Source organism: Engystomops pustulosus, chromosome 1 (assembly GCF_040894005.1).
Source record: "Engystomops pustulosus chromosome 1, aEngPut4.maternal, whole genome shotgun sequence".
In the NCBI taxonomy this organism is placed as follows: Eukaryota; Metazoa; Chordata; class Amphibia; order Anura; family Leptodactylidae; genus Engystomops; species Engystomops pustulosus.
The window spans coordinates 298,486,813-298,558,901 of NC_092411.1; the positions used below are offsets into that span (position 1 = coordinate 298,486,813).

At 47.3% G+C, this 72,089-nt stretch overlaps 6 protein-coding genes across 11 annotated transcripts in view; 1 reads left to right on the top strand and 5 right to left on the bottom strand.

Moving 5' to 3' along the window:
• The window catches only part of LOC140113888 (uncharacterized), a 3,843-nt gene extending 2,111 nt beyond the window's left edge, over positions 1-1,732 (top strand). Inside the window, exon 2 of the mRNA XM_072132668.1 lies at positions 1,427-1,732. Within this exon, the coding sequence (XP_071988769.1) occupies positions 1,427-1,456 (30 nt within the window). The 3' untranslated portion in view covers positions 1,457-1,732. The remainder of the gene's footprint in view (positions 1-1,426) is intronic.
• Positions 1,733-25,338: 23,606 nt separating this feature from the next.
• Positions 25,339-26,791, bottom strand: LOC140113904 (N-acetyltransferase 8-like). 3 transcript variants are annotated; one of them, XM_072132671.1, is made up of 2 exons: positions 26,657-26,791; positions 25,339-26,046 (listed from the first exon to the last, which is right to left on the bottom strand). In XM_072132671.1, exon 2 carries the CDS (start codon positions 26,043-26,045, stop codon positions 25,374-25,376), a length of 672 nt encoding a protein of 223 aa, XP_071988772.1. In that variant the 5' UTR covers position 26,046; positions 26,657-26,791; the 3' UTR covers positions 25,339-25,373. The 3 variants fall into 3 exon arrangements, with proteins under 3 accessions (XP_071988772.1, XP_071988770.1, XP_071988771.1); XM_072132669.1 differs by having other exon boundaries at positions 25,339-26,375; positions 26,657-26,777; XM_072132670.1 differs by lacking the exon at positions 26,657-26,791 and adding an exon at positions 26,551-26,606 and having other exon boundaries at positions 25,339-26,375.
• A 4,603-nt stretch (positions 26,792-31,394) lies between these two features.
• On the bottom strand, positions 31,395-39,870 carry LOC140084472 (N-acetyltransferase 8-like). The gene is made up of 2 exons (XM_072126455.1): positions 39,666-39,870; positions 31,395-32,955 (listed from the first exon to the last, which is right to left on the bottom strand). The coding sequence occupies exon 2, from the start codon at positions 32,944-32,946 to the stop codon at positions 32,275-32,277; it is 672 nt and encodes a 223-aa protein (XP_071982556.1). The 5' UTR covers positions 32,947-32,955; positions 39,666-39,870; the 3' UTR covers positions 31,395-32,274.
• A 2,531-nt stretch (positions 39,871-42,401) lies between these two features.
• Positions 42,402-43,123, bottom strand: LOC140113940 (probable N-acetyltransferase CML1). The gene has a single exon (XM_072132672.1). It carries the CDS (start codon positions 43,121-43,123, stop codon positions 42,452-42,454), a length of 672 nt encoding a protein of 223 aa, XP_071988773.1. The 3' UTR covers positions 42,402-42,451.
• Positions 43,124-45,047: 1,924 nt separating this feature from the next.
• On the bottom strand, positions 45,048-46,473 carry LOC140084446 (putative N-acetyltransferase 8B). 2 transcript variants are annotated; one of them, XM_072126454.1, is made up of 2 exons: positions 46,393-46,473; positions 45,048-45,728 (listed from the first exon to the last, which is right to left on the bottom strand). In XM_072126454.1, the coding sequence occupies exon 2, from the start codon at positions 45,717-45,719 to the stop codon at positions 45,048-45,050; it is 672 nt and encodes a 223-aa protein (XP_071982555.1). In that variant the 5' UTR covers positions 45,720-45,728; positions 46,393-46,473. The 2 variants fall into 2 exon arrangements, with proteins under 2 accessions (XP_071982555.1, XP_071982554.1); XM_072126453.1 differs by lacking the exon at positions 46,393-46,473 and adding an exon at positions 46,043-46,342.
• A 20,971-nt stretch (positions 46,474-67,444) lies between these two features.
• LOC140084514 (probable N-acetyltransferase camello) overlaps positions 67,445-72,089 on the bottom strand; it is a 13,179-nt gene continuing 8,534 nt past the window's right edge. For all 3 annotated transcript variants that reach the window (XM_072126461.1, XM_072126459.1, XM_072126460.1), the window contains exon 2: positions 67,445-68,273. In XM_072126461.1, coding sequence (XP_071982562.1) covers positions 67,602-68,267 — 666 coding nt within the window. In that variant the 5' untranslated portion in view covers positions 68,268-68,273 and the 3' untranslated portion in view covers positions 67,445-67,601. The remainder of the gene's footprint in view (positions 68,274-72,089) is intronic.

Here is a 72,089-nt window from a genome sequence, read left to right on the forward strand (position 1 = left end):
TAGAAGTTAGGTCCTTTTTGTTGGAACTACTGGAAATTGTCCTCTCTGAAAATTATTTCCTCGTAGAGGATAACTACTATCTGCAGAAGAGAGGGACAGCAATGGGGTCCAATGTGGCCCCGCCCTACGCAAACTGTTACATGGCAGCCTTTGAAGAGGAATATGTGTACACACATCCTCTTTTTTCGAGATATGTTAAAATTTGGCGTCGTTTTATCGACGATGTGTTTTGCGTATGGGCGGGGCCACATGAGACCCTCAGGACCTTTTTGGAACATCTTAATTCGATACGTGGTGAACTTCAGTTCACTATGACCTTTAACGAAGTGAACATCAGCTTCTTGGATACAGTGGTATACAAAAGGACCGATGGGACTCTAGGCACAGATTTATACAGGAAAGACACAGATAGGAATAGTGTTTTACACTACCGTAGTAATCATCCTTATGCCACGAAAAAGTCTGTCCCCAATTCCCAGTTCCAAAGGGTTCATAGAATAGTGTCAGATGAGAGCGCTAAGGCAAATAGACTGGACGAGATGGAATCTAGATTCCGGGATAGAGGTTACCCCGAACACCTCTTAAAAGGGGCCAGAAGCTCTGCCTCCATGGGTTCAGCTAGACCTAAGGTACGAGCGGAAAAAAGGATAATCCTTAGCCACCAACACCATCCCTTTAATAGTAGGATTGACACAATAGTCAGGAAACACTGGCGCATACTTCGAACATCGTTCCCTAAGGTTGAGGAGTTTCAGAACCCTCCCTTAATTTGCAATAAGAGGGCTCCTAATTTGCAGAACAAACTTATACGGGCTGACATGGGAGGCACACAAAGGTTACCTAAACAAGTTTTTCTTGCGACTCAGAAGAGAGGCACGTTCCCATGTTTGAGCTGTTCTGAATGTTCGAATATCCTTCGCGGTGATATACTGTATCATCCCCATAACGGTCAGCCTTTTAAGATACAGGGATTTTTTACATGTAACTCCCACAATGTAATTTACGCCATAAAGTGCCCTTGTGGATACTTATACATAGGGGAAACGATGCAACCCGTGAAATCCCGCATCAATAAACACAAGTCAACCATTAGGTGCAACAACAGATTACTGCCAATTCCCTACCACTTCCACGAAAGGAAACACTCCATCTCCCAGCTCAGGTTCCAAGTAATCGAACAGGTCCAAGTTCCCCGTAGGGGAGGCAATATTAAGGTACTTCTTCGCCGCCGCGAGGCCTATTGGATACATACCTTAGGGACCTTGGAACCACGAGGGTTAAATCGTGATTATGATTTAAGAGATTTTTCATAGTATTTTGAGAGTTTCAATTGAGATGTTCTTATGTTACACAAACTCTATCTTTGTCCTATTTTGATATGATAAATGATGCAATTTTGACTCTTGTCCCCTATCTCTTCTTCTAGAAACGTACTCAGAACGAGGAGAATACCTGAAGCCACTACGTCACACCACGGAGATCCCGTTTCCGGTAGGATGTGACGTCAGTGGGCGGGGTTTATATCGCAACTTTGTATATATGTGTGTGATGTTTAACTACACGATGTGGTTGACAAAGGCTCGTGCATCGAGCCGAAAACGCGTTCCTGTTTTTGTGTCCCTGCACTTCATGCTGTAAGTTTATCTTACCATTAAAACACGATTTGCATTTATTTGCGAGTGCCGGGATTTTCTTTGCTACTGATTCTGAGGCCCAGGCCGTACCCGGAGCACCGCACACCTACAGAGTGCCGTCCATCTCCTGTTGTGTCGGAATACCTGAGTGGCTGGCGGTTGCGGCCTAGGCAAGCTAGTGTCACGGTGCTTGGTATGGGGACCGGAGGGCTGTCCTACAGCCTGGCAGCTCTCCAGCAGGTTGGTGTTGGCAAGAAATGATGAGGGAGAGACTGTTTTAGTGGTTCTCCCTGGGACAACCCTTTGGGGTCTGGAGTATGAGTCCCGGTGTGGTGGATAGGGTGCCCGTGATGGTGACAGTTGTGATAACAGGGACCAGACGGTGAACGAAAATAACTTACAGTTCTTTATTGGAACCGACAGGAACAGTAGCAGCGTGCCTTGACAAATGGTAGAATGCTGGGACTGCAGTTGGAGATGGAACCACAGGAAGGGATCTTCAGCCTGGATGCAAGTGCAGGCTGGGAGATAGCTGTGTCCTAGTAGGATGCTTCAGCTTGTCCTGGGTTGCTTCAGATATCACCCTTAAAGGTAGGATGATACCCCTTTCTCTCACTAACTAGCTCCTCCACTCCACTCAGGCAGGGAGCTGAGCTCTCCTGCTCTGGTCTGGTGTGCTGACTGCACTGACTCCTCACTCTAGACTAACAAGTCTGACTGAGCTCTTCTTCTGAACTCTAGAACTTTCCTGACCAGGGGTTTTATTACTCCCACTGGTGAGGTGGTGGTTCCTCCAATCGCATCCCATCTTACAGATACAATAAGATAACACATGTGATTGGTTTACACATATTACCTCACATAAAGAATTAACTCCGGCCTTGCCAGGCAGACTCTACCGCTGCAGTGTTCCCCTGTGTTATGTAGTGACCTGCTGTGGGGTTGATTAGACCCTACACAGGCTGCAAGCTACATGGTGGGGCGTATTCGCAACAACCCCTCTGCCTTGCATCAGCAGGGGTGTTGCAAGAGTATTGTCGATTTACGGCCCTCACAGGGGAGGTTGTGAATAGGGCCCTCTACCTGTCAGGATCCATCTGATGACCCTGATCAGCTCACCCCAGGGGATACTGCGGGGGGATCTCAGGTAATAGCCGCTGTAGCCTCTTCCTGGACAGGCAATAGTTAAGTGGGTGTAAGTTATTGACCAATTAGTTGGCTGTATTGTAAGCTGGAGTGTGATTGGAGAGGAGATACCACCTGACCAGGAGGATAAAACCCTTGGGCAGTGGAAGCACAGGCCTCTTTTACCACCGGCTCTTTGAGAGCACATGCCCCAGACCTCATTGCCTTTCTACAGAGCAGCTGTCCAGAGTGACCAGAGACACAGTGCACAGAACACCTTCAGTACCGACACAAAACCCAATCCCAGGACCAGAGTCAGGAGACTCCAACCCAGAGCTGCAGCTTCCACAGCTTGGACACAGCTCCATCTTCTTTATCTCCATACATCCATTGGATGTTGCATATCCAAAAAGAAACACTGAATGGTCATAATCTTCTAAGCGGATAGTCTTCTCACAGATACACGTCTGAGATATGAGAAGATCCGGCTGAGGGTTCACATAGAGGTTGAAAGGTTTTACTGAACGTTTGTTCCTTCTGGAATAGATAGACTGGTTTGGCTTAATCCCACATCATGTTTTCAGACTTCTTGTGGGTCATGCCCGGTGGTAATGGCACTGCCTTTCGAGGTAGCAGAAGGAGGCCATGTTTTCCATGTAACACCTTGGAAAATGTATTTGCCCTCTCACTACAAACTATGGCCAGTCCTAGCAGACATGAGGGGTGGGCAGGTAAGTGGAGACGTACAGCCACAAATTTCACCTAAATTCTCTCATCCCAATCCAATCACATGACAGCCCATACACCATCAATATCAATAATAGATATTTTCCAAACCTTAGTGATGTTGACTCCAGGATCATATCTCCTTTCACCACACAAGGCTCTCTGGTTTACTAATGATCTTAGGTCATTTTCCTCCATAATATAAGGCTCTCACTTTCATCCCCATGTTCTACTATAATTCTGCCCCCTAATGTACAAGAATATAACTACTATAATACTGCCCCCTTGCTGGGAGGTTGTGTTAGAGCTGAGCTCCTGAGTCTCCTGATGTCTGGAGCGAGCTCAGGGCGGGGTCACCCTGGGTGGGGAGATTCCCCAAGCAAGGCCCAGGCTTCCAGGCCTACACCGGGAGAAAACTTCCATACAAATTCTACAAGGGATGGAAATCCCAGAGTCATTTGTAAGGAAGAAAGTCAACAGAATATGGTTGTTGTAAAGAAGACACAAGAAAACAAAGTGAGTGAAGCAATGATGGAAGTGAGTCCCAAGGCCCGGCCAGCATGGAGCAGCACAGGTGGTGAGTGCAGGACGAGCAGCAGGTGCACAGCCCCCCACTCCTGCACCCAGACAGAGAAGAACGTCCCTGGAGAGGCAAACCCTGCAAGAGAACTTACAGCAGAAGGATGTGGTGTCCAGCATGGCCGCTACAGGCCGCACAAGATCTACAGCTAAGCCGCTGAGTGTCCCTGCACAGTGTGAACAGGCCTCAAGCTCTGCCACTGCAGGCAGAAAAACTGGAGCAGCAAAGGAGACGGGTACTCCAAACCCACCTGGAGCAGCACCCCGACCAGCACAGCAGGGGAAGGAGACCGTGCGAGCGCCTGAGCTGAGGCTAGCAGAGGAGATCCCAGGACTGGTAAGGAGGATGGGGGAGCTGAGGCTAGCAGAGGAGATCCCAGGACTGGTGAGGAGGATGGGGGAGCTGAGGCTAGCAGAGGAGATCCCAGGACTGGTAAGGAGGATGGGGGAGCTGAGGCTAGCAGAGGAGATCCCAGGACTGGTAAGGAGGATGGGGGAGCTGAGGCTAGCAGAGGAGATCCCAGGACTGGTAAGGAGGATGGGGGAGCTGAGGCTAGCAGAGGAGATCCCAGGACTGGTAAGGAGGATGGGGGAGCTGAGGCTAGCAGAGGAGATCCCAGGACTGGTAAGGAGGATGGGGGAGCTGAGGCTAGCAGAGGAGATCCCAGGACTGGTAAGGAGGATGGGGGAGCTGAGGCTAGCAGAGGAGATCCCAGGACTGGTAAGGAGGATGGGGGAGCTGAGGCTAGCAGAGGAGATCCCAGGACTGGTAAGGAGGATGGGGGAGCTGAGGCTAGCAGAGGAGATCCTAGGACTGGTAAGGAGGATGGGGGAGCTGAGGCTAGCAGAGGAGATCCCAGGACTGGTAAGGAGGATGGGGGAGCTGAGGCTAGCAGAGGAGATTCCAGGACTGGTAAGGAGGATGGGGGAGCTGAGGCTAGCAGAGGAGATCCCAGGACTGGTAAGGAGGATGGGGGAGCTGAGGCTAGCAGAGGAGATCCCAGGACTGGTAAGGAGGATGGGGGAGCTGAGGCTAGCAGAGGAGATCCCAGGACTGGTAAGGAGGATGGGGGAGCTGAGGCTAGCAGAGGAGATCCCAGGACTGGTAAGGAGGATGGGGGAGCTGAGGCTAGCAGAGGAGATCCCAGGACTGGTAAGGAGGATGGGGGAGCTGAGGCTAGCAGAGGAGATCCCAGGACTGGTAAGGAGGATGGGGGAGCTGAGGCTAGCAGAGGAGATCCCAGGACTGGTAAGGAGGATGGGGGAGCTGAGGCTAGCAGAGGAGATCCCAGGACTGGTAAGGAGGATGGGGGAGCTGAGGCTAGCAGAGGAGATCCTAGGACTGGTAAGGAGGATGGGGGAGCTGAGGCTAGCAGAGGAGATCCCAGGACTGATAAGGAGGATGGGGGAGCTGAGGCTAGCAGAGGAGATCCCAGGACTGGTAAGGAGGATGGGGGAGCTGAGGCTAGCAGAGGAGATCCCAGGACTGGTAAGGAGGATGGGGGAGCTGAGGCTAGCAGAGGAGATCCCAGGACTGGTAAGGAGGATGGGGGAGCTGAGGCTAGCAGAGGAAATCCCAGGACTGGTAAGGAGGATGGGGGAGCTGAGGCTAGCAGAGGAGATCCCAGGACTGGTAAGGAGGATGGGGGAGCTGAGGCTAGCAGAGGAGATCCCAGGACTGGTAAGGAGGATGGAGGAGCTGAGGCTAGCAGAGGAGATCCCAGGACTGGTAAGGAGGATGGGGGAGCTTAGCCGCCATAAGGAAATGCTGCAGATGCAGATAGACTGTTTGTATAAACTGAAAACTGCACATCCAGAGAGTAACAGTCTGTATGATACCAAGCTGCACTCATTGAGCATAGAGCTGGCACAGGTGGTGAGGGACATGGACTGTGTTCTGGAGAAGATGGGACCCCTGGCTGAGACATATCAGAATTGGGAGCGCTTCTCACAACAGAAGCAGAGCTGTGACCCCAGACCCAAGATCCCAGATGCGCCCCGTGTTACAACACCTGTACTGAAACCTGCTAGTTTCTCCTTCCAAAAGGGACAGTCGCAGGATCAGCCGCAGACCTCTGCAGCAGTCACTGAGGAGCACGAGGATGTGGTACAACAAGTCCCAGCAGTGACTGCGCAGCAGCAAGACAAAGCATTTTCCTCTGTGTGTCAGACTGATGCACTGTCCCAGGAGATCGTGCTACTGTGACCGAGACTGGGGGACATTCTTATGAACCTGAGGGGTTGGGGGATGGAGGGGACCCTCAGTCTGTCTGGGATATGCAACCATCTAATAATAGCATAGAGGTGGATGGGGCGCAGGGGGTTGTACAGGATGATGTATGTGATTTCCCCCCTCTAACATCAAGCCCCCCAAATAAGTCAGATCCCCCTAGATCAGACCCTCCCCCTAATAGCCAGAGTGAACCCCGTCAAGAGCCTCCCAGAAATGCCTGGAGCCGCGGCGCTCCCTCCTTCACCTCCGGCGCACAGTACTCAGGGCAGGCGTTTAAGAGGAGGAACGTGGTGCGCTTTAAGAACAGAGGCGCTAAGGATGATCTCCCAGATAGGAGGTTTGTGGTGCGGGATCTCCTTTGCCGCCAGATGGGGTTCACGCCTGATGTTATCCTGGCAGTCATCAACCTTCCAGACAGACAGGGCTACGATGTCAGCTTTAAGCTCATGTCTAGTCTGGACAGGTTCTGGGATAAACTCCCCCGCTTCAGGGACACTGACGGCTGGTGTAAATTTACATTTGTCCCCATTTCCAGGCCAGGTACCGTAGTGGTAAATATCATCTTCTGGAACGAGTCTGTTCCCCCTCAGGATATTCTGGTGTGGCTCAGGCGCCATTGTGATCTTGTGTCTGACCTCACCAAGAATAGAGACGCCGACGGTATCTGGACTGGAGGGTGGAAGGTGCTGGTAAAGTTGCGCCAGTATAATAATATTACCCTGCACCTCCCCAACTACTTCTTCATAGGGAGAGAGAAAGGCATCTGCTTCTATCCCGGGCAACCAAGAAAGTGTTTTAGATGCGGTAAGATCGGTCACGTGGCCAAGTATGCACAGTAGTAAAGTGTAACCTGTGTGGGGAGGTCGGCCATCTCAGTGCCAGCTGTGAGAAGGTCCGATGTAACCTCTGCGGAGAGATGGGCCACCCGCACAAGGATTGCCCGGAGGCCTGGCACAACATCGCCAGGGATTTCTCTGATGATGAGATGGTGCAGGAGGCAGACGCCTTAGAGGAGGAGGCCTTGATGTCAGGTCTAATACTAACTAGGCAGGAGGTACAGCAGGGGTCAGGTGATACTGCGCCAGAACCTCAGAGAGCAGCCCACACTCAGGAGAATATGGAGGTTGTCACTCAGGACCAGCCTCAGGCAGTCACCTCTATAACATCTACTACCAAATATAAGGAGGCCAAAAAGAACAAAAGAAAGAAAAAAGACAAATCCTCCCGTAAGCCTGAAGAAGAGTGAAGAAATCAGGCGATACCTTTTTGAGGCTAACTGAGTATATTTGATGGTGAGCTTTCGAGAATACTAGTTCTCTTCGTCAGACATGATGTTATGCATGAAACAGAAAATTCACAGCATTTTATACACACTAAACAGTGATCATCAAAGGATATTGAAAAAACCTCTAAAACAACCGATTGATATAAACAGGGACATCTTATTTACAACAGGACGGCAATAAACAGACTAAAAACCTGTGAGGCGAGACACGTGAGCCCTGGCTCTTATCTGCTTGTGGCCTCCAGGTCAGAGGTAGGAGACAGCCTGAGACAGAGTATGGTGCAGGGTCTAAGACCATGAAAAAAGCCAGTGGTGATGCCAGGGTCATGGTCCTTTCCAATAGATATGATGTCTTATCAGAGTCAGATGGAGATTTTGAGCGTGAGTTAGAACACATTGATAATGAGTGTGGCAGGGATACAGAAGACCCTCCGACAAAAAAGAAGCCCCCTTCTTCTGAAGCTGGAGACCCCCTGTCAGACATGAAGACTGGTGGTAGGCAGAGGGAATCTGACTCAGACTCATGATGATGGGGGTCGCTGCTCTGTTTTTCTGTTTCCTTATGATGGCTGGATTCTCTCTAAGAGTTGCTTCTAGCAATGTTAACAGCGTTAAAGTAAGAAGGACTAGACACGCCGTGTATGACCACCTGAGATATCTGGACGCTGATGTTATCTTCCTGCAGGAGACCCGTCTGACCACCTTGGGGCATCTCCGTGAGGCTGAGCGTGAGTGGCGGTCTGGTCCTTCTTACTGGTCACTGGCTGTGGAGCCGTACGCCGGGGTCGCCATACTGTTTAACACCACAGACGTGACGGTGCACAGGCTGACAGAGGTCGCTATGGGGAGGTGCCTGGTGCTAGAAGTGACCATCCATGGTAGGCGGCTCCGGCTGATCAACATCTATGGCCCACAGACAGTGACAGAGAGAATCCAGCTGTTCAATGAGGTAATGTTACCATGACATCAGGTGACAGGTCCTCGGGCAGAGCAGTGGTCAGAGACTCCAAAGTCCTAAAAAGCATCATATCACAGGCCGATCTATGTGATGTATTGGTGTTTGTGAGTCCCTCGGAGACTGTTAGTGGGATGAGTGAGAGGGTCGTCCCATATTCTGATCACCTGGCGTTATTCTTTTGCATTGGAGCTACTAACCGCTCTGATATTGGTCGGGGGTTATGGAGGCTTAATTCCAGCATCCTGGATGATGTCTGTGTCCAGAATTGTATCCACTCCCTTTTTCAGGACCAGCTCCAGCGACAAGACTTCTACGACAACATATCTGACTGGTGGGAGAACGTCAAGGAGGAGATCCGGTCCCTCTTAAACACACTGTCAGTGGAGAAGGGTAAGAGTAAGTACAGCCAGTATCTCAAGCTGCGGAGAGAATTGGAGTCACTCTATTCGGTGGGTGGGGATGACAAATAAAAGATTGACCGACTGAAATCTGAGATAAAGCAGTATCAGTACAGCCGCTACACGTCTCTTGTTGTAGAACGAGATTACGGGACTCTGGGGGTTCCCAATCCATATGAAAATATGAAAAAAATCAATCACAGGTCTCACTGACTCCCAGGGAGTTTTACAGGAATCTCGGGAGGGTATCCTGGGGGTGGTGAGATCCTACTATGCTGAGTTATTTCAGAAGAAGGTTTTGGAGAAAGAGAAAATGGCTCAATTCTTGGAGGCAACTCCAGGCCCTGACACTAAAGATTTGGACTTTTCTCCTTTGACAGCAGAAATAACAGAGGAGGAGGTTAAAGAGGCCATTGATAAGTTAAATCTGAAGAAGGCACCAGGTCCTGATGGGATAACAGCAGAATTTTATAAAAAGTTCAGAGACCTCTTAGCCCCGATCCTTGTGGATGTTTTTACCAATTGTCTAGAAAATCACCTGATGCCTCCATCCATGAGAGTGTCCTCCCTTATTCTGCTGTCCAAAGGTAAGGAGCCTAGTGACATCAAGAACTGGAGGCCGATCGCCCTCTTGAATGTCGACAGGAAAATTCTGGCAAAAATTCTGTTTTCTAGGTTAGTCTGTTTGTCCCCGGCACTGTTGGCAGGCTCTCAGTACGGCACAGTAAGAGGGCGGAACATCTCTGGAGCAGTCATCTCGATAAGAGAGATGTTTGAGAGATGTAAAGCTCTGAGGTGTGGGAGATATGTTGTAGGTCTGGACCAGGCTAAAGCCTTTGACAGGGTTGATCACGATTATCTATGGGCAACTTTATCAAAGTACGGTATTCCGGGACAATTTATAGATTGGCTGAGAACTTTGTATAGAGAGGCGAAGAGCTTTCCTCTCATCAATGGTTGGCAGGGGGACACTTTTGAAGTAGAGGCAGGGGTGCGACAGGGCTGCCCCCTGAGTCCGCTGCTGTATGTGTTTGCCATAGACTTGTTTCTGCGATCACTGCAGCGGTGCGATTTTCAGGGGGTGCCGGTCCCCCATTGCTTGCCTTTGAAGGTAGTTGCCTACGCGGATGATGTGACTGTGGTGATATCTGAACCTCGTGAGGTGGAGATGTTATCTGCAGCCATCAGAAGTTACTCAGAGGCCTCCTTTTATGGGGCAACAGGTTGAACCCAGTAAAAAGAGGGATCACCTACCTGCAGAGGAGAGAGGGTGGGCTGGAAATGTTAAATCCAAGGGTCTTCTTTGACTCCATGTTTCTGAAAGTTAATTTTGGTTGCCTGGACTCAAATGATGGTCTCCTGTGGGTAAGTAGTGTCAGGGACTGGATATTGCCTTTTGCAGAATCTTGGATGCGAGGCGGCAGTCTCAAGAGGGGTTGGTGGACTCCTGGCTTCCTCCCCCAGTATTTGGAGTATGGTCTCAGGTGTTTAAGGAAATGGGGGATAGACAAGTCTTTTATTGAGAGTGAGACCAGAAAAGATCTGTACTCCAGAGTCTGTAGGACCTTCTACTCTCTGCAGCTGGCGCTTCCAGACTGTCCAACCACCACCCTAAAGGACAGTCTGAGGTTACTGAATGGTCGGAGGCTGCCCCATAAGTTTCATGACATCGCCTGGCTGTCATTACAGGGGAATTTGTTTGTCAGGGGTAAGCTTAAGTTCCTCAGTATGGTAGATCGCATGTGTCCCCTCGGGTGTCAGACAGAGGAGACTATGGTCCACTTTATATCTGAGTGCTGGGGTGGACGTAATATCTGGCGGGACATATCCACCAAGATAAGAATCCCATCACTGCAGTCCCTCAGGTACCCAGAAATCCTGTATGGCGTGACACCTAATGTACATAACATTAACCAGGAGACCATGTACATAGTGATCCAGGTCATCAAGTATTATCACTGGCACATGAGAACCAGAGTGTCCATTCATAGCGAGCCATTCCATCATCATGGAATGGCTCGCTATGGAATGCAATGCAAAGGCATTTGACACTGTCCCTCATAGACGCCTGATGGGTAAAATTAGGGCTATTGGTTTGGCAGAAATCATTTGCAATTGGATTGAAAACTGGCTGAAGGATCGTATCCAGAGAGTTGTGGTCAATGATTCCTACTCGGAATGGTCACCAGTTATGAGTGGTGGACCTCAGGGTTCTGTGCTTGGCCCACTACTATTTAATATATTTATTAATGATATAGAGGTAGGAATTAATAGCACTGTGTCTATTTTTGCAGATGACACCAAACTGTGTAGTGTAATACAGTCTATGGAGGATGTTCATAGGCTGCAGGGTGACTTGGACAAACTGAATGTTTGGTCATCCACTTGGCAAATGAGGTTTAATGTGGATAAATGTAAGGTTATGCACCTGGGGGCCAATAATCCAAAGGCAAAATATGTCCTTGGGGGAGTAAATCTGGGAGAGTCCCTTGTTGAGAAGGACCTGGGGATACTAGTAGATCATAAATTGAATAACAGCATGCAATGTCAATCAGCTGCCTCTAAAGCTAGTAGGATCATGTCATGTATCAAAAGTGGTATGGACTCTCGTGATAGGGATGTAATATTACCCCTGTACAAGGCACTGGTTCGGCCTCACCTGGAATATGCTGTCCAGTTCTGGGCACCGGTCCATAAAAAGGATGCCCTGGAGCTGGAGAGGGTTCAACGTAGAGCCACAAAAATGATAAGGGGTATGGAGGGTCTTAGTTATGAGGAAAGATTAAAACAACTAGATTTATTTAGTCTTTAGGAAAGAGACGACTACGAGGGGACATGATTAATTTATATAAATATATGAATGGTCCATACAAAAAATATGGTGGTAAGTTGTTCCAGATTAAATCAAATCAAAAGACAAGAGGGCACTGTCTCCGCCTGGAGGAAACAAGGTTTAATCACCGGAGGCGACAGGGCTTTTTTACTAGGAGAACTGTCAATCTGTGGAATAGCCTGCCTCAGGCGCTGGTCACAGCAGGGACAGCAGAGAGCTTCAAGAAGGGTCTAGATGCCTTTTTACACCTAAATAACATTGATTGTTATGCTATATAGCAGTGATGGCGCACCTTTTAGAGATCGAGTGCCCAAAATGAGACCCAAAAAAACACAAGCTTTTCCCAAAGTGCCAACATGGCAATTTAGGCAGTAACAAATTTATTGCTACCAGAATTTTTGAGCTCAAATCCGACCCTGTACACACCTTCTCACTCTTTGGACAGGACCAAGCAGCACAGGATGGGTGACATTAAAATAGCAGGACACTACTTGGACAGCCTGAGACTGCAGGAAGATGCCATATCTGGTAAACTCTGTGCCTGGGAGACAGCCCGTGTGCCCACAGAAAGGCCTCAGAGTGCCATCTCTGGCACCATTGCCATAGGTTCGCCACCACTGCTATATAGGATTGTTCCCCCTAAATCCCTTCCTCATCCAATCCCTACCCTTCCTTGGTTGAACTTGATGGACAAGTGTCTTTTTTCAACCGTATAAACTATGAAACTATGAAACTATAAAGCCATAAGCCTCATTATGTCAGAACTTAGGTGGATCCGGTCATTAGAGGTCAGGAAAAAGGGGGAGAATATAAGATTCTGGAGGAACATCCATCTGGAGTGAAATATGTCTGATTATATAATGTGGAAGCATTTGTCTTGTTTTTTTTCTGTTTTTCTTTGTTTCCCTTTCAGCCAAAGTGGACTCTTAAGTTACATTTAATTTACATTTTATTTTTATGAACATGTATGATTTATACTGAATGATCTATGATTTATTTTGATGAAAAAAGTATTTCTGTATTTATGTTTGTTTTTTACTAATAAAAATTGCCCCCTATGTACAGGAATATGATTACTATAATACTGCCCCCTATGTACAAGAATATAACTACTATAATACTGCCCCCTATGTACAAGAATATAACTACTATAATACTGCCCCCTATGTACAGAATATAACTACTATAATACTGCCCCCTATGTACAAGAATATAACTACTATAATACTGCCCCCTATGTACAGGAATATAACTACTATAATACTGCCCCCTGTGTACAAGAATATAACTACTATAATACTGCCCCCTGTGTACAGGAATATAACTACTATAATACTGCCCCCTATGTACAGGAATATAACTACTATAATACTGCCCCCTATGTACAAGAATATAACTACTATAATACTGCCCCTATGTACAGGAATATAACTACTATAATACTGCCCCCTATGTACAAGAATATATCTACTATAATACTGCCTCCTATGTACAGGAATATAACTACTATAATACTGCCCCCTATGTACAGGAATATAACTACTATAATACTGCCCCCTATGTACAAGAATATAACTACTATAATACTGCCCCCTATGTACAGGAATATAACTACTATAATACTGCCCCCTATGTACAGGAATATAACTACTATAATACTGCCCCCTATGTACAAGAATATAACTACTATAATACTGCCCCCTATGTACAAGAATATAACTACTATAATACTGCCCCCTATGTAAAAGAATATAACTACTATAATACTGCCCTCTATGTGCAAGAATATAACTACTATAATACTGCCCCCTATGTACAAGAATATAACTACTATAATACTGCCCCCTATGTACAAGAATATAACTACTATAATACTGCCCCCTATGTACAAGAATATAACTACTATAATACTGCCTCCTATGTACAGGAATATAACTACTATAATACTGCCCCCCTATGTACAGGAATATAACTACTATAATACTGTCCCCTATGTACAGGAATATAACTACTATAATACTGCCCCTATGTACAGGAATATAACTGCTATAATACTGCCCCCTATGTACAGGAATATAACTACTATAATACTGCCCCCTATGTACAAGAATATAACTACTATAATACTGCCCCCTATGTACAAGAATATAACTACTATAATACTGTCCCCTATGTACAGGAATATAACTACTATAATACTGCCCCCTATGTACAGGAATATAACTACTATAATACTGCCCCCTATGTACAGGAATATAACTACTATAATACTGCCCCCTATGTACAAGAATATAACTACTATAATACTGCCCCCTATGTACAGGAATATAACTACTATAATACTGCCCCTTATGTACAGGAATATAACTACAATAATACTGTCCCCTATGTACAGGAATATAACTACTATAATACTGCCCCTATGTACAAGAATATAACTACTATAATACTGTCCCCTATGTACAGGAATATAACTACTATAATACTGCCCCCTATGTACAGGAATATAACTACTATAATACTGCCCTCTATGTACAGGAATATAACTACTATAATACTGCCCCCTATGTACAAGAATATAACTACTATAATACTGCCCCCTATGTACAGGAATATAACTACTATAATACTGCCCCCTATGTACAGGAATATAACTACTATAATACTGCCCCCTATGTACAGGAATATAACTACTATAATACTGCCCCCTATGTACAGGAATAAAACTACTATAATACTGTCCCCTATGTACAGGAATATAACTACTATAATACTGCCACCTATGTACAAGAATATAACTACTATAATACTGCCCCCTATGTACAGGAATATAATTACTATAATACTGCCCCCTATGTACAGGAATATAACTACTATAATACTGCCCCCTATGTACAGGAATATAACTACTATAATACTGCCCCCTATGTACAAGAATATAACTACTATAATACTGCCCCCTATGTACAGGAATATAACTACTATAATACTGCCCCCTATGTACAGGAATATAACTACTATAATACTGCCCCCCATGTACAAGAATATAACTACTATAATACTGCCCCCTATGTACAGGAATATAACTACTATAATACTGCCCCCTATGTACAGGAATATAACTACTATAATACTGCCCCCTATGTTCAGGGATATAACTACTATAATACTGCCCCCTATGTACAGGAATATAACTACTATAATACTGCCCCCTATGTACAGGAATATAACTACTATAATGCTGCCCCCTATGTACAAGAATATAACTACTATAATACTGTCCCCTATGTACAGGAATATAACTACTATAATACTGCCCCCTATGTACAGGAATATAACTACTATAATACTGCCCCCTATGTACAGGAATATAACTACTATAATACTGCCCCCTATGTACAAGAATATAACTACTATAATACTGCCCCCTAAGTACAGGAATATAACTACTATACTACTGCCCCCTATGTACAAGAATATAACTACTATAATACTGCCCCCTTTGTACAAGAATATAACTACTATAATACTGCCCCCTATGTACAGGAATATAACTACTATAATACTGTCCCCTATGTACAGGAATATAACTACTATAATACTGCCCCTATGTACAAGAATATAACTACTATAATACTGTCCCCTATGTACAGGAATATAACTACTATAATACTGCCCCCTATGTACAGGAATATAACTACTATAATACTGCCCTCTATGTACAGGAATATAACTACTATAATACTGCCCCCTATGTACAAGAATATAACTACTATAATACTGCCCCCTATGTACAGGAATATAACTACTATAATACTGCCCCCTTTGTACAGGAATATAACTACTATAATACTGCCCCCTATGTACAGGAATATAACTACTATAAAACTGCCCCCTATGTACAGGAATATAACTACTATAATACTGTCCCCTATGTACAGGAATATAACTACTATAAAACTGCCACCTATGTACAAGAATATAACTACTATAATACTGCCCCCTATGTACAGGAATATAATTACTATAATACTGCCCCCTATGTACAGGAATATAACTACTATAATACTGCCCCCTATGTACAGGAATATAACTACTATAATACTGCCCCCTATGTACAAGAATATAACTACTATAATACTGCCCCCTATGTACAGGAATATGACTACTATAATACTGCCCCCTATGTACAGGAATATAACTACTATAATACTGCCCCCCCATGTACAAGAATATAACTACTATAATACTGCCCCCTATGTACAGGAATATAACTACTATAATACTGCCCCCTATGTACAGGAATATAACTACTATAATACTGCCCCCTATGTTCAGGGATATAACTACTATAATACTGCCCCCTATGTACAGGAATATAACTACTATAATACTGCCCCCTATGTACAGGAATATAACTACTATAATGCTGCCCCCTATGTACAGGAATATAACTACTATAATACTGCCCCCTATGTACAAGAATATAACTACTATAATACTGCCCCCTATGTACAGGAATATAACTACTATGATACTGCCCCCTATGTACAGGAATATAACTACTATAATACTGCCCCCTATGTAGAGGGATATAACTACTATAATACTGCCCCCTATGTACAGGAATATAACTACTATAATACTGCACCCTATGTACAGGAATATAACTACTATAATACTGCCCCCTATGTACAGGAATATAACTACTATAATGCTGCCCCCTATGTACAGGAATATAACTACTATAATACTGCCCCCTATGTACAAGAATATAACTACTATAATACTGCCCCCTATGTACAGGAATATAACTACTATGATACTGCCCCCTATGTACAGGAATATAACTACTATAATACTGCCCCCTATGTAGAGGGATATAACTACTATAATACTGCCCCCTATGTACAGGAATATAACTACTATAATACTGCCCCCTATGTACAGGAATATAACTACTATAATACTGCCCCCTATGTACAGGAATATAACTACTATAATACTGCCCCCTATGTACAGGAATATAACTACTATAATACTGCCCCCTATGTACAGGAATATAACTACTATAATACTGCCCCCTATGTACAGGAATATAACTACTATAATACTGCCCCCTATGTACAGGTATATAACTACTATAATACTGCCCCCTATGTACAGGAATATAACTACTATAATACTGGCCCTTATGTACAGGAATATAACTACTATAATACTGCCCCCTATGTACAGGAATATAACTACTATAATACTGCCCCCTATGTACAGGAATATAACTACTATAATACTGCCCCCTATGTACAGGAATATAACTACTATAATACTGTCCCCTATGTACAGGAATATAACTACTATAATACTGCCCCCTATGTACAGGAATATAACTACTATAATACTGCCCCCTATGTACAGGAATATAACTACTATAATACTGCCCCCTATGTACAAGAATATAACTACTATAATACTGCCCCCTATGTACAAGAATATAACTACTATAATACTGCCCCTTATGTACAGGAATATAACTACTATAATACAGCTCCCTATGTACAGGAATATAACTACTATAATACAGCTCCCTATGTACAGGAATAAAACTACTATAATACTGCCCCCTATGTACAAGAATATAACTACTATAATACTGCCCCTTATGTACAGGAATATAACTACTATATTACTGCCCCCTATGTACAGGAATATAACTACTATAATACTGCCCCCTATGTACAAGAATATAACCACTATAATACTGCCCCCTATGTACAAGAATATAACTACTATAATACTGCCCCCTATGTACAAGAATATAACTACTATAATACTGCCCCCTATGTACAGGAATATAACTACTATAATACTGCCCCCTATGTACAGGAATATAACTAATATAATACTGCCCATATGTACAGGAATATAACTACTATAATACTGCCCCCTATGTACAAGAATATAACTACTATAATACCCCCCCTATGTACAGGAATATAACTACTATAATACTGCCCCCTATGTACAGGAATATAACTACTATAATACTGCCCCCTATGTACAGGAATATAACTACTATAATACTGCCCCCTATGTACAGGAATATAACTACTATAATACTGCCCCCTATGTACAGGAATATAACTACTATAATACTGCCCCCTTTGTACAAGAATATAACTACTATAATTCTGCCTCCTATGTACAAGAATATAACTACTATAATACTGCCCTCTATGTACAGGAATATAACTACTATAATACTGCCCCCTATGTACAAGAATATAACTACTATAATACTGCCCCCTATGTACAAGAATATAACTACTATAATACTGCCCCCTATGTACAAGAATATAACTACTGTAATACTGCCCCCTATGTACAGGAATATAACTACTATAATACTGCCCCCTATGTACAGGAATATAACTACTATAATACTGCCCCCTATGTACAGGAATATAACTACTATAATACTGCCCCCTATGTACAGGAATATAACTACTATAATACTGCCCCCTATGTACAAGAATATAACTACTATAATACTGCCCCCTATGTACAAGAATATAACTACTATAATACTGCCCCCTATGTACAGGAATATAACTACTATAATACTGCCCCCTATGTACAGGAATATAACTACTATAATACTGCCCCCTATGTACAGGAATATAACTACTATAATACTGCCCCCTATGTACAGGAATATAACTACTATAATACTGCCCCCTATGTACAGGAATATAACTACTATAATACTGCCCCCTATGTACAGGTATATAACTACTATAATACTGCCCCCTATGTACAGGAATATAACTACTATAATACTGCCCCCTATGTACAGGAATATAACTACTATAATACTGGCCCCTATGTACAAGAATATAACTACTATAATACTGCCCCCTATGTACAGGAATATAACTACTATAATACTGCCCCCTATGTACAGGAATATAACTACTATAATACTGCCCCCTATGTTCAGGGATATAACTACTATAATACTGCCCCCTATGTACAGGAATATAACTACTATAATACTGCCCCCTATGTACAGGAATATAACTACTATAATACTGCCCCCTATGTACAGGTATATAACTACTATAATACTGCCCCCTATGTACAGGAATATAACTACTATAATACTGCCCCCTTTGTACAAGAATATAACTACTATAATACTGCCCCTATGTACAGGAATATAACTACTATAATACTGCCCCCTATGTACAGGAATATAACTACTATAATACTGCCCCCTATGTACAGGAATATAACTACTATAATTCTGCCTCCTATGTACAAGAATATAACTACTATAATACTGCCCTCTATGTACAGGAATATAACTACTATAATACTGCCTCCTATGTACAAGAATATAACTACTATAATACTGCCCCCTATGTACAAGAATATAACTACTATAATACTGCCCCCTATGTACAGGAATATAACTACTATAACACTGCCCCTATGTACAAGAATATAACTACTATAATACTGCCCCTATGTACAAGAATATAACTACTATAATACTGCCCCCTATGTACAAGAATATAGCTACTATAATACTGCCCCCTATGTTCAGGAATATAACTACTATAACACTGCCCCTATGTACAATATAACTACTATAATACTGCCCCCTATGTACAAGAATATAACTACTATAATACTGCCCCCTATGTACAGGAATATAACTACTATAACACTGCCCCTATGTACAAGAATATAACTACTATAATACTGCCCCCTATGTACAAGAATATTACTACTATAATACTGCCTCCTATGTACAGGAATATAACTACTATAATACTGCCCCCTATGTACAGGAATATAACTACTATAATACTGCCTCCTATGTAGAAGAATATAACTACTATAATACTGCCCCCTATGTACAAGAATATAACTACTATAATACTGCCTCCTATGTACAGGAATATAACTACTATAATACTGCCCCCTATGTACAAGAATATAACTACTATAATACTGCCCCCCTATGTACAGGAATATAACTACTATAATACTGCCCCCCTATGTACAGGAATATAACTACTATAATACTGCCCCCTATGTACAGGAATATAACTACTATAATACTGCCCCCTATGCACAGGAATATAACTACTATAATACTGCCCCCTATGTACAGGAATATAACTACTATAATACTGCCCCCTATGTACAGGAATATAACTACTATAATACTGCCTCCTATGTACAGGAGTATAACTACTATAATACTGCCTCCTATGTACAGGAATATATATACTATAATACTCCCCTTATGTACAAGAATATAACTACTATAATACTGCCCCTATGTACAGGAATATAACTACTATAATTCTGCCCCCTATGTACAGTAATATAACTACTATAACACTGCCCCCTATGCCCAGGAATATAACTACTATAATACTGCCCCCTATGTACAGGAATATAACTACTATAATACTGCCCCCTATGTACAAGAATATAACTACTATAATACTGCCCCCTATGTACAAGAATATAACTACTATAATACTGCCCCCTATGTACAGGAATATAACTACTATAATACTGCCCCCTATGTACAGGAATATAACTACTATAATACTGCCCCCTTTGTACAAGAATATAACTACTATAATACTGCCCCCTATGTACAGGAATATAACTACTATAATACTGCCCCCTATGTACAGGAATATAACTACTATAATACTGCCCCCTATGTACAGGAATATAACTACTATAATACTGCCCCCTATGTACAAGAATATAACTACTATAATACTATCCCCTATGTACAGGAATATAACTACTATAATACTGCCCCCTATGTACAGGAATATAACTACTATAATACTGCCCCCTATGTACAGGAATATAACTACTATAATACTGCCCCCTATGTACAAGAATATAACTACTATAATACTATCCCCTATGTACAGGAATATAACTACTATAATACTGCCCCCTATGTACAGGAATATAACTACTATAATACTGCCCCCTATGTACAGGAATATAACTACTATAATACTGCCCCCTATGTACAGGAATATAACTACTACAATACTGCCCCCTATGTACAGGAATATAACTACTACAATACTGCCCCCTATGTACAGGAATATAACTACTATAAAACTGCCCCCTATGTACAGGAATATAACTGCTATAATACTGCCCCCTATGTACAGGAATATAACTGCTATAATACTGCCTCCTATGTACAGGAATATAACTACTATAATACTGCCCCCTATGTACAGGAATATAACTGCTATAATACTGCCCCCTATGTACAGGAATATAACTACTATAAAACTGCCCCCTATGTACAGGAATATAACTGCTATAATACTGCCCCCTATGTACAGGAATATAACTGCTATAATACTGCCTCCTATGTACAGGAATATAACTACTATAATACTGCCCCCTATGTACAGGAATATAACTACTATAATACTGCCCCCTATGTACAGGAATATAACTACTATAATACTGCCCCCTATGTACAAGAATATAACTACTATAATACTGCCCCCTAGGTACAGGAATATAACTACTATAATACTGCCCCCTATGTACAGGAATATAACTACTATAATAATGCCCCCTATGTGCAAGAATATAACTACTATAATACTGCCCCCTATGTACAAGAATATAACTACTATAATACTGCCCCCTAGGTACAGGAATATAACTACTATAATACTGCCCCCTATGTACAGGAATATAACTACTATAATAATGCTCCCTATGTACAAGAATATAACTACTATAATACTGCCCCCCATGTACAAGAATATAACTACTATAATACTGCCCTCTATGTACAAGAATATAATTACTATAATACTGCCCCCTATGTACAGGAATATAACTACTATAATACTAACCCCTATGTACAAGAATATAACTACTATAACACTGCCCCCTATGTACAGGAATATAACTACTATAATACTGCCCCCTATGTACAGGAATATAACTACTATAATACTGCCCCCTATGTACAGGAATATAACTACTATAATACTGCCCCCTTTGTACAAGAATATAACTACTATAATACTGCCCCCTATGTACAGGAATATAACTACTATAATACTGCCCCCTATGTACAGGAATATAACTACTATAATACTGCCCCCTATGTACAGGAATATAACTACTATAATACTGCCCCCTATGTACAAGAATATAACTACTATAATACTATCCCCTATGTACAGGAATATAACTACTATAATACTGCCCCCTATGTACAGGAATATAACTACTATAATACTGCCCCCTATGTACAGGAATATAACTACTATAATACTGCCCCCTATGTACAAGAATATAACTACTATAATACTATCCCCTATGTACAGGAATATAACTACTATAATACTGCCCCCTATGTACAGGAATATAACTACTATAATACTGCCCCCTATGTACAGGAATATAACTACTATAATACTGCCCCCTATGTACAGGAATATAACTACTACAATACTGCCCCCTATGTACAGGAATATAACTACTACAATACTGCCCCCTATGTACAGGAATATAACTACTATAAAACTGCCCCCTATGTACAGGAATATAACTGCTATAATACTGCCCCCTATGTACAGGAATATAACTGCTATAATACTGCCTCCTATGTACAGGAATATAACTACTATAATACTGCCCCCTATGTACAGGAATATAACTACTATAATACTGCCCCCTATGTACAGGAATATAACTACTATAAAACTGCCCCCTATGTACAGGAATATAACTGCTATAATACTGCCCCCTATGTACAGGAATATAACTGCTATAATACTGCCTCCTATGTACAGGAATATAACTACTATAATACTGCCCCCTATGTACAGGAATATAACTACTATAATACTGCCCCCTATGTACAGGAATATAACTACTATAATACTGCCCCCTATGTACAAGAATATAACTACTATAATACTGCCCCCTAGGTACAGGAATATAACTACTATAATACTGCCCCCTATGTACAGGAATATAACTACTATAATAATGCCCCCTATGTGCAAGAATATAACTACTATAATACTGCCCCCTATGTACAAGAATATAACTACTATAATACTGCCCCCTAGGTACAGGAATATAACTACTATAATACTGCCCCCTATGTACAGGAATATAACTACTATAATAATGCTCCCTATGTACAAGAATATAACTACTATAATACTGCCCCCCATGTACAAGAATATAACTACTATAATACTGCCCTCTATGTACAAGAATATAATTACTATAATACTGCCCCCTATGTACAAGAATATAACTACTATAATACTGCCCCCTATGTACAGGAATATAACTACTATAATACTGCCCCCTATGTACAAGAATATAACTACTATAATACTGCCCCCTATGTACAAGAATATAACTACTATAATACTGCCCCCTATGTACAGGAATATAACTACTATAATACTAACCCCTATGTACAAGAATATAACTACTATAATACTGCCCCCTATGTACAGGAATATAACTACTATAATACTGCCCCCTATGTACAGGAATATAACTACTATAATACTGCCCCCTATGTACAGGAATATAACTACTATAATACTGCCCCCTATGTACAGGAATATAACTACTATAATACTGCCTCCTATGTACAAGAATATAACTACTATAATACTGCCCCTATGTACAGGAATATAACTACTATAATACTGCCCCCTATGTACAGGAATATAACTACTATAATACTGCCCCCTATGTACAAGAATATAACTACTATATTACTGCCCCCTATGTACAAGAATATAACTACTATAATACTGTCCCCTATGTACAAGAATATAACTACTATAATACTGCCCCCTATGTACAAGAATATTACTACTATAATACTGCCCCCTATGTTCAAGAATATAACTACTATAATACTGCCCCCTATGTACAGGAATATAACTACTATAATACTGCCCCCTATGTACAAGAATATTACTACTATAATACTGCCCCCTATGTTCAAGAATATAACTACTATAATACTGCCCCCTATGTACAGGAATATAACTACTATAATACTGCCCCCTATGTTCAAGAATATAACTACTATAATACTGCCCCCTATGTACAGGAATATAACTACTATAATACTGCCCCCTATGTTCAAGAATATAACTACTATAATACTGCCCCCTATGTACAGGAATATAACTACTATAATACTGCCCCCTATGTACAAGAATATTACTACTATAATACTGCCCCCTATGTTCAAGAATATAACTACTATAATACTGCCCCCTATGTACAGGAATATAACTACTATAATACTGCCTCCTATGTACAGGAATATAACTACTATAATACTGCCCCCTATGTACAGGAATATAACTACTATAATACTGCCCCCTATGTACAGGAATATAACTACTATAATACTGCCTCCTATGTACAGGAGTATAACTACTATAATACTGCCCCCTATGTACAGGAATATAACTACTATATTACTGCCCCCTATGTACAAGAATATAACTACTATAATACTGCCCCCTATGTACAGGAATATAACTACTATAATACTGCCCCCTATGTACAGGAATATAACTACTATAATACTGCCCCCTATGTACAAGAATATAACTACTATAATACTGCCCCCTATGTACAAGAATATAACTACTATAATACTGCCCCCTATGTACAAGAATATAACTACTATAATACTACCCCCTATGTACAGGAATATAACTACTATAATACTGCCCCCTATGTACAGGAATATAACCACTATAATACTGCCCCCTATGTACAGGAATATAACTACTATAATACTGCCCCCTATGTACAAGAATATAACTACTATAATACTGCCCCCTATGTACAGGAATATAACTACTATAATACTGCCCTCTATGTACAAGAATATAACTACTATAATACTGCCCCCTATGTACAGGAATATAACTACTATAATACTGCCCCCTATGTACAAGAATATAACTACTATAATACTGCCCCCTATGTACAAGAATATAACTACTATAATACTGCCCCCTATGTACAGGAATATAACTACTATAATACTGCCCCCTATGTACAGGAATATTACTACTATAATACTGCCCCTATGTACAAGAATATAACTACTATAATACTGCCCCCTATGTACAGGAATATAACTACTATAATACTGCCCCCTATGTACAGGAATATAACTACTATAATACTGCCCCCTATGTACAAGAATATAACTACTATAATACTGCCCCTATGTACAGGAATATAACTACTATAATACTGCCCTCTATGTACAAGAATATAACTACTATAATACTGCCCCTATGTACAGGAATATAACTACTATAATACTGCCCCCTATGTACAGGGATATAACTACTATAATACTGCCCCCTATGTACAGGGATATATCTTCTATAATACTGCCCCCTATGTACAGGCATATATCTTCTATAATACTGCCCCCTATGTACCTGATCATGGATATACACACATGGCAGGCTTGCTTGCTCTTTATTATGGGATACATCATGTACATTACTTCTGGTCTGGGATATCATACTGATAACGCACATCTGTAAGACCCATGATTCTTGTACAGAAGGCGTCTGTGTAGCAGTATCCGCTTCTCCTGAACCCCATATTCTCATACAGAATAATGGGACCAGTTTGATACAATGCGGTGTCCAGGACGACTGCCCGGTAGCCTCTCCTCCGGGTGAAGTCCATGACTTTCCTACATAAGGCTCCGGCTATTCCTTGTCTTCTGTATCTCTGGATGACGGATAATCTCCTGAGCTCCATCAGCTTCTCTCCTCCGGGCTGCAGTAATGGCGCGGCTGCCACTGTCCCTACAACCTCCCCGTCCGCCTCCGCCACCCAGAAGCAGCGGTCAGCAGATGGTAGATAATACTCCTGGATGTCCAGCAGATCATCTTCCAAGCTGTGGTCAACGTAGACGGTGAGGCTGTGTCTACTGACGTACCAGACCAGGCCCAGGATCGTGATGGCGGCCAATGTAGAAATAAGAGGTGATCCGGTGATCTGGAGAGGGAGCCAGGTCACCACCAAGGACGGGATCCAAATCTGAGGAAGACTTAGCGAACGGCAGAAGGCAGCTCCAATGTGTTCTCTGGTACCTCGAGCAAAGATGTCTCTTACCATGTGGTAGTCCGAGGTCTTGTAGAGACGGATGTAGTAGCCGGACATCCTGTAAGAGAAGACACTAAGGCAGTAGTAGAGGGCCTGCAATGTTCTGCTTACTTTTAGGAGCATTGGATATTTTTAGTGACCCCCAAAGATCCCATGGACTTGGTTTGGCTTCTGTACCAGCCTCCATTATTACGATGGACTTATTCTCCATGGATTTTCATGGAATCTCTGGTAACGGCTACTGATGGAGCTTCTCATGCAGAGGTTCTGATGTATCTCCGGTTACCAGGACCTAAGATAATACGTCCTGCATGACATAACACAGAGGGCGGAGTCATCACGGCTGGTCGACCAGTTCCACCATCAGAACCAGAGGCGCAGATCGAACTTTGGTACAAGAGAAATGAGAAGGATCAGAAAAAGTAGACGAGAAAAGAGCAAGAAAGAGAAAAAGGGAAGAGAAAAGGGAAAAAGAAATAGAAAAGAGACGACAAAGAAAATGATGATACAGCTTTGTGGTCCTCCAGCCACCGGTAGAGTCGGACCCCCCCTCCCCCCTTACCCAATGTTTAGCCTCTTTACATCAGTCAGTAGTTGTATTCCCAGGTGAGAAATTATATTGGATTCATGGAGGGACCAACAGACCCAAAACTTTGAAGATTACCCACCTGGATTTGGCCTGGAGGTCATGTGACTCGGAGTGTCACTGCTCTTCAAGACGCTTGAAGCCAGACCCTGTCCCTGGATTCAGTTTAATATACGACAAAAGCTTTTTAATGATTTACTATCATTTGATACAAAGTAAACAGGATGTGCACGATGATGAGGAGGTGGCTTCACGGGCTGGACTGCTGCCCACCGCCCGGACCCCGGCTGTGCTCTCTAGACTGGATTGTGCAGAGATGTCCCACTAGTATAATACTGAGTGCAGCTTGTTTTTTTCATAAATCCAAATGCAACACAGAATCTGATATAGAGAATGGCAATCACATCAGCAGTCACCGCGCAGTCCCCAAACGAGCAGGGAATGCTGGGAAATGTCAGCTTACAAAGTTTTATGTTAAGGTGTAAGTAACGGGAAGTTCTCAGTAATTAAGTAATATGGAGTAATATGGAGTAATATGGAGTGATATGGAGTGATATGGAGTGATATGGAGTGATATGGAGTGATATGGAGTAATATGGAGTGATATGGAGTGATATGGAGTGATATGGAGTAATATGGAGTAATATGGAGTGATATGGAGTGATATGGAGTGATATGGAGTAATATGGAGTGATATGGAGTAATATGGAGTGATATGGAGTGATATGGAGTGATATGGAGTGATATGGAGTGATATGGAGTGATATGGAGTGATATGGAGTGATATGGAGTGATATGGAGTAATATGGAGTAATATGGAGTAATATGGAGTAATATGGAGTGATATGGAGTGATATGGAGTAATATGGAGTGATATGGAGTGATATGGAGTGATATGGAGTGATATGGAGTGATATGGAGTGATATGGAGTGATATGGAGTGATATGGAGTGATATGGAGTGATATGGAGTAATATGGAGTAATATGGAGTGATATGGAGTGATATGGAGTGATATGGAGTAATATGGAGTGATATGGAGTAATATGGAGTAATATGGAGTGATATGGAGTGATATGGAGTGATATGGAGTGATATGGAGTGATATGGAGTGATATGGAGTAATATGTAGTAATATGGAGTGATATGGAGTGATATGGAGTGATATGGAGTAATATGTAGTAATATGGAGTAATATGGAGTAATATGGAGTGATATGGAGTAATATGGAGTAATATGGAGTGATATGGAGTAATAAGGATGTGTAGCTGTAAGCTGACTTATCCAAACTGTAGCTCATATCTCACACTTGGGGATTGATCCGATTTAACTTAAATGACATTTTGAGAAACACTATAAATGTAGGTTCTCCGCAGGACGTCCTGCACATCCTCATGAAGGTGGAGCACATTGTCTTCAATTCAAGAAAATACAAATACAAATGAGCCCTTTATTTTGGACTTCTTGTCTCAGTTCTGAGGTACAGCATTGGGGTCCAGTTTCACTCCAGCACAGAGAATCTCCTCATGTGGCTTGACACTACATTAAATTGCTGCAGACCATAGTCCAGGCTCAATGGTCCCACCTACCGAACATGATGGATTCTTCTGCAGACCTCCGGATGTAATTCTTCAGTTTGACGCTTATCACTCAGGATGTGGTCACTAATAAGGACTCCCCAGGTCATTACTTATATAGTGAGTGTGTGTATAGTGTGTTATATAGTGTGTATACTCGAGTATAAGCCGAGTTTTTCAGCCTGCCGCTGACAGACGGATCACACAGAAGACCTGCAGGGGCCACTGGAAAGGTGAGTTTTGATTTTTTTTAAATGTTTCATCAACTGGCTGCGTGACAGGATGGGGGGTTGGCTATATACTGGGGCAGGGGCTGCAGGCTATATACTGGGGGACATGGGCTGCAGGCTATATACTGGGGCAGGGGCTGCTGGCTATATACTGGGGGATATGGGCTGCAGGCTGTATACTGGGACAGGGGCTGCTGGCTATACAGGGGACTGGCTATGGGCTGGCAGGCTATATACTGGGGGACATGGGCTGCAGGCTATATACTGGGGCAGGGGCTGCTGGCTATATACTGGGGGATATGGGCTGCAGGCTGTATACTGGGACAGGGGCTGCTGGCTATACAGGGGACTGGCTATGGGCTGGCAGGCTATATACTGTGGGGCAGATACTGGCTATATACTATTGGGCAGGGGCTGCAGGCTATATACTATGGGGCAGTGGCAGGCTATATACTGCGGCAGGGGCTGCTGGCTATATACTGGGGAACATGGGCTGCAGGCTATATACTGGGGCATGGGCTGCAGGCTATATACTGGGGCAGGGACTGCTCGCTATATATTTGGGGACATGGGCTGCAGGCTATATACTGGGGCATGGGCTGCAGGCTATATACTGGGGCAGGGGCTGCTGGCTATATACTGGGGCAGGGGCTGCTAACTATATACTGGGGGACATGGGCTGCAGGCTATATACTGGGGCAGGGGCTACTGCCTATATACTCGGGCAGGGGCTGCTGGCTATATATTGGGGGACATGGGCTGCAGGCTGTATACTGGGGCAGGGGCTGGCAGGCTATATACTGGGGGACAGGGGACTGGCTATACACTGTGGGATATGGGCTGGCAGGCTATATACTGTGGGGCAGGTGCTGGCTATATACTATTGGGCAGTGGCTGGCTATATACTGGGAGGCTGTGACCAATGCATTTCCCATTCTCGGCTTATACTCGAGTCAATAGGTTTTCCCAGTTTTTTTGTGGTAAAATTAGGGGCCACGGCTTATACTTGATTCAGCTTATACTTGAGTATATGCGGTATAATGAGGCTTTCAGCAGTTACAATTTATAAGATTTCATTGGATCTTACTTACTCTAGCGCTACAGGAGGCCAGAGGAAAGCTAGAAAGCAGGTTCTTTGCTTCTGTCCTTTGCGTATGACAGAGATGATCTGGACACGTGATTGAAGCTCCGACATGAAGGGTCATTTCCTCCAGCTTCTGTATCGGGGTCTCTAGAGCAGCTCCTTATTCTTCTCGATGTACACCTCCCCACGTCTCTGAATGTCTGCCCCATGTGGTTTGGCCAGTGGTGTCACTTACAGTCTTTTTGCTTTATTTATGAAGTTCCCTTCACATCACAAGCATTTTTCTCAACATTTGTCATCAGATATTACTCAGTCCAAACTCTGACCCAACGATAGTCTATGATGTGATCCCATCCAAGAAAAACCTAACGTGTTCTGCTAGGCTCCAAGTCCTGTGATAAAAATGCAATAGGTGCATGAAAAAAGAAACCTGGCAGCCGTAACTGAGAAAACCCGACACTGATGGAAAATGGATGGCACCAGGGCCTTGACAAGGAGTAGGTGAGGGTAGATGATCGCCTAGGGAAGGGATCAGGAACCTTTTTGGCTGAGAGAGCCACGAATGTCACATATTGTAAAGTGTATTTCTGTGGGAGCCATACAATTTGAATATGCCCCCGAGTAGGTAGGTAGCCACAGCACATGCCCCCCAGTAGTTAGGTAGTCACAGCAAAAAAAAAATGAATACTAACCTACCTATGCTCCCTGCAGCTGGCTCCTTGTCACTGCCTTGCTGTTCTCTATGACCCAGGCTATGCCGTCTTATATATTTGTCTGTGAGCCAGATGAAGCCATCAAAAGAGCCACATCTGGCTCCCGAGCCATAGGTACCCAAAACCTGGCCTAGAGTGCCACGCTTGCTTCCCACCCTGAGGGCGCCATCCCAAAAAAAGGCAGCAAAGTAAAGAAAAACCAGCGGCCATCATTACTGTAAGACATGAAGGTTAGTCCGAAAAATTGCGAAATCTTTGTAAGTGTCCCCTAGTGTAGGTGCAAAAATCATCAACTGCTACAAAGAAACTGTCTGACATGAGGAGCGTCCCAGGAGAGCAAGACCAAGAGTCACCTCTGCTGCGGAGGATAAGAGTAACCTCTGCTGCGGACTACTCCGGACTGCTGAGGAGCGCTGCGGAAGATGAGAGTCACCTCTGCTGCGGACTGCTGCAGAGGATGAGAGTCCCCTCTGCTGCAGAGGATGAGAGTCCCCTCTGCTGCAGAGGACGAGGAGAGGTCACTGCCGCACAGAGGTCTCGCAGCAGACACATCAACTGGTAAGAGGAGACTGTGCAGCAGCTTCATGGAAACATCTCCACTAGGAAACTGCTGCCAAGGACCAGCACCAGAAACACAAGGAATGGACCTTACACCAGGGGAAATCCGGCCTGTGTCTGATGAGTCCAAATTTGAGATCTTTGGTTCCAACCACCGTGTCCATGTGTGATGTAGAAAAGGTGAACAGGCCTGGTTCTAACGTGAAGCCTGGAGGAGATGGTGTGGGGGGGAGGAGATGGTGTGGGGGTGGCTGCTCCCCATGTGAGACAGTTTCTTTGTAGTTTTCCCAATTTTTCGGACTTACCAACCTTCGTGTAATGGTGGCCACTGGTTTTTCGTTACTTAGCTGCTTTTTTGTGGCCAGTCTCTTCAGTAGGATGATCAGCCACGTGTCCACCTGACTCCTGCACAACTGATCCCAACCCCATCTATAGGGCATGAAATCCACTTATTACCCCTGACAGGGCAGCTGTGATGTGAGAACCTCTCCAGGTGACTACCTCTTGTATCTCTCCAGGTGACTACCTCTTGTATCTCATCAAGAGAAGCCAAGACTATGCAGAGCAGTGATAACAGTACAAGGACCTGGAATCACAGCACAAGGACCTGGAATATAAGAGATTCTCCGGGGTCTCGCACTTTTTGGTAAGAATATAATTCCACACGTGGTAAGTCAGAGTTTTAATGCCTTCAGTGCGAATCTACAATTATTATAGTCATGAAAATACAGAAAACTCTGGACCACTTATAGTAGAAGAATGAATGTCCCTCCCCCTTGGCTGGGATCTTCACAATCTACTCACGAACACGTAACTAGTAAGAGAGGGAGGACGGTAAGGACAGTGCGTAGAGCGATGGACGTTCTGCCTCTTCTGGAGCTTCTAGAGTTAGAGATAAGCCTACGCGATGACGTCCATCACTCTACACAATGGGTGGTCCTCCCCGTACTCCCTCCATTAATGTTCACATGTTTGTGAATAAACATCAAATTTGAAGATTTCAGACAAGGGGGAGGGCCTTTCACTCTATGAAATAATTTGGTAGAAGAATGTCGCCCCGTTGTGTTATTTGCTTGTTGTTGACTGTTTTTATTGTGTTTGTTTCCCTCCGTTCTTTATTCTTGGTGTGCGTCCCTTGGGTTATGTATTCTCATCCTGACCGATCTAGTGGAGACCTCTGATGGTCCAGGTGGTGGGATGGTCCAGGTGGTGGGATGTCACACACACTCGAGATGGTTGTGATATGGATAATTTGAATCACACTACTTTTTCTTTTGATCACATTGATGGTGGGAGCTTCCTGGGTCAGACCCTCCATCATCAGACGCCTCCTGGTCGTAGACTTATTTCCATCTCCCCCGTTTTCTTTCCCGTCCTTTGACCTTGACATCTGGTCTCATCTCGCCTGTAAGTGACTCCTTAAAACTTGACACACCTCCAGCCTGATTCTTTAATTTGTGTAGCCAATCATGACTTCTGATTTTTAAAGGATTGTCACATGTAGATTATTGTGTAGACATTACATTGTGTGGACCTCCATTACGCCCCTGGGATGTCGTACCGATAGACCAGGAATCTGAAGTCCAGGAACTGCCCCAGGAGACCCTGGTGGTGGAACGTGTGCGTCTGCCTGAAGCCGAGCTTCTCGTACATCTTGGTGGCATTTATTTGTGGTACCGTGGTGGACAGGACCACGGCCTCGCAGCCTCTCCTCCGGGCAAAGTCAATGAGGGTCCTACATAAGACTTTGGCGATCCCTTTGCCTCGATGCTTTGTGGCCACTGACAGTCGCTTCAGTTCCAGGTGTTTCTCTCCTCCGGGGTCAGAAGAAGGGAGAGCAGCGATTGTCCCCACCACTTCACCCCCTCTTGTCTCCGCCACCCAGAAGCAGAACCCGTCCCGCTGTAGGTAATATTTATTGATGTCCAACATGTCGTCAGAGAGGGCGTAATCTACATAGGACGTGTACATGTAACGGGAGCAAAACCATAAAACAAGTACGGCCATGATAGCCACAGGGACCAATAAGGCGACAGACACAAGGCCCAAGGCAGGAAGGGTTAATACAAGCAATGTGGGCAGCCAGATCTGTGGCTGGTGTAATGCGTGGCGGAAGGCGATATTAATGTGCTCTAGGAGCCCTTGAGCAAACAGATCCCGGGCCACATGGTAGTCAGAGTCCTTGTAGAGACGGATGGAGTAGTCAGACATGACGGCGCTCTGCAAGAAGAGGCAGAGAGTGACCGAGGGAAGGAGGTATAAAGGTGCAACAGAGAGCATCGTAGACTGAGTGGGGTGCGCAGTGTATGTATGTGTGCGCAGTGTATGTATGTGTGCGCAGTGTATGTATGTGTGCGCAGTGTATGTATGTGTGCGCTGTGTATGTATGTGTGCAGTGTATGTATGTGTGCGCTGTGTATGTATGTGTGCGCTGTGTATGTATGTCTGTGCTGTGTATGTATGTCTGTGCTGTGTATGTATGTGTGCGCTGTGTATGTATGTCTGTGCAGTGTATGTATGCGTGCAGTGTATGTATGTGTAGTGTCATGTGCACCACCCCCATGTACCCCAGTAGTAAGGATGTGCAGGATCCCACCACCACCATGTACCCCAGTAGTAAGGACGTGCAGGATCCCACCACCCCATGTACCCCAGTAGTAAGGACGTGCAGGATCCCACCACCCCCATGTACCCCAGTAGTAAGGACGTGCAGGATCCCACCACCCCATGTACCCCAGTAGTAAGGACGTGCAGGATCCCACCACCACCATGTACCCCAGTAGTAAGGACGTGCAGGATCCCACCACCCCCATGTACCCCAGTAGTAAGGACGTGCAGGATCCCACCACCCCCATGTACCCCAGTAGTAAGGACGTGCAGGATCCCACCACCCCCATGAACCCCAGTAGTAAGGACGTGCAGGATCCCACCACCCCCATGTACCCCAGTAGTAAGGATGTGCAGGATCCCACCACCCCCATGTACCCCAGTAGTAAGGACGTGCGGGATCCCACAACCCCCATGTACCCCAGTAGTAAGGATGTGCAGGATCCCACCACCCCCATGTACCCCAGTAGTAAGGATGTGCAGGATCCCACCACCCCCATGTACCCCAGTAGTAAGGACGTGCAGGATCCCACCACCACCATGTACCCCAGTAGTAAGGACGTGCAGGATCCCACCACCACCATGTACCCCAGTAGTAAGGACGTGCGGGATCCCACAACCCCCATGTACCCCAGTAGTAAGGATGTGCGGGATCCCACAACCCCCATGTACCCCAGTAGTAAGGATGTGCGGGATCCCACCACCCCCATGTACCCCAGTAGTAAGGATGTGCGGGATCCCACCACCCCCATGTACCCCAGTAGTAAGGATGTGCGGGATCCCACCACCCCCATGTACCCCAGTAGTAAGGACGTGCGGGATCCCACAACCCCCATGTACCCCAGTAGTAAGGATGTGCAGGATCCCACCACCACCATGTACCCCAGTAGTAAGGACGTGCGGGATCCCACAACCCCCATGTACCCCAGTAGTAAGGATGTGCGGGATCCCACCACCCCCATGTACCCCAGTAGTAAGGACGTGCGGGATCCCACCACCCCCATGTACCCCAGTAGTAAGGACGTGCGGGATCCCACCACCCCCATGTACCCCAGTAGTAAGGACGTGCGGGATCCCACCACCCCCATGTACCCCAGTAGTAAGGACGTGCGGGATCCCACCACCCCCATGTACCCCAGTAGTAAGGACATGCGGGATCCCACCACCCCATGTACCCCAGTAGTAAGGACGTGCAGGATCCCACCACCACCATGTACCCCAGTAGTAAGGACGTGCGGGATCCCACCACCCCCATGTACCCCAGTAGTAAGGACGTGCAGGATCCCACCACCCCCATGTACCCCAGTAGTAAGGACGTGCAGGATCCCACCACCCCCATGTACCCCAGTAGTAAGGACGTGCAGGATCCCACCACCACCATGTACCCCAGTAGTAAGGACGTGCAGGATCCCACCACCCCCATGTACCCCAGTAGTAAGGACGTGCAGGATCCCACCACCCCCATGTACCCCAGTAGTAAGGACGTGCAGGATCCCACCACCCCCATGTACCCCAGTAATAAGGACGTGCAGGATCCCACCACCACCATGTACCCCAGTAGTAAGGACGTGCAGGATCCCACCACCCCCATGTACCCCAGTAGTAAGGACGTGCAGGATCCCACCACCCCCATGTACCCCAGTAGTAAGGACGTGCAGGATCCCACCACCCCCATGTACCCCAGTAGTAAGAACGTGCAGGATCCCACCACCCCATGTACCCCAGTAGTAAGGACGTGCAGGATCCCACCACCACCATGTACCCCAGTAGTAAGGATGTGCAGGATCTCACCACCCCCATGTACCCCAGTAGTAAGGACGTGCAGGATCCCACCACCCCCATGTACCCCAGTAGTAAGGACGTGCAGGATCTCATCACCCCCATGTACCCCAGTAGTAAGGACGTGCGGGATCCCATCACCCCATGTACCCCAGTAGTAAGGACGTGCAGGATCCCACCACCCCCATGTACCCCAGTAGTAAGGACGTGCGGGATCCCACCACCCCCATGTACCCCAGTAGTAAGGACGTGCAGGATGGCACCACCCCCATGTACCCCAGTAGTAAGGATGTGCAGGATCCCACCACCCCCATGTACCCCAGTAGTAAGGATGTGCAGGATCCCACCACCCCCATGTACCCCAGTAGTAAGGACGTGCAGGATCCCACCACCCCCATGTACCCCAGTAGTAAGGACGTGCAGGATCCCATCACCCCATGTACCCCAGTAGTAAGGACGTGCAGGATCCCACCACCACCATGTACCCCAGTAGTAAGGACGTGCAGGATCCCACCACCACCATGTACCCCAGTAGTAAGGACGTGCAGGATCCCACCACCACCATGTACCCCAGTAGTAAGGACGTGCAGGATCCCACCACCCCATGTACCCCAGTAGTAAGGACGTGCAGGATCCCACCACCACCATGTACCCCAGTAGTAAGGACGTGCAGGATCCCACCACCACCATGTACCCCAGTAGTAAGGACGTGCAGGATCCCACCACCACCATGTACCCCAGTAGTAAGGACGTGCAGGATCCCACCACCACCATGTACCCCAGTAGTAAGGACGTGCAGGATCCCACCACCACCATGTACCCCAGTAGTAAGGACGTGCGGGATCCCACCACCCCCATGTACCCCAGTAGTAAGGACGTGCGGGATCCCACCACCCCCATGTACCCCAGTAGTAAGGATGTGCGGGATCCCACCACCCCATGTACCTCAGTAGTAAGGACGTGCAGGATCCCACCACCCCCATGTACCCCAGTAGTAAGGACGTGCGGGATCCCACAACACCCATGTACCCCAGTAGTAAGGATGTGCAGGATCCCACCACCCCCATGTACCCCAGTAGTAAGGATGTGGAGGATCCCACCACCCCATGTACCTCAGTAGTAAGGACGTGCGGGATCCCACCACCCCCATGTACCCCAGTAGTAAGGACGTGCAGGATCCCACCACCCCATGTACCCCAGTAGTAAGGACGTGCAGGATCCCACCACCCCCATGTACCCCAGTAGTAAGGACGTGCGGGATCCCACAACACCCATGTACCCCAGTAGTAAGGATGTGCAGGATCCCACCACCCCCATGTACCCCAGTAGTAAGGATGTGGAGGATCCCACCACCCCATGTACCCCAGTAGTAAGGACGTGCAGGATCCCACCACCCCCATGTACCCCAGTAGTAAGGACGTGCAGGATCCCACCACCCCCATGTACCCCAGTAGTAAGGATGTGGAGGATCCCACCACCCCCATGTACCCCAGTAGTAAGGACGTGCGGGATCCCACAACACCCATGTACCCCAGTAGTAAGGATGTGCAGGATCCCACCACCCCCATGTACCCCAGTAGTAAGGATGTGGAGGATCCCACCACCCCATGTACCCCAGTAGTAAGGACGTGCAGGATCCCACCACCCCCATGTACCCCAGTAGTAAGGATGTGGAGGATCCCACCACCCCATGTACCCCAGTAGTAAGGATGTGGAGGATCCCACCACCCCCATGTACCCCAGTAGTAAGGATGTGGAGGATCCCACCACCCCATGTACCCCAGTAGTAAGGACGTGCAGGATCGCACCAACCCCAGTAGTAGTACTTAGGATGGGGGTCTCTGTCCTATACGTGTAGTAGTACTTGGGGTGGAGGATGGGGGTCTCTCTCCCATACGTGTAGTAGTAGTTAGGGTGGAGGATGGGGGTCTCTGTCCTATACGTGTAGTAGTAGTAGTTAGGGTGGAGGGTGGGGGTCTCTCTCCTATACGTGTAGTAGTAGTAGTTAGGGTGGAGGGTGGGGGTCTCTGTCCTATACGTGTAGTAGTAGTAGTTAGGGTGGAGGGTGGGGGTCTCTGTCCTATACGTGTAGCAGTAGTACTTAGGGTGGAGGATGGGGGTCTCTGTCCTGTACGTGTAGTAGTAGTAGTCAGGGTGGAGGATGGGGGTCTCTGTCCTATAAGTGTAGTAGTTAGGGTGGAGGATGGGGGTCTCTGTCCTGTACGAGTAGTAGTAGTCAGGGTGGAGGATGGGGGTCTCTGTCCTATACGTGTAGTAGTACTCAGGGTGGAGGATGGGAGTCTCTGTCCTGTACGTGTAGTAGTAGTAGTAGTCAGGGTGGAGGATGGGGGTCTCTGTCCTGCACGTGTAGTAGTAGTAGTTAGGGTGGAGGGTGGGGGTTTCTGTCCTATACGTGTAGTAGTAGTAGTTAGGGTGGAGGGTGGGGGTTTCTGTCCTATACGTGTAGTAGTAGTACTTAGGGTGGAGGATGGGGGTCTCTGTCCTGTACGTGTAGTAGTAGTACTTGGGGTGGAGGATGGGGGTCTCTGTCCTGTACGTGTAGTAGTAGTACTTAGGGTGGAGGATGGGGGTCTCTGTCCTGTACGTGTAGTAGTAGTAGTTAGGGTGGAGGATGGGGGTCTCTGTCCTGCACGTGTAGTAGTAGTAGTTAGGGTGGAGGATGGGGGTCTCTGTCCTGCACGTGTAGTAGTAGTAGTTAGGGTGGAGGATGGGGGTCTCTGTCCTGTACGTGTAGTAGTAGTAGTTAGGGTGGAGGATGGGGATCTCTGTCCTATACGTGTAGTAGTAGTAGTCAGGGTGGAGGATGGGGATCTCTGTCCTATACGTGTAGTAGTAGTCAGGGTGGAGGATGGGGGTCTCTGTCCTGCACGTGTAGTAGTAGTAGTCAGGGTGGAGGATGGGGGTCTCTGTCCTGTACGTGTAGTAGTAGTAGTCAGGGTGGAGGATGGGGGTCTCTGTCCTGTACGTGTAGTAGTAGTACTTGGGGTGGAGGATGGGGGTCTCTGTCCTATACGTGTAGTAGTAGTAGTCAGGGTGGAGGATGGGGGTCTCTGTCCTGTACGTGTAGTAGTAGTAGTTAGGGTGGAGGATGGGAGTCTCTGTCCTATACGTGTAGTAGTAGTAGTTAGGGTGGAGGATGGGGGTCTCTGTCCTGTACGTGTAGTAGTAGTAGTTAGGGTGGAGGATGGGGGTCTCTGTCCTGTACGTGTAGTAGTAGTAGTCAGGGTGGAGGATGGGGGTCTCTGTCCTGTACATGTAGTAGTAGTAGTCAGGGTGGAGGGTGGGGGTCTCTGTCCTGTACGTGTAGTAGTAGTAGTCAGGGTGGAGGGTGGGGGTCTCTGTCCTGCACGTGTAGTAGTAGTAGTCAGGGTGGAGGATGGGGGTCTCTGTCCTATAAGTGTAGTAGTTAGGGTGGAGGATGGGAGTCTCTGTCCTGTACGTGTAGTAGTAGTAGTCAAGGTGGAGGGTGGGGGTCTCTGTCCTATACGTGTAGTAGTAGTAGTCAGGGTGGAGGATGGGGGTCTCTGTCCTGTACGTGTAGTAGTAGTAGTTAGGGTGGAGGATGGGGGTCTCTGTCCTGTACGTGTAGTAGTAGTAGTTAGGGTGGAGGATGGGAGTCTCTGTCCTGTACGTGTAGTAGTAGTAGTTAGGGTGGAGGATGGGAGTCTCTGTCCTGTACGTGTAGTAGTAGTACTTAGGGTGTAGGATGGGGGTCTCTGTCCTATACGTGTAGTAGTAGTAGTTATGGTGGAGGATGGGGGTCTCTGTCCTGCACGTGTAGTAGTAGTAGTCAGGGTGGAGGATGGGGGTCTCTGTCCTGCACGTGTAGTAGTAGTAGTTAGGGTGGAGGATGGGGGTCTCTGTCCTATACGTGTAGTAGTAGTAGTTAGGGTGGAGGATGGGGGTCTCTGTCCTATACGTGTAGTAGTAGTAGTTAGGGTGGAGGATGGGGGTCTCTGTCCTGCACGTGTAGTAGTAGTAGTTAGGGTGGAGGATGGGAGTCTCTGTCCTGTACGTGTAGTAGTAGTAGTTAGGGTGGAGGATGGGAGTCTCTGTCCTGTACGTGTAGTAGTAGTACTTAGGGTGTAGGATGGGGGTCTCTGTCCTATACGTGTAGTAGTAGTAGTTAGGGTGGAGGATGGGAGTCTCTGTCCTGTACGTGTAGTAGTAGTACTTAGGGTGTAGGATGGGGGTCTCTGTCCTATACGTGTAGTAGTAGTAGTTATGGTGGAGGATGGGGGTCTCTGTCCTGCACGTGTAGTAGTAGTAGTCAGGGTGGAGGATGGGGGTCTCTGTCCTATACGTGTAGTAGTAGTAGTCAGGGTGGAGGATGGGGATCTCTGTCCTATGCCTGTAGTAGTAGTAGTTATGGTGGAGGATGGGGGTCTCTGTCCTGTACGTGTAGTAGTAGTAGTAGTACTTAGGGTGGAGGATGGGAGTCTCTGTCCTGTACGTGTAGTAGTAGTAGTACTTAGGGTGGAGGATGGGAGTCTCTGTCCTGTACGTGTAGTAGTAGTACTTACCTGACGGGGGAAGTTGTCCTGAGGCTCAGCCTCTTCCTCCTTCCCTCCCTGCCTCCTCCTTGTCACTGCCCAGGCCTCTGCTGGGATATTTGAGGACAAAGCTCCAGCACCTCACTCCTGCTGGGAATTATTAACCCCTGCATGACCGGAGCAGCACACATTCCCTGCACGTGCCAGGGATCCTAATGCTGGGAGCCAGGACTACTGCTACAATTTCAGCTTGACCCTTCCCTGGGGTGATGTGTTGGGTGGAGGGGGGTGCACTAAAGCCTCGGCCCTATGTCCCTACCTCCATCTGTGTCTCTCAACTTTCTACACACCCTGAATGGTAGAAACATCTTATTAGTATATATAAATGCCATGCATGGTGTGTGGAAAGCTGGGTCACATTCTTCATGGCGTCCTCCTGTGGTGGTCATGCTGTAGCCCCAGGGAGATGGGATTGGACACGAGATCTTCCTGTAGAAGCTTTTTCAGGTAGATTTGGGGTTCAGGTAACTGGGATTTAGGACATTGCTGTTACTTCAGGTCACCATAGGAGCCGGGACACTACTACTACTACTACTAGGCTTCTGCCTTGTGGTCACCATCTCCTCCACCTCAGACGTAGATGTTCGTCCTGACAGGATTCCTCCTCTAGGAAATGATGATGGAAGTTATAGGACAGTGATCCCCGACGGACCACCAGGGGGCTTCTTCACTCACATGGAGCAGCTAAATTATGGCACTGCCACCCATTCACACTGTAAAGTACCCCCCCCCCACCCCCAGGAACACATTGGGGACTTCTACTTTGCCTCCTCCACCAGTTATTAGTAGGACAAAGCACGTAATAAGCTCCAGCAACACAACATCCTGAGCCTTTCCACCCTGCGCGCCTCTCTGGGTGGGATGGGACACAGAGCGGAGCCTCTCTGGGTGGGATGGGACGCAGAGCGGAGCCGCTTTGGGTGGGATGGGACGCAGAGCGGAGCCGCTTTGGGTGGGATGGGACGGAGAGCGGAGCCTTTTTGGGTGGGATGGGACGGAGAGCGCAGCCTCTTTGGGTGGGATGGGACGGAGAGCGGAGCCTCTTTGGGTGGGATGGGACGTAGAGCGGAGCCTCTTTGGGTGGGATGGGACGGACAGCGGAGCCTCTTTGGGTGGGATGGGACGGAGAGCGGAGCCTCTTTGGGTGGGATGGGACGGAGAGCGGAGCCTCTCTGGGTGGGATGGGACGGAGAGCGGAGCCTCTCTGGGTGGGATGGGACGGAGAGCGGAGCCTCTCTGGGTGGGATGGGACGGAGAGCGGAGCCTCTCTGGGTGGGATGGGACGGAGAGCGGAGCCTCTTTGGGTGGGATGGGACGGAGAGCGGAGCCTCTTTGGGTGGGATGGGACGGAGAGCGGAGCCTCTTTGGGTGGGATGGGACGGAGAGCGGAGCCTCTTTGGGTGGGATGGGACGGAGAGCGGAGCCTCTTTGGGTGGGATGGGACGGAGAGCGGAGCCTCTTTGGGTGGGATGGGACGGAGAGCGGAGCCTCTTTGGGTGGGATGGGACGGAGAGCGGAGCCTCTTTGGGTGGGATGGGACGGAGAGCGGAGCCTCTCTGGGTGGGATGGGACGGAGAGCGGAGCCTCTTTGGGTGGGATGGGACGGAGAGCGGAGCCTCTTTGGGTGGGATGGGACGGAGAGCGGAGCCTCTTTGGGTGGGATGGGACGGAGAGCGGAGCCTCTCTGGGTGGGATGGGACGGAGAGCGGAGCCTCTCTGGGTGGGATGGGACGGAGAGCGGAGCCTCTTTGGGTGGGACGGAGAGCGGAGCCTCTTTGGGTGGGATGGGACGGAGAGCGGAGCCTCTTTGGGTGGGATGGGACGGAGAGCGGAGCCTCTTTGGGTGGGATGGGACGGAGAGCGGAGCCGCTTTGGGTAGGATGGGACGGAGAGCGGAGCCTCTTTGGGTGGGATGGGACGGAGAGCGGAGCCTCTTTGGGTGGGATGGGACGGAGAGCGGAGCCTCTTTGGGTGGGATGGGACAGAGAGCGGAGCCGCTTTGGGTGGGATGGGACGGAGAGCGGAGCCTCTTTGGGTGGGATGGGACGGAGAGCGGAGCCTCTTTGGGTGGGATGGGACGGAGAGCGGAGCCTCTCTGGGTGGGATGGGACGGAGAGCGGAGCCTCTTTGGGTGGGATGGGACGGAGAGCGGAGCCTCTTTGGGTGGGATGGGACGGAGAGCGGAGCCTCTCTGGGTGGGATGGGACGGAGAGCGGAGCCTCTTTGGGTGGGATGGGACGGAGAGCGGAGCCGCTTTGGGTAGGATGGGACGGAGAGCGGAGCCTCTTTGGGTGGGATGGGACGGAGAGCGGAGCCTCTCTGGGTGGGATGGGACGGAGAGCGGAGCCTCTCTGGGTGGGATGGGACGGAGAGCGGAGCCTCTCTGGGTGGGATGGGACGGAGAGCGGAGCCTCTTTGGGTGGGATGGGACGGAGAGCGGAGCCTCTTTGGGTGGGATGGGACGGAGAGCGGAGCCGCTTTGGGTGGGATGGGACGGAGAGCGGAGCCTCTTTGGGTGGGATGGGACGGAGAGCGGAGCCTCTTTGGGTGGGATGGGACGGAGAGCGGAGCCTCTCTGGGTAGGATGGGACAGAGAGCGGAGCAGGGGGTGACAGCGCAGGGGGAAGATGGGGCGTGAAAACATCTCCCCCATGAGACACGAGGACGTTGCGGGGTCCAGTATTTACAATTATTTTAATGCCAGAATATGACAGGATTTATTAAGGACCAGTCGCCTCCATCTTCATCTCTATTTTTCACCTCTCGATGTGAAGGTCGAACTGATAGAACAAGATGGTGAAGCCAATGAGTTTTCCCACAAGATTTGGGGCAGGGGCTGTTGCTATTTTCTGGAAGCCCATCTTCTCGTACATCTGCCAGGCGACAACCTGAGGGTAGGAGGTTTCCAGCAGCACGGCCTGACAGCCCCTCTTCCGCGCGTAGTCAATCACCGTCCTGGTCAGGGCCTTAGCAATGCCTTTGCCCCGGTGTTTTCTGGGGACTGACAATCTCTTGAGTTCCACTTGTGTCCCTCCTCCGTGGTGATGGTGAGGGACAGCGGCCACCATCCCGGCCACCTCTCCCATTGACTCTACCACCCAGAAGCAGTAACCGTCTCGATGAAGATAGTATTGCTGAATATCCAACATGTCGTCAGCCAGACAACCCTGCACGTAGGACACGTAGATGTACCTACTGAGCCAATATAAGAGCCCCATATCAGCGATCAGAGCGAGAAGGGACATCAGGAACGATCCATGGATCCACAAGACCAGAGAGAACGTCAGAAGCATGAATGCCCAGATACTGCGGTGACGGAGGGAAATATGGAAGGCTCTGGAGGAGTTCTCTATGATGCCATCAGAAAAGATCTCTCGAACCTTCTCATAGTCAGAGTCCTGGTAGAGTCTGATCTGATACTCAGACATGTTTACCTGCAAAAGAAGGGGAACTTTGAAATATTGTGTGCTAAACCCCGGCCAGGCCTGGAAAACACATCCCTTCAGGGGGAGGTGTCTGGCTGTATAGCAGTGCAGTGTAGGACATGGTGGATAGGGCGAGAGTTGGTTATAGGAGGCATCTAGTATAGATGATGGAGAAGATGGTGTGGATTATAGTCAGTGTAGAATTGATAAGATCTGGATGGAGGATGACCACTATTTAAGGGCCAAATCTGTTTTACTAATGATGGAGAAACATTCAAGCTGCGCCATTGATTTACTGAAAAGTTCTACCCAAGGGGTTGCTGCATCCTAGCAAAACAAGAAGCCGGATGAGCAGCTTAGATTACAATGTAGCATCATATTAACCTCTTCTTAGTCTTCATAGTGGAGGACCCGCCAGAGAGGAGTCCGTGTATACGCTTCTCCCTCTCTGTGTGCAGCTCTATTGTTTGGCTGAGTAGTAACCAAAAATGGATCCATATGATAAACCCACTGCAGAACTTAATAGAAAATAGCCGGCAAACATTTGATCTAGGTATTACTGCACTCTATTCACTGACTGGAGCAGTTTTATGGCCACGGCATCACTGAAGGCTATTCAGCAACAACACTACTTTTCTGACTACATGTAATAGTGTGCTCTATTCACAGACAGGAGAAAGATCTTGCTGGATGATGCAGTAAATGCTAATAATCATGTCTGTTCTTTGCAAGTATTGCTGTAGAATCTTGTATAATCAGTAAGAATATCCCTGATATCACTGACTCGATTATTCACAGTGCCCTTATAAGGGCAATTATTTAAGATTTGTACCTGTACCAGCTCTATACACGTCAGTGCCCTGACAAGGGCAATTACTCACGTTTCACAAGTCCCTGAATAGCTGTCACTATGACAAACAATTCTATCTGCTCTTTGTAATGGTGTCTTGACATGTGACCTTGCTCTTATACTGCAGAGTCACATTTCCAGCTCAGCCAATCACAGGCATGCCAACAAAGGACATGCCTGTGGTGGAAGCTACTTGATTGGCTGCTTCTGCAGTCAATGAAGCACCTTTACGCTTTTTCCCTGTAGACGGACCCGGATCCCAAATAGTGACATGTGTTCGGGCTTCGGGTCCGTGGGTGCCAAACCTGTGAAATTCGGTATCGATTCAATTGATCCAGTTTGGGGCCAGTTATTAACATTTAATGCTGCCGTTGGCCTTTGAAGCATTTTTTGACCCTATAATCCAAATGACGTCTACCCAAATAATAGGAGGTGTCTTTCAATGCCACAGATTTCACTCACTACCTGAGATAGTCTTAGCAGAGCACATATCATGAACAGTGGAGAAGGCGAGATCCCCACCCGAATTGTGAACATGTATTGAATCTACTGCAGCTCTTCTGTGGCTCTCTGAAGGGATTCATCCCAATGTCAGATGAGACTCGGCTAGTCACAAAGAGCCAACGAAAAAGCCAATTTAACCCTTCAGTATTTATTTAAGGACATTTGGGGTGAAAGTCACTTTGTCCAGTGACTACATCTACAGGACGTTGTAAGTTGTCGGTGTCGCTGATAAATCTGTGTTGTTTTATTTGTACACGTTGGTTACGGAAAGATGACATTGCTCATTTCTACTTTCCCATTTTATTGTAGCTGTAATATTTCAGGAACCAGGAAAGATAAAAAAGAGGTTCTGTTCTACATTTTCATCAGGGCGATTCAGCCGGCCCACGACTAGCCCACAAAGAATATTAATGGAACCACCATTGATTCTCCTTGAAGGTGAACCATATGAAATCCTCACAACCCGACATAATGGCAGAATTTTTAATGAGCAATTAAAGAGGGAAACTATCAGATGATGTATAATCACATGTATGCTCCACAATTTATGAAATACCTGAGTGTGATCCACCATTACAAGGCTGGGATGTCATATCTATAGGCTATAATCTTAAAGTCCAGGAACTGACCCAGGAGGCCCGGAGGGTAAAAGCTGTGCGTTTGCCTGAAGCCGAGCTTCTCGTACATCTTCGTGGCATTTATTTGTGCTAAAGAAGTGGACAGGACCACGGCCTCGCAGCCTCTCCTCCGGGCAAAGTCTATGAGGGTCCTACATAAGACTTTGGCGATCCCTTTGCCTCGATGCTTTGTGGCCACAGACAGTCGCTTCAGTTCCAGGTGTTTCTCTCCTCCGGGGTCAGAAGAAGGGAGAGCAGCGATTGTCCCCACCACTTCACCCCCTCTTGTCTCCGCCACCCAGAAGCAGAACCCGTCCCGCTGTAGGTAATATTTACTGATGTCCAACATGTCGTCAGAGAGGGCGTAATCTACATAGGACGTGTACATGTAACGGCAGTAAAACCATATGGCGGCCACAGCAGTGAGAACCACGAGGATGGACGTAGTCACCGACACAAGGTTCAGTGCAGGAAGGGTCAATACAACCAGTGCCGGCAGCCAGATGTGCGGGCGTTGTAGCGCATGGTGGAAGGCTTTATTGTGGTGCTCAATAATTCCATTTCTAAAAAGGTTCCGGGTCACCTCATAGTCAGAGTCCACGTAGAGACGGATGGAGTAGTCAGACATGATGACGCTCTGCAAGAAAGGGAAAAAAGTGACTCAAGGGTCAGTCACTGCAGGAGACAATCCTCAGGGAGGGAGGGGGTGCAGTGTTGTGTTTCTGCAGCTGGGTTTTTCCCAAAACCTCAATAGTCATTGCAGTTCCTTTGTATGACACACAATGGGGGCTCAGGGAGACGTTGGGGTTTTAAAAGCTGCTGACCCCCCCAGATATAATGCAGATTGGTGCATAACTTTACACTCACATTTGATTCACTATGATCAGGAATGTAGCAGGAGTGTAACGGTACCCCAACCTCAGGACCCAGCGCCCCCATGCCATCACTTACATATTTATACTCCTCTCATTGAGGCTGCCATAAGACTGGCTCCTGAAGGGTGTTGCTGTAAAGGGTTAATAGTAATAGCTCTTCCTCATGAGTCTGGACCTCACTTCTAGATGCTGGACCTCACTTCTAGGTGCCGGTATTTAAGCAGAGAAACAGTACAAGTCTTAGTTGTACCCTTGTCGGAGTGATAGTTATAGCCAGTGCTACAGGAAGCCCCTGCACAGCCTCTTCCCCTTGGGTCAGCTCCAGCATGTACGCCCTAAATGTGAGGCCCACCAATAGGCGTCATCTATTGATGTCAGGGTGGAGACTGGAATTCTCTGTCCCATGCCCTGAGTAGAAGCACATACCCGAGAAGTCGTATTCCTAGAGGCTCACCCTCTGCTCCGCCTGACGGCAATCTGGGGACATATCTCCTAATGTAAACTGCCGGGCACACAGGTTACTCATTAGATTTGTAAGCTCCGGGCAGAGGTCAGGCGGCAGCCTATAAAGCTGCTTAACGAGAATAAAATTCCTGGAATTCTGTAAATCACAGGATGGAAGTTTGAAAATACATATTCTAGTACAGGATAAGGAGAACATTCACTCTTAGCTTGCTGATCTGTTCTCGTGTCCTCAGTGATGAGACCCCCACAGATTATGAGAACAGGAGGTGTCCAAAGTACCTCTGTCAAACCCTTCGCCGCTCCCTGAGTGAGACCCGGTGGACCCACGTTCTCATGATCTATGGATAGGGCCTGACTTGCTTGGTGGAAAAGCCCCTTTAACATCAAGCATGTGCAACATCCCTGCCAATGCATAGGCAGAGGAGTAGTTGCGAATAAGCCCCTTGTACCGTCCAGTACATATAGAGGTAATTATGCAGCGGTAGATACTGCCTGGATAGGCAAGGGTTAAGACTGTTTCATGTTTATCATCCAATGATGTTCCAGTATTGTAACTGGAGTGTGATTGGAGAGTGAGATCACCTGACCAGGGATTAACTAAACCCTTAGTCGGGGGAGGAATTAGCTCTCTGAGGTCCAGCTCTCCACAGAGGAGAGAGTCCCAGAAACTTCAGAGAAGACAGATCTCTCAGGCCCAGCTCTCACCACATGAGGAGCTCATAGACCTCAGCCTATCCACTGCACACTGAGTGACAGAGACAATGGGGGTCATTTACTAAGGGCCCGATTCGCGTTTTCCCGACGTGTTACCCGAATATTTCCGATTTGCGCCCCTTGTACATGAATTGCCCCGGGTTTTTGGCGCACGCGATCGGATTGTGGCGCATCGGGGCCGGCATGCGCGCGACAGAAATCGGGGGGGCGTGGCCGAACGAAAACCCGACGTATTCGGAAAAACCGCCGCATTTAAAAACCGAAAAAGTGTCGCTTGGGGAGCGCTCACCTTCACCTTCTATGGGATGGTGCATTCCGGGGCATTAAGATTATTTTCGGCGCTGCAGCGCCACCTGGTGGACGGCGGAGGAACTACCATCTTAAATCCCAGCCGGACCCGAATCCTGTGCAGAGAACGCGCCGCTGGATCGCGAATGGGCCGGGTAAGTAAATGTGCCCCAATGTGTTCCTCACACACATGGTGAGTCCACACAGAAACACCCAGGACAAAGCTGCAGCTTCCAGCATTGTACACAGCTACATCCCAGCCTGCTCCTGCATCCAGGCTGATGACACAACTCCTGAGGTTCCCTCTCCAAGATCACTCCAGTACTGCACTTGTACAGAATCGTTTGGCGTGTCGCTGCTGTTGGTTCGAATAAAGAACTGTAAGTTACTTTTATGCAAAACATTGCCTCCGTCTGGTCCCTGCTACGGCTGTATCACCATCAAGGGCGCCCCATCCATCTACCAGGGACACATACTGCAGATATAGGAATGTAAAGGAAACAGAACAGTTGCGCTCACCACCAGGTGCTCAATCCAGGAAAGAGTCTTCCACTTTCACAAGCAAATGCAAGTCCAAATAAAAGGGAGTTTGATTGGCACTCACCAGCTCCGTTAAAAATAATTCAGCTTTATTCATCCAAGATGAGACAATACAAAGTGCAAGGATAAGGTGCAAAAACGAATAACAATCTTACGCGTTTCAGACACTAAGGTCCTTAATCATAGACACATACTACAGACTCTAAGGGTTTCCCCAGGGAGATTCAATACCTCAGCCTCTCCCTCATCTAATTTCTTGCACACCCCACCTGCTGGAGAGCTGGCAGGCTGTAGGACAGCCCTCCGGTCCCCATACCAAGCACCGTGACACTAGCGTGCCTAGGCCGCAACCGCCAGCCACTCAGGTATTCTGGGCCCCGGCTGTCTCCAGGCCCCAAGAAAAGGCCCGGTGGGGGATGTTGCAGATGACTTTTAGGAAACCTAATGATATGATGCGGGATAACGCCTGTATTCCAGGACACTGTATTATGGTTTGACCAGGCATTGACCAATCATTCCACAGGACTGGCTCCGGTCGATGCCCCTCATGCGTCATCAGGATTTTCTCATTCTGAAGACCTTGTCTTTCTTGAGGAAACCACAAATGAGTTCACGGGGTGAAACTGGTCAGAAAGGGGCCATAACCAGTCACCACCAAGGAGACTAAACACCTAATGACTTCATCCTCAAAGCCAATAAATCAGGATAAAATATACAATAAAACATGGTAAACTTTATTACTGATCATCAATGTTACATAAAATACAATAAAACTGCAAGCAGTGTAAAGGGACAGACAGACAAAAAAGAGTACACACTAAGTGTTCCCAGGTAAGTATGGCTACGGAAAGTAAATGGTGGACACAAATAACGCCACCCACACCTAAATCCACAGTAAAATAACATAAATCCAAAGTGGAGGCTTAGGGAAAACAAATATCCAATACAGACCAAGTGTCTACCACCCCTTTTTTCCTTCCTCAGACATCTCCTTCATGCCAGATGTCGTTGTGCAGCGAGCTGCCATCCCATTTTATATGTCATAGGGTACGATATTATTTTCCTTCAGGCGCCATAAAGAGTCCAGCAGCAGGAGCTCACACTCAGCCAGCGTAACCAAAAATGATCTCCTTGGGGATGATGAGGATGAGCTAATGGTTTGAAGGGGACCCCGACTTTTTAATGAGGGTACCCACAGACTGGAGGTAGTATTCTCCTATCATGTAAGTTGAGGGGTACAGTGCTCTTTAAGGGGGCTTGCCCTAATAATGGGTGATTGCCTTCTTTTTTCCCTCTTCCTCACCCCCCCACCACCACCTTGGGGTGCACACAGGTGCTCTCATCTCAGTTCTGTGGTGTATGGAAGCAATGGTTCCAGGTCCTCGTACAGATAGAGGAGATCCAAATAGTCTAGATGGCGCTCTCCGTCATCATTGGACGGTTCATTGGGTGCATTGGCAGTGTCTGGTAGATGTGCCACTAAACGGCGAGTGACGGACCGCAGTTGATCATCCAGGGGCGTCAGCCTGGTCTCTACTCTGGTGGTTCCTGAGGTTTATTCGGTGCCAGAGGTTCCTCCTAGTACATCAGTTGCTGTTGAGTTTTCTTTTAGGAGTGCATGGGCATGTTAGAATATGGGGTGAAAATGGGTTCTGAAATCTTTTCATCCTTAAACAATTGATAGAGATGTTGCACCATCAGTAGAGACATCTATGCCCCCCCCCCCCCTTCAGGTGTGCATAGCAATTCTGTTTATTGTGCAGTAAGCCCCCTTGAGCATTTTGACATTGAGGTTAAAGAGAAGATCTGGTTCAAGCCGAAGATGATAAATAACTGGATGCAAGCATTCATGGTTCTGGGTGGGGTCATGGGTCAGAGGCATCCTGACGATGCACAGAGCTTTTTGCCTAAATGGATGTTATATATTCGTATAGGTCACACTGCGGTTCCTCTTGGTGGCGTTATTATGAGGATTTCCATAGATGCCTAGCCCCCCCCACCCCCACCCGGAAATAGGTTGGGGGTAAAAGTGGCGAATGTGTGGTTGTGTCTCATGGTGGCTCAGAAACCTTCCTTTCAGCCTACGGCCGCTGTCACTGGGGCTAGTGCCTATTCACTGTATGAAAATATCAGATTATTCACCTCTCTCAAAAAAGTAATTCACTGAAATTGAGGGAAAAGAGAGTATAAGTAAAAATAAAAAATAACTTTTATTGGATATATATTAAAATGGGTAGAGAAGTGTGTAGTTGAGGTGTAGATCTTACACCCAACTAATTAAGTGTTTTGATAATAAAAACTTTATCCGACCTCGGGTATCGCACAATTTTGTGCAGGGGAACACTGACATCGGAATGTGGACAACCAATGTGGAGGTCTGTAGTCTATTCAGTGGGGAAATAGATCTCACTGTCTAGCGGATGGTAGGCACGCATACACTGCATGCACATACCACTAGCCTAGGACTACCTGAGAATTCCTATTCCCAACTACCCTCCTCACAATAATAAGATAAAATTGATATAGATAGAAACCTATCTCACCCTGCACAGAGTTATCTTTCAGTTGAGATGGTGTGTTAGTGTGGAGGTTACATGGAGGCTGGTGATATCTCGATAGAGGTAGGTTGTCTAGTATAGACGATTCTGACTACAAATGTCCGATTAGTGACAACTCAGGACTGAGACTCTATCTCCAGCTAGCTCTCCTACAGGTAAGAGATCCGACGCGTTTCCTAATCTAATTAATCAGGGATCTGATACATTGTGTCTGTGTTAAACACATATCGATATAAACACACATTCAAACAGCGTGTCCCCGCATTGATGTCAGCGGCCAGTGCCTCCGGAGCGGTAACAGTTAAGCACCATGGATCCTGCTGGCTTTACAATGAGAGACACTGTAGCTTCTACAGCCTCTGTAACTACAAGCACAAATGTTCCTTGTGTGGAGGAGCTCACCCCTCGGTCCATTGTCCTAGGTCGGCGGGTAAGCAGCCAGCTAAGCTCGTTACTGACCTTACAGACCATGATGAACGTGGCCGTCATGGAGCCATGGCTTTCACCAGTTTCCCCATTGGTCCTGGTCCCAAAAAAGGAAACAAAGATGAATCCATCATCTTTCCTTCCCAAGGGTTCGTCAGTCAAAGATGGAACTTTTCCCGAGGAGTCATCGGTGTCTTACATCTCCTTTGACAGGGCAGTAGCCTTGATTCATAAGGCCAGTTGGGGTAAGCTTATGGCAAAAGTCGGATATAGAGTCTGCTTTTTGAATTTTGCCTGTTCGCCCTGATTGCTAAGCATCTGCTGGGTTGTTGCGTGGACGGGTTGATTTGCTATGATATCTGTCTCCCAATGGGTTGCTCCATCTCCTGTAGGTATTTTGAGTTGTTTCGTTCCTTCCTGGAGTGCTCAGTTCGTTACGAGACAGGTTGTAGCTCAGTCATCTATTTTTCGTTGATTTGTCTAACTGTAGCATTTGTTTGTTCTGTGACAACATGTCAGTGGTTTATTGTAATAATAAGATAACTTCCTTTTCCTTCCCTGTCCTGTCCCTTCTTCGACAGACCCTTATGGGAGGGGGGGATTGGGTTTGGTTATGTTCTGTCACTGGCCCATTATGTCCCGTTTCTCTGACTCAGCGGTTTAAAGATTTGCCCCTAGTTGGATAGCATGTATTGGTGCATGAAGATATTTACACACTTAAGCTTTTCCAATTTAAATCAGATTTTAAGTGTTTAGTGATGGTGGGGGTTGAACCTTCAGAGTTGGTGCTCTGGTCGGCTTTACATATTTTTTTGGGCGGCTCAAAGAACGGAATGTCCTCCTGGGGGTAGGAATCTGAGACTCTATGGTGTTGAATTTTTCTGGCAAGTTGTACGTGGGTTACAGTGGTCTCAAGTCTTTCCCAGAGACCGGGTCGTCTTGGGTCCCGTCGTCTTGGTTATGCATGCCGACGGCAATGATTTGGGTTTTCTGAGAGTAAGTGAAATGCTGACCATGATGTGTTCCAATGTGGATCGCTTTACTGCCTTTTTCCTGGAAGTCATTCTAGTGTGGTCAGAAACGGTACCGAGAATTGTATGGCAGGGTGCTAGAGATGTGAGTGCTGTGGACATGGTGAGAAGGACAATTAATTCCTGATATATAAGAGTCAAATCTGGGGTGGTGGTCCGCCACCGGGAGGGTGGAGGGTAACAACATGCTCCCTGATGGGGTGCATCTGAATGATATTGGCCTTGACATCTTCCTTTCAGGATTGCAAGATGGGCTGGAACAAGCCCTCTTCCTGTTGGGTGGGGGTCGGAGCTCAGTGTAGGGGGTACACTGAGCTCCTAGTGGAAGAAGGTTAAAAAACTTTTGAGATTGTCTGGAAGTCCCTATTGCCGGTAGGGAGTCCGTCTGGGCAGACCGCTTCAGTGCAGCGATGATGAAAACAATGGGTTTTTTTACGTTTTTATACATTGTTACATTTACACCACTTAATAAATAGCTGCAATCTTTTAGCACCCAACCGAAAGTCTGAGGTTCCTTTATTTATATCAGGAACTAAGGTGTAAAAATTTATTGTAATGTTTATGTTGATATGTAATTACAGGTTACATTTTAAAGGGGAGGCTTAAGGTACTTAAAGTGCCTTATGGTTTATCTTATGCTGCTTCCTACCACCAGTCTACGTACAATCTGATCTCTGCAGATGAAATAACCAGCAGAGGCCATGGCTACGAAGAGGGAAGTGAATCTACTGACCCCAGATATATCATGTCAGGGAATGCAGCTGCAATTAGTGTCAACACCTCCTCATACACTGTGTCATCCGGTGAAAGTACCTCCTCATACACAGTGTCATCTGGAGAAAGTACCTCCTCATACACAGTGTAATCCGGAGAAAGTACCTCCTCATACACAGTGTCATCCGGTGAAAGTACCTCCTCATACACAGTGTCATCTGGAGAAAGTACCTCCTCATACACAGTGTAATCCGGAGAAAGTACCTCCTCATACACAGTGTAATCCGGAGAAAGTACCTCCTCATACACAGTGTCATCTGGAGAAAGTACCTCCTCATACACAGTGTCATCCAGAGAGACGGAATCCTCGTACACAGTGTCATCCAGAAAGAGCCTCCTCATACACAGTGTCATCCAGAGAGACGGAATCCTCATACACAGTGTCATCCAGAGAGACGGAACCCTCGTGCACAGTGTCATTCAGAGAGACGGAATCCTCGTACACAGTGTCATCCAGAGAGACGGAATCCTCATACACAGTGTCATCCAGAGAGACGGAATCTTCTTACACAGTGTCATCCAGAGAGACGGAATCTTCTTACACAATGTCATCCAGAGAGACGGAATCTTCTTACACAGTGTTATCCAGAGAGACGGAATCTTCATACACAGTGTCATCCAGAGAGACGGAATCCTCGTACACAGTGTTATCCAGAGAGACGGAATCTTCTTACACAGTGTCATCCAGAGAGACGGAATCCTCATACACAGTGTCATCCAGAGAGACGGAATCTTCTTACACAGTGTCATCCAGAGAGACGGAATCCTCATACACAGTGTCATCCAGAGAGACGGAATCCTCATACACAGTGTCATCCAGAGAGACGGAATCCTCATACACAGTGTCATCCAGAGAGACGAAATCCTCGTACACAGTGTCATCCAGAGAGACGGAATCCTCATACACAGTGTCATCCAAAGAGACGGAATCCTCATACACAGTGTCATCCAGAGAGACGGAATCCTCGTACACAGTGTCATCCAAAGAGACGGAATCCTCATACACAGTGTCACCTAGAGAGACAGAATCCTCATACACAGTATCACCCAGAGAGAAGGAATCCTCATACACAGTGTCATCCAGAGAGACGGAATCCTCATACACAGTGTCATCCAGAGAGACGGAATCCTCATACACAGTGTCATCCAGAGAGACGGAATCCTCGTACACAGTGTCATCCAGAGAGACGGAATCCTCATACACAGTGTCATCCAAAGAGACGGAATCCTCATACACAGTGTCACCTAGAGAGACAGAATCCACATACACAGTATCACCCAGAGAGACGGAATCCTCATACACAGTGTCATCCAGAGAGACGGAATCCTCATACACAGTGTCATCCAGAGAGACGGAATCCTCATACACAGTGTCATCCAGAGAGACGGAATCCTCATACACAGTGTCATCCAGAGAGACGGAATCCTCATACACAGTGTCATCCAGAGAGATGGAATCCTCATACACAGTGTCATCCAGAGAGACGGAATCCTCATACACAGTGTCATCCAGAGAGACGGAATCCTCATACACAGTGTCATCCAAAGAGACAAATCCTCATACACAGTGTCATCCAGAGAGACGGAATCCTCGTACACAGTGTCATCCAGAGAGAGCCTCCTCATACACAGTGTCATCCAGAGAGACGGAATCCTCATATACCGTGTCATCCAGAGAGACGGAATCCTCATACACAGTGTCATCCAGAGAGACGGAATCCTCATACACAGTGTCATCCAGAGAGACGGAATCCTCATACACAGTGTCATCCAGAGAGACGGAATCCTCATACACAGTGTCATCCAGAGAGACGGAATCCTCATACACAGTGTCATCCAGAGAGACGGAATCCTCATACACAGTGTCATCCAGAGAGACGGAATCCTCATACACAGTGTCATCCAAAGAGACAAATCCTCATATACAGTGTCATCCAGAGAGACGGAATCCTCATACACAGTGTCATCCAGAGAGAGCCTCCTCATACACAGTGTTATCCAGATAGAGCCTCCTCATACACAGTGTCATCCAGAATGAACGCCTCCTCATACACAGTGTCATCTGGAGAAAGTACCTCCTCATACACACTGTCATCGAGAGAGTGCCTCCTCATACACATTGTCATCGAGAGAGAGCCTCCTCACACACAGTGTCATCCAGAGAGAGCCTCCTCATACACAGTGTCATCTGGAGAAAGTACCTCCTCATACACAGTGTCATCTGGAGAAAGTACCTCCTCATACACAGTGTCATCCAGAGAGACGGAATCCTCATACACAGTGTCATCCAGAGAGACGGAATCCTCATACACAGTGTCATCCAAAGAGACAAATCCTCATATACAGTGTCATCCAGAGAGACGGAATCCTCGTACACAGTGTCATCCAGAGAGAGCCTCCTCATACACAGTGTTATCCAGATAGAGCCTCCTCATACACAGTGTCATCCAGAATGAACGCCTCCTCATACACAGTGTCATCTGGAGAAAGTACCTCCTCATACCCACTGTCATCGAGAGAGTGCCTCCTCATACACAGTGTCATCGAGAGAGAGCCTCCTCATACACAGTGTCATCCAGAGAGAGCCTCCTCATACACAGTGTCATCTGGAGAAAGTACCTCCTCATACACAGTGTCATCTGGAGAAAGTACCTCCTCATACACAGTGTCATCCAGAGAGAGCCTTCTCATACACAGTGTCATCCAGAGAGACGGAATCCTCATACACAGTGTCATCCAGAGAGAGCCTTCTCATACACAGTGTCATCCAGAGAGCCACCTCATACACAGTGTCATCCAGAGAGATGGAACCCTCTTACACAGTGTCATCCAGAGAGACGGAACCCTCATACACAGTGTCATCCAGAGAGAGCTCCTCATATACAGTGTCATCCAGAGAGACAGAACCCTCATACACAGTGTCATCCAGAGAGACGGAACCCTCATACACAGTGTCATGCAGAGAGAGCCTCCTCATACACAGTGTCATCCAGAGAGATGGAATCCTCATACACAGTGTCATCAAGAGAGACGGAATCCTCATACACAGTGTCATCCAGAGAGACGGAATCCTCGTACACAGTGTCATCCAGAGAGACGGAATCCTCATACACAGTGTCATCCAGAGAGAGCCTCCTGATACACAGTGTCATCCAGAGAGACGGAATCCTCATACACAGTGTCATCCAGAGAGACGGAATCCTCATACACAGTGTCATCCAGAGAATGCCTCCTCATACACAGTGTCACCCAGGGAGAGCCTCCTCATACACAGTGTCACCCAGGGAGAGCCTCCTCATACACAGTGTCTTCCAGAGAGAGTACTTCCTCATACACTCATACACAGTGCCAGACAGTGTTTCTCCACTGTCTGGCACTGGCACTATGCTGCCGCTGTACACCACAGAGAGAGATTACACAGCCAGAGACTGCCCTCTGATTTATAATGAAAACCCTGCTATATTAGTATAATAACGACTATTGATCACATAAAACCCTCTGTATAATGACACTTACCACACTGGACCCAGCCCACGTTCTGTACTGAACTCCTCTCTCTGTGCAGTTTCTCAGAGTTTGCACAGGTTCATCATATATAATCTATGCGTTATGTTATATTGCATGCAGCAAATAATTTACTATCAGCCATGACTAATCCAGTCTCTGACATCCCAGGTACGCAGCACCACTGCTGAGATGGCAATGCTCAAGGTTCAATATAAGACAAGCCCAGGACCATAATCCAGATAAGGAAAGGGGAATGGAAGAATAGACCCATCAGAAAGGATAAGTAATGTCATGTATGTACACAGTGACTGCACCAGCAGCAGATAGTGAGTGCAGCTCTGGTGTATAATACAGGATGTAACTCAGGATCAGTACAGGATAAGTAATGTCATGTATGTACACAGTGACTGCACCAGCAGCAGAATAGTGAGTGCAGCTCTGGGGTATAATACAGGATGTAACTCAGGATCAGTACAGGATAAGTAATGTCATGTATGTACAAAGTGACTGCACCAGCAGCAGAATAGTGAGTGCAGCTTTGGGGTATAATACAGGATGTAACTCAGGATCAGTACAGGATAAGTAATGTCATGTATGTACATAGTGACTGCACCAGCAGCAGAATAGTGAGTGCAGCTCTGGAGTATAATACAGGATGTAACTCAGGATCAGTACAGGATAAGTAATGTCATGTATGTACACAGTGACTGCACCAGCAGCAGATAGTGAGTGCATCTCAGGTGTATCTCGTCAGCTCGTTAGCTGTCTGTTGCTGTGAGAGGCTGTGTGCTGCTGCTGCTCTGAGCTCCAGGAATAATCCACCTCCACCTGGGGCCTGCTCTCTCCCTTCCCAGGGAGGGGGTGGGTTTCCAGGCATGAGCCAGAGCGGCAAGCCCCAGGCTCCTGCTTCCTGGGCCAGGCCGGCGGGGGGCAGGGGTAGCCAGGAACCGGCCAGCGCTATGGAGGACTCAGGGGTGAGACGTTCCACCAGGAGTCGTAGTAATACTGCTCCTGCTCCCCCTGAGTCTGGTGTGAGGCGGCGCAGCAAGAACCTGGATGTCCATGATGGTGCGGGTGACAGCGGTCCTTCCGGGGCTGGAGTCATGATGCGGAGTGCTCACAGAGGTAAGGCTGACCATGCGGGGGAGGCTGGGCGGTGCAGGGGCCCCGGGAGTCTTTGTCCACCTATGCCTCCCGGGTCCAGAGTCACCTCTGTCAGTACGAAGAGGCGACCAAGACCATCAGGAGGCTCCGGGAGGAGCTGCGATGTGCCCGCGCCAGGGCGAACACGGCGCCAAAGAAGCGCAAGACGGAGGTTAAAGGAGAGATTAATCACCTAAAGGCAGAGATTGACAAGCTGACAAAAAGAAAGACCTTTATTTGTGATAACAGCGGACCGTTTAAGGAAAAACTGATTAATAATGACCGATTTGCTCAGATGGCTGATAACAGAGAGCAAAGGCTGATGGGGTTGCAGCCTGCAAGCCAGGTGGAGGAGGAGGAGGAGGATGATGATGATGATGACGATCAGCAGGACACACCTGGCGGCCTGCAGGAAGATCAGCAGGCCTCGTGCAGTGGGCCCCCTGCAGGACAGCCAGCAGTAACACCTCGCTCGGGGGAGGACAGTGACACCGGCAGCCAGGGAGGGGCGCTCATGGCGGAGATCCGGCTGCTCGAGTCCCCAGTGCGCATGGAGAACTTTTCGTTTGGTGATGAACTCCCAGAGGAAGCCGCTGGGGGGAGCAGCCGGAGGAAGGCTAAGAAGACCAGGCCAAAGCAGCAAGAAGAGGTACGTTTCATCTTTACCCCCCTCCCTGTACACCCCCCCGGGCAAAGCGCAGGGTCAGCTCACTGTGCAAGCCCTGCTACCCAAACCCCCCGAGTTCTGCTGTGGACCCGGTGCAAAGGTGCAGGGAGATTACAGGTGTGACATCTGATGTGGCGATGGGCTCCGTCTCTGTTTGTTGTAACAGTGGGGGAGCAGGGGAGGCATCGGCCGCAAGGCCGGACAGTAAGGGCGGCTCGGCAGTGGCGATACCATCCAAATCCAGTGCTGTGGTGCGTCCCCCGGTGGGAGGGGGGGATAGCCCGGCACTGGTGGCAGCTTCCGGTGCCTCGGCGCCTCTTCATGTTGTTGCCGCTGATCACTTAGTTGGGGGGGCGGCGGCAGTGTGGAGGGGTCGCTGAGGCTGAGGGCTCCGGACCTCCCAGACAAAAAGTGTTATTCTGTGTTGGTGTTGGGGATAATTTTAATTCAGTGGAAATTGAAGATCAGCGGCGCCTCACACCGGCTAAAGAGCAGCGGCGAATGTTACCAAGCCCCAGGAGAAGTAAAATAACATCTGCTACCGATGATGCGGAGGGCACAAGTGTGACAAGAGTTGGTGTCCCCTCTGGGCAATGCTCTGTGGGGGGACCCCCGTCCCTTGTGCCTGAAGATGCGGAGGTGGTCATGTACCCTAATGTTGTTGCTGGTTCAGTGTGAGTGGTGTCAGTAATGTTGTGGTGGATAATGTGAGTAGTGCAAAATCTTTGCCAGCTTTGGGGGTGGGTGATGGAGTGACTGGTGGTGTGAGTGGCGCGGCTGAGTGTAACATGCAGGTGGGTAGTGTTAATGTGGTGGGTGCAGGGGTTGGTCCGGTTGCTCCCCCAGTGGCGGCCCCCGTTAAGAGCTATGCCAGTGTCGCTGCTGGGGGAAGTAGGGTTCCATCATCCTCGTCTCTGGGCTCTGGGGACCGCTTTTTGCAACGGCGCCTCCTGCAGGCCTTACAGAAGGGAGAAAGGACGATCAATGTAGCGGGGCAGGAGGTTGATTTGTCGTTTTGAATAGAGAGGCACGGCCTGTCTGCCTTCCGAGAGCAAAGAGGCAGGGAGACATCATGGTCGCTCCCGACAACCGGGCCGGGTGCTAACCGTAGGAATGTGGTCCGTCTTCGGTGGCGTGGCAGTGATGTGTGTCCCCCTCGGGCACGGGTAGTTGAGCTGCTGCTGAAGATGGACTTCAAGGCGGCTGACATCTTTGCCTTGATCCATCCCTATGGTACATCTGAGTTTGATATCAGCTTTGTTCGGCCGGAGGGGCTTGAGCTCTTCTGGTCCAACTATGAGCTGAGATACAACGAGCCCGAGTGGCGGGACTTTGCTGTGTAAGCAGTGTCCCGCCAGAGCGAACTCAAGAAAGTGACCGTTCTTACCCGTAACGAATCACTATCTTGCTTTGACATCATGACCTGGATGAATCGTTGTGGAGAGGTACCGGGAGTACCCAAGAAAAATCGTGATGAGTATGGTATCTGGTCAGGGGCCTGGACCTTCATGGTGAAGTTGAGGCGTTCAGGTAACTCAGTCGCCCACATCCCTTCATCAGCCTTCCTGGGGAGGGATCGGAACCTGATCTTCTACCGGGGGCAGCCTAAGCTGTGTCACAGGTGTGGTGACCCCACACATTTCAGCGCAAACTGCACCGTGCAGAAGTGTGCGTTGTGTGGGGGTGTCGGCCATCTCGCTGCATCCTGTACAGGGCAGATTAGGTGTAACCTGTGTGGTGATCTCGGTCACCCGTACAGTCGTTGTCCTCTTTCCTTCGCTAATGCAGGCTCAGCCTCAGCGGATGAAAGCCATGAGGCTGAATCTGCTGGGGAGGGGACTAGCAGAGGCGGAGGAATGGAGGGGCCAGGGAAGAAAGACAGGAAAAAGACGCCTGCCCAGCTAAGGCGTCTAGAGAAGCGTCAACAGGAGAGAGAGCGGGGGGAGTCTCAGGCTGCTGGGACAACCTCTGGCGCTGTCCTGGAGACCACACCTGTCGCTGAGGCCCCAGGGGATGATGTACTGGATGAGGAGGTCAGGAGGATCGAGAGAGAGGAAGGTGCCACGTCCTCAGACTCCTCCCATTATGAGAGTATGGATGAGGATAATAGGGCGTGGCTAGAGGAAAAGCGTAAGCGTGGCGCCAAAAAGAAGAAAAAGGGTAAAAAGAAGGGAGGTGTAAGATCTTCTCCCACCCTGACTAAGGTACCCAAGGAAGGTGCAATCAACCCCCCGCTGGTCGAACTTTCAAATCGATTCCTGGCCCTGGATGGAGCCTCTCCTGCCGATGGAGGGGCTGAGGGTGAAGGGCCAGAGGTGGCGGATCCTGCAGGGGGTGCCGAGTCTCCCCCTGGGGAGTCAGGGTCCTCAGGAGGGGAGACTGGCCCAGAGTCTGGAGACGAGGATGAGGGGGCAGGTCCTGAATCTGCCCCTGAAGCATCAGAGGTGCGGGAGATGGACACCACAATATGTCTAAAAAGGGGGTGTTCATTTCCCGAGGGTGGTGGTAAGATGGGTAAAAAGAAAGCCGTCTAACTCAATCACTCATGCTGGCGGCACCCACTCCGTTGACGCTGGCGTCCATTAATGTCGCCAGCATTAAGTCTAATGCGGCTAGATTTGCGGCCTTTGATTTTCTCGGCCGTGTTGAAGCCAACATTTTATTTTTGCAGGAGACCAGGCTGCCAGATTTGGCGGCCGTGTTTAAAGCTAAGAGGGAATGGAGACACGGGCCTTCCTATTGGTCTCTTGCGGCCGAGCCGTATAGCGGAGTGGCGGTCCTTTTTACCGCACCGGTAGAATGCCGACGAGTTATTGAGTTAGAAATGGGGAGGTGCCTGATCCTGGATGTCCTCATGAAGGGACAAGAACTTCGCCTAATTAACATCTATGGTCCCCAGTCCAAGTGGGACAGGAAGTGTCTCTTTATGAGGATCAAGCCCTACCTTTTTACAAGTCGGCAGGTGGTCTTTGGAGGGGACTTCAATGCTGTCACGAGGTCCCAGGATAGGGGAGGTTCCAGAGACAAGCTGACTTATGATAGCGTCGCTCTTAATAGCATAGCTAGTGAGGCTCGCCTGGTGGATGTCCACATCCGGCACACCCCAGGCCACGCGGGGTTCACCTATTATAGGGGTAGCTGCAGGTCTAGAATAGACAGGTTTTATTTAAAGGAGGAAGCCATCTCTTCAGCAGTGTCCGTTGTTGAGGTGGAGTTCTCCGACCACTGTCTAATTTTGTTTTCTCTGAATGTTACAGAGACCCCCCGGATGGGAAGAGGCAACTGGAAGCTCAATTCGTCTCTCCTGGAAGAAGCAGAGATCAGACAATCCTTTGAGGACTTTCTTCAGAGCCAGGTACCATTGCTGGGCCTTTGTAGCAGTAAGTCAGAGTGGTGGGAGATGCTCAAGAAAAGGGTGGTGAGATTCTTCCGCCAGCTCTCGAGCCTCAGGAGCCTGGACAGGTACCGCCTGTATCAGGGCCTGAGGAGGAAACTCGAGCATCTCGTCTCGACTGGAGGTAGTCGTGAGGACATCTCCAGAGTGAAATCCTTGCTGAAAAGGTGTCAGTACGATAGACACGCATCTTTGGTTTTTGAGAGGGATTACGGGAAATACCGCTCGCCCGACCCTTACAGAAACTGCAAGATGTCAGTGAATGGTAAAGTTGTCACAGGACTGGTTGACAGTACGGGATCCATGAAAAGGTCCATATCAGGGATTGTGGAGGTCGTCAGATCCTTCTACTCGAACCTCTTGGGCAGGAAGGATCTAGATCGGGATGTGATGTCGGCTTTCCTGGCTGAAACTGTCCCTGAGCCAGGAGTAGACCCCTCTCTTGATGTTTTGAGATGATCAGGGAAGAGGAAGTCAGTCGGGCGATTGAAGGGCTCGCCCTCAAGAAATCGCCAGGTCCGGATGGCTTAACATCCGAGTTTTATAAGACCATTAAGGACGCCTTGGTTCCCCTCTTGACTGAGGTATTCAATGAGTGCCTTTCCTCGGGCGCTCTGCCGAAGTCAATGAGGAGGTCTGCCCTGATCATCCTGTCAAAGGGTAAGGACTGATCTCGTATTGAGAACTGGCGTCCCATTGCGCTTCTCAATACGGACAGAAAGGTTTTGGCAAAGGTGCTGTTTAATCGGCTGGTGCAGTTTGCACCCCGGCTCCTTTCGGGGACCCAGCACTGCTCTGTTCCAGGCCGCAGTACATTTAGTGCTGTGCTTTGTGTCCGGGAGGCAGTGGAGCAGGGCAGGGCTGGTAACTGGAAGGGGTACTTGCTGTCCTTGGATCAGGCAAAAGCGTTTGATCGGGTTAACCACGAGTACCTCTGGTCTGTCCTTCTGAGGTATGGCCTGTCGGGTGGGTTTGTCAATTGGCTGAAAGTTTTGTACGCAGGGGCAGAGAGTTTCCCGCTTGTGAACGGTTGGATTGGCCGCTCTTTTGAGGTCGGGTCTGGTGTTCGCCAGGGTTGTCCTCTGAGCCCACTTCTATACGTGTTTGCGATTGACCCATTCCTTAGGAGGGTTGATCATGGGCCGTTGGTGGGAGTCGGGATGGATCGGGCAGCACCGGAAGCCACTCTTAGAGTGGTAGCGTATGCCGATGATGTCACCGTTTTCATGTCCTCGGGAGGGGAGGCGCAATGGGTGATGTCAGAGGTTGACCGCTACTCAGAGGCTTCTGGGTCCAAGATCAACCGGGATAAGTGTGAGAGTCTCTGGCTGGGAGAGGGAGGTCCGGGCTTTGATCTCCCGGACACTCTTCCAGGGCCCCAGGACTCTGCCAAAGTTCTCGGCATCGAATTTGGCCAGGGGGATTACCCCATGCAAAACTGGGACGGCAGGCTTAAGATCGCCGCTCAGAAGGTGGACCAGTGGAAGGGTTGGTCTTTGACCCTCAGAGAAAGGGTTAATCTGATCAAAACTTACCTGCTCCCATTGCTGATATATCTGGGCAGTGTGTGCATGTTGCCAGAACCCCTCTGGACTCGGGTGTACAGTCTGTTCTTCCAGCTGTTATGGGGGAATAGGCTGAACCTTATCAAGAGGGAGGTTACTTACCGCACGAGGAGACAAGGAGGGTTGTGTATGGTCAACCCTGTGGTGTTCCTAGTGAATACCTTTCTTAAGATCAATATCGCCAACCTCTGGAAAGAGAGGGCTCCTCCGTGGGTATACTCCTGCAGGGGATGGTTTCGGCCTTTCTTTCAGGAATGGGAGACAGGAGGACAAGTGAAGGATCTCCGTACACCGCATGGGCATCTTCCGGCTTACGCTACCCCGGTTCTGAAGGTGATTCGCCGGTGGGGTCTGGGAATGTGGGAGATCAGGACCATGTCGAGGAAACTCCTTGACAAGAGGGTTCTGTTGACCCATTTCCAGAAGCCTCTGGCCCTCAGGGATTGCCCAAGTCGGGATCTGGGGGTGGGTTTGAGTTTATTGAATTCTATCCGGATCCCCTTGAAGTTTTGGGACTTGACTTGGCGCTGCTTCCATGGAAAGCTGTGTGTGAGGGACAATCTGAAGTGTAGGAGCTCTGAGGAAAGGGGTTGTCCCCGGGAGGAGTGCGGTGGCCTGCTGGAGAGCATGGACCACTTCCTGCTTCAGTGCCCCTATAACACAGAGGTGTACAACCGGGTGGGCGCTTTCATCCATTGGCCCGGGTTGGCCGGTCTCTCCTATGCGGAGTGGGCCTATGGAGCATTCAGAGGCCTGGGTGGCCGGGACCGCTGCACGTTATTCCTAGTTAGTCTAGTGGTCAGGTACCACACGTGGAACGCACGGTGTTTAGTGTCGACGCAGCGTAAAATCCTCCCGGTGGATGATGTGGTTAGGAACATTCTGGGTGACCTGGTGAAGGTGCGCTCTCTGGAGTATGAGAGGCTGGGCACGGGGAGGGCCTCTCTCCTTTGGAGGGGGTTCTCCTTTAGTGTCCCTTAGTCTGTCATCTCCGCTCCTGGTGTTGGGCTGAAGCTGACACTGTAGATTTTTGTTTTGTGTTCTGAGGTTATAGTGATGTTGGGCTTGCAGGCGCCGAACCTGGGCTTTATGTGGTTTTGATATATGCTGGTTTGTTTAATGTGTTTGTATCTTGTGTTATATGTAGTTATAGTTCTTGTGTGTATATAGGTTGGTTGGTTGGTTTTGGGGTTTTGGTGTTAGGGTGTTAGGTTGGGAGGGGGGTGGACGGGACTTGGACTATACGATCCTGGGCACTGGTCTGGACTATATAGCGTGAACTTTGGACGTTAGACCAGTGTCTGGGGGGGGGGGGGAGGGTGATGGGCGTGGGATTTAGTTAGTTATATTTATTGTTATTTAATGTTAATGTTATTTCCGTTATATTCATTGTTATTTCTGTGTTTATTTATTGTTTATTTATTTATGTGTATTTTGCTGTGTATTTCGATATAAAAAAAAAAAAAAAAAAATTAGGTGGTGGGACTGGGTGAAGGTTTTGTTTGTTTTCATGCTGAGTGTGTGGTGTGTGTGTGGCTGGGCCAGGAGGTTTTGTAAGTTTATTTTCGTTTATATTTGTTCTTTTGTAATTTTTTTGCCAGAAGTTATGGCTTTATTTATGTTTATTATTGTTATGTTTTTCACTTTTATATAAAATAAAAGATTTACAGGATGTAACTCAGGATCAGTACAGGATAAGTAATGTCATGTATGTACACAGTGACTGCACCAGCAGCAGAAGAGTGCTGAAGAGCAGAAGAGTGCTGGCTCATTCTGCTGTGAACTGCTGTGGGTGTGGTTGTCTGTGACTGAGCTCCTGCATCACCTGGAGGAAGACCAATCCACCCAGGCCTCAGACATGAGGAAGGAGGGGTTACCTCCGAAACGTCATAGGACACACCGGGCGTTCAGCGTCTCAGTGAACCAGGTTAACATAGCGTGGAATTTTAATTGTGGACTTTAGCATATTGAGCCAGAAACTGGTGAAGTATTTATATGCCTTATGTATATGTTTGTAATCCAAAGATTTATATAAAGTATTGGATTGGATTACACAGTGGTTTCAAGTATTTTTTGTACAACATGCCCACCCAGGTCAAGGGTCGTGGAGCTCCTCCTGAAGATGAACTTCAGGGCTAGTGACATCTTTGCCCTGATACATCCTTATGGTACTCCGGAGTTCGATGTCAGCTTTGTTCGGCCGGAGGGCTTAGAGCTCTTCTGGTCGAATTATGAGCTGGCAAAGAACGAGCCCGCATGGTGAGACTTTGCTGTGCAAGCAGTGTCTCGCCAAAACACAGTCAAGAAGGTGACCGTTTTGACCTGTAACGAGTCACTTTCTTGCATGGACATCATGACTTGGCTCAGTCGTTATGGTGAGGTTGTACAGGTACCGCAGAAAAACCGCGATGAATTTGGCATTTGGTCTGGGGCCTGGACCTTCATGATGAAGTTGAAGTGTTCAGGCGGCACAGTCGCCCACATTCCTTCTTCAGCCTTTCTTGGGCGAGACAGAATCCTGATTTTCTACCAGGGGCAGCCGAAGGTCTGTCACAGGTGCGGTGACCCCACACACTTTAGCGCCAGCTGCCAAGTGCAGAAGTGCGCTTTGTGTGGTGGGCTAGGTCATCTCGCTGCATCCTGTAAGGACATTAGGTGTAACCTGTGTGGTGAGCTCGGTCACCCTTTCAGCCGTTGTCCTCGCTCCTTTGCCAATGCGGTTGTGACCCCAGTGGAGGAGAGCCATGAGGTTGCTTCTGCTGGGGAAGGTACCAGCAGAGGTGGAGGAGCTGAGGGGCCTGTGAAGAAAAGTAAGAATAAGTCACCTTTTCAGTTGAGGCGGCTTGAAGCCAGACAAAAAGGGAGAGAACTGGGGAAGCCTCAGTCTGCTGGGGTGACCCTTGGTCCTTCCTCAGAGGCTGGTCTTGCTACTGAGGCCCTGAGGGATGATGAGTTGGATGAGGAGGTCAGGAGGATGGAGCGCGAGAAAGGTGCCATCTCCTCCACGTCCTCCCATTATGAGAGTATGGATGAGGATAACAGGATTTGGCTAGAAAATAAGCGCAAGCAGAAAAAGAAAAAAACGCGGCCTATCTAAGGTACCTAAGGAAGGGAAAACTTCCTCCCCTCTGGTCGAGCTTTCCAACCGGTTCCTCACCCTCGATGAGATCGCCTCCACGGAAGGAGGGGCTGAGGGTGGGGTTCTGGAGGTGGCGGCGGAGCAGCCTGCAGGGGGCGCCGAGTCTCTATCCTCTGGGGATGCTGGGTCCTCAGAGTGGGAGACTGACTCAGAGTCAGAAGACAAGGACGAAGGAGAGGGTGGTCCGGGTGGGTCCTTGGGGGGCAATAATATTATGGACACCTCAATTTCGTTAAAAGAAGTTTCCCCAATTCTGAAGGGAAAAGGCATCATCCTCAGAGGAGAGTAGGGGGAAGGGAAATAGTAAGAAAAAAGCCGTCTAACTCAATCACTCATGATTGCGGCACCCACTCCGTTGACGCTGGCGTCCATTACTGTCGCCAGCATTAAGTCTGATGCGGCTAGATTTGTGGCCTTTGATTTTCTCGGCCGTGTTGAAGCCGACATTTTATTTTTGCAGGAGACCAGGCTGCCAGATTTGGTGGCCGTGTTTAAAGCTAAGAGGGAATGGAGACACGGGCCTTCCTATTGGTCTCTTGCGGCCGAGCCGTATAGCGGAGTGGCGGTCCTTTTTACCGCACCGGTAGAATGCCGACGAGTTATTGAGTTAGAAATGGGGAGGTGCCTGATCCTGGATGTCCTCATGAAGGGACAAGAACTTTGCCTTATTAATATCTATGGTCCCCAGTCCAAGTGGGACAGGAAGTGTCTCTTTATGAGGATCAAGCCCTACCTTTTTACAAGTCGGCAGGTGGTCTTTGGGAGGAGTGCGGTGGCCTGCTGGAGAGCATGGACCACTTCCTGCTTCAGTGCCCCTTTAACACAGAGGTGTACAACCGGGTGGGCGCTTCCATCCATTGGCCCGGGTTGGCCGGTCTCTCGTATGCGGAGTGGGCCTATGGAGCGTTCAGAGCCCTGGATGGCCGGGACCGCTGCACGTTATTCCTAGTTAGTCTAGTGGTTAGGTACTATACTTGGAATGCAAAAATCCTCTGTCATCTCCGCTCCTGGTGATGGGCTGAAGCTGCACTGCAGATTTTTGTTTTGTGTTCTTAGTATGTAGTGATTAGGGGTTGCAGGTGCCGAACCTGGGCTTTATGTGATTTGGATTGATGTTGTTCACCTTTTGTTTTGTACTATATGTTATGTTGTAAATACTGTATATATTGTATATAGGGAGGTTGGGAGGGATTTATGAACTGACCTTGGACACTGGTACTTAATGCAATCTTTGGACGTTAGTATTACAGGGATCATTCACCAGAGATGCAGTCACTTCTGTGCATTTAATCACATTATATATATAAAACATGAATCCATAGTATATTTTGTATACAGTTCATTATTACACTAGGACAGACAAGTCATGGCGGTGATCTCCGCGGTCCCCTGAGTTCTGGTAGTGACACCGCCTTGGTGTTGGGTCACTTTGCCGCTGTGATGTCATAGCGATACTTGGAGATGGTGAAGTTGACCAGTTTCCCGTAGACGGTGGGCAGCTCGTACTCCTCGTACTTCCTGAACCCAACGCTCTCATACATCTTCTGTGCCTCACGCTGAACCATCAATGTGTTGAGGACCACCGAGCGGTAACCACGTTGCCGTGCAAACCCAATCACCTCCCGGGACAAGGCCTTGGCGATGCCCAGCCCCCGGAAGTCTTTCCTGACAGACATCCGCTTCAGCATCAGCTCGTCCTGGCGGTCATCTGACGGCTTTGCCGCGACTGTCCCCACCACACTGTCTTCAACCTCCGCCACCCAGAAGTGTGAGCCCTGGTCCTCCATGTAGGTCTTCTCTATGTCCTGCAGGTCTTCTCTCAAGCAGTGGTCGATGTACAAGCTCCAGATGTAGCCGAGGACATGGCGACCCAGGGCTAAGGCCAGTGTGACGGCCAAGACTGGGAGGATGATGGACTTAGAGCTGAAGAGCAGCGACAGGAACAGACAGACCATGGCAAACAGGACCCAGGGCCGCGTCACCACATGGAGGCAGACACTGGGGACGTACTCACTCATCCCGTGAGAGAAGAGCTCCCGCACCACCTCATAGTCAGAGCCCACATAGCCACGGATCGTGTACTCCACCATCACTGCCTGCAGAGATAGACAGGGGGAGGGGCATATGTCAGGTACAGAATATGTCAGGGGAGGTACAGAATATATCACTAACAGTAAGGGGAGGTACAGGGAACATTATATATAATGTACAAGAAGGGGAGAGATAGAATGTTATATACAGGGGACACTATATAATATACAGGAAGGGGAATTACAGAATATATAATATAAATGTAAGGATTTATAGAATGTTCTATACAGGAGACAGAATATATAATATACAGGGAGGGGAGGTACAGAATGTTATGTACAGGGGACAGTATATATAATATACAGGGAGGGGAGGTACAGAATGTTATGTACAGGGGTCAGTATATATAATATACAGGGAGGGGAGGTACAGAATGATATGTACAGGGGGTCAGTATATATAATATACAGGGAGGGGAGGTACAGAATGTTATGTACAGGGGACAGTATATATAATATACAGGGAGGGGATGTACAGAATGATATGTACAGGGGTCAGTATACATAATATACAGGGAGGGGAGGTACAGAATGATATGTACAGGGGTCAGTATATTTAATTTACAGGGAGGGGAGGTACAGAATGATATGTACAGGGGTCAGTATATATAATTTACAGGGAGGGGAGGTACAGAATGATATGTACAGGGGTCGGTATATATAATATACAGGGAGGGGAGGTACAGAATGTTATGTACAGGGGACAGTATATATAATATACAGGGAGGGGAGGTACAGAATGATATGTACAGGGGACAGTATATATAATATACAGGGAGGGGAGGTACAGAATGTTATGTACAGGAGACAGTATATATAATTTACAGGGAGGGGAGGTACAGAATGTTATGTACAGGGGACAGTACATATAATATACAGGGAGGGGAGGTACAGAATGATATGTACAGGGGTCAGTATATATACTATACAGGGAGGGGAGGTACAGAATGTTATGTACAGGGGTCGGTATATATAATATACAGGGAGGGGAGGTACAGAATGTTATGTACAGGGGACGGTATATATAATATACAGGGAGGGGAGGTACAGAATGATATGTACAGGAGACAGTATATATAATATACAGGGAGGGGAGGTACAGAATGATATGTACAGGGGTCGGTATATATAATATACAGGGAGGGGAGGTACAGAATGTTATGTACAGGGGTCGGTATATATAATATACAGGGAGGGGAGGTACAGAATGTTATGTACAGGGGACAGTATATATAATATACAGGGAGGGGAGGTACAGAATGATATGTACAGGAGACAGTATATATAATTTACAGGGAGGGGAGGTACAGAATGATATGTACAGGGGTCGGTATATATAATATACAGGGAGGGGAGGTACAGAATGTTATGTACAGGGGTCGGTATATATAATACACAGGAAGGGGAGGTACAGAATGATATGTACAGGGGTTAGTATATATAATATACAGGGAGGGGAGGTACAGAATGTTATGTACAGTGGTTAGTATAATATACAGGGAGGGGAGGTACAGAATGTTCTATACAGGGGACAGTATATATAATATACAGGGAGGGGAGGTACAGAACGATATGTACAGGGGTCAGTATATATAATGTACAGGGAGGGGAGTTACAGAACGATATGTACAGGGGTCAGTATATATAATATACAGGGAGGGGAGGTACAGAATGTTATGTACAGGGGACAGTATATATAATATACAGGGAGGGGAGGTACAGAACGATATATACAGGGGTTAGTATATATAATATACAGGGAGGGGAGGTACAGAATGTTATGTACAGGGGACAGTACATATAATATACAGGGAGGGGAGGTACAGAATGTTATGTACAGGGGACAGTATATATAATATACAGGGAGGGGAGGTACAGGGGACAGTATATATAATATACAGGGAGGGGAGGTACAGAATGTTATGTACAGGGGACAGTATATATAATATACAGGGAGGGGAGGTACAGAATGTTATGTACAGGGGACAGTATATATAATATACAGGGAGGGGAGGTACAGAATGTTATGTACAGGGGACAGTATATATAATATACAGGGAGGGGATGTACAGAATGATATGTACAGGGGACAGTATATATAATATACAGGGAGGGGAGGTACAGAATGTTATGTACAGGGGACAGTATATATAATATACAGGGAGGGGAGGTACAGAACGATATGTACAGGGGACAGTATATATAATATACAGGGAGGGGAGGTACAGAATGTTATGTACAGGGGTCAGTATATATAATGTACAGGGAGGGGAGGTACAGAACGATATGTACAGGGGACAGTATATATAATATACAGGGAGGGGAGGTACAGAATGTTATGTACAGGGGACAGTATATATAATATACAGGGAGGGGAGGTACAGAATGTTATGTACAGGGGTCAGTATATATAATGTACAGGGAGGGGAGGTACAGAACGATATGTACAGGGGACAGTATATATAATATACAGGGAGGGGAGGTACAGAATGATATGTACAGGGGTCAGTATATATAATATACAGGGAGGGGAGGTACAGAATGATATGTACAGGGGTCAGTATATATAATGTACAGGGAGGGGAGTTACAGAACGATATGTACAGGGGTCAGTATATATAATATACAGGGAGGGGAGGTACAGAACGTTATGTACAGGGGACAGTATATATAAAATACAGGGAGGGGAGGTACAGAACGATATGTACAGGGGTCAGTATATATAATGTACAGGGAGGGGAGGTACAGAACGATATGTACAGGGGTTAGTATATATAATATACAGGGAGGGGAGGTACAGAATGTTATGTACAGGGGACAGTACATATAATATACAGGGAGGGGAGGTACAGAATGTTATGTACAGGGGACAGTATATATAATATACAGGGAGGGGAGGTACAGAATGTTATGTACAGGGGACAGTATATATAATATACAGGGAGGGGAGGTACAGAATGATATGTACAGGGGACAGTATATATAATATACAGGGAGGGGAGGTACAGAATGTTATGTACAGGGGACAGTACATATAATTTACAGGGAGGGGAGGTACAGAATGATATGTACAGGGGTCGGTATATATAATATACAGGGAGGGGAGGTACAGAATGTTATGTACAGGGGTCGGTATATATAATATACAGGGAGGGGAGGTACAGAATGTTATGTACAGGGGACAGAATATATAATATACAGGGAGGGGAGGTACAGAACGATATGTACAGGGGTTAGTATATATAATATACAGGGAGGGGAGGTACAGAATGTTATGTACAGGGGACAGTATATATAATATACAGGGAGGGGAGGTACAGAATGTTATGTACAGGGGACAGTATATATAATATACAGGGAGGGGAGGTACAGAAAGATATGTACAGGGGACAGTATATATAATATACAGGGAGGGGAGGTACAGAACGATATGTACAGGGGACAGTATATATAATATACAGGGAGGGGAGGTACAGAATGTTATGTACAGGGGACAGTATATATAATATACAGGGAGGGGAGGTACAGAATGATATGTACAGGGGACAGTATATATAATATACAGGGAGGGGAGGTACAGAATGTTATGTACAGGGGTTAGTATAATATACAGGGAGGGGATGTACAGAATGATATGTACAGGGGTTAGTATAATATACAGGGAGGGGATGTACAGAATGATATGTACAGGGGTCAGTATATATAATAAACAGGGAGGGGAGGTACAGAATGATATGTACAGGGGACAGTACATATAATATACAGGGAGGGGAGGTACAGAATGATATGTACAGGGGACAGTATATATAATATACAGGGAGG

What these genes read in the sequence shown, in the direction of transcription:
- LOC140084446 (XM_072126454.1), bottom strand. Translation starts at nt 45,719, where the DNA reads ATGTCTGACTACTCCATCCGTCTCTACGTGGACTCTGACTATGAGGTG.
- LOC140113940 (XM_072132672.1), bottom strand. Translation starts at nt 43,123, where the DNA reads ATGTCTGAGTATCAGATCAGACTCTACCAGGACTCTGACTATGAGAAG.
- LOC140113904 (XM_072132669.1), bottom strand. Translation starts at nt 26,111, where the DNA reads ATGCTCCTAAAAGTAAGCAGAACATTGCAGGCCCTCTACTACTGCCTT.
- LOC140084472 (XM_072126455.1), bottom strand. Translation starts at nt 32,946, where the DNA reads ATGTCTGACTACTCCATCCGTCTCTACAAGGACTCTGACTACCATGTG.